This window comes from Rhododendron vialii, chromosome 12a, assembly GCF_030253575.1.
Source record: "Rhododendron vialii isolate Sample 1 chromosome 12a, ASM3025357v1".
In the NCBI taxonomy this organism is placed as follows: Eukaryota; Viridiplantae; Streptophyta; class Magnoliopsida; order Ericales; family Ericaceae; genus Rhododendron; species Rhododendron vialii.
Window position 1 is genome coordinate 28,651,831 of NC_080568.1, and position 69,435 is coordinate 28,721,265.

Below are 69,435 nucleotides of genomic sequence, written 5' to 3' on the forward strand. Positions count from 1 at the left end.
AACCTAGTTGAGATACAACTTAATTTTGACTTAAATGTAGTCATGCTAGCTCTTGATCATTTTAATCTTTGTAGTTCTCTTAAAGATATTGATAAATTCCTTTTATTGAGAAAAAACAATTCTAGCTAGCTATTTATCTTTCGGCCTGACGCAGAATTTAACTTTCTCAACTAGTGTACTTTAATTAGTCTAAGCTTAGATATTAGAGCAGACGGAGCAACTCTGATGTATAAGCATTCTTTCGCGGAAAAATGATGGTCCATGATGTGTTTTGATAATTAATTACCCGTCAAGAACATGCTGAGAACATTTGTTAATGCTGAAGATGTCCTTGACGGGTATCAATTATCAAAACACGTTCTTAGCCGTCATTTTTCCTTCTTTCGCCATGAAAACACAAAAAAACCACGACGACTGCAGCCATGGTGCACTGTGTACCATAAACATCGTAAATTCATTTCTATTATTTCTTAGCTCTTTCAATACGGAGTATTTTTTATCAAATCACAGTCGCACTCCATAGATATAGATCTTGTATTAGCCTTGTATACTCCATAAATCTTGTATTAGAATTTCCGGAAGCGAACTATTCTTTCGCCTTTTACTATATACCTATATGTTTATCTCGTGAAGTCGTCATAGTTCCTCGAAAAAAGCTTTAAGTCAATATCCCTTTTCCATCAATTCCGCTTTCTTTTATTTATTTATGTTCTTGATAATTCAGTATATTTGGACCAATTTACGTGCACTTAGGCTAGGCTAACCTCATCGGATATCCCACGGCCCATTACTGAGGGGTCTAATTAAGGTCAGGGACAAATTTTGTATGTACTGGCCCCATCATAGCACTGCTTATTATGAGGTTTCAAACATGAGACCTAGAAAGAAAAGATCGCTTAATAGGTGATTTTGACCACCAAGCCAAACTGCCAAGCCTTGAATTCATCACCACTTTCTTGGTCGGGAAAGTTTTCAGCTTGAGGCCTTTAGTAAGAAACCTTTTTATTCCTTCTGTAATTTGCTAGCTGTTGATTCATACGATTGCTTTTGGCCCTCGTTTTGCTCCTTTAAACCTTGGCCTCTGTTTTTCGACTCAAAGCCAATTTTCATCTTTTGTATTGCGAAATACTTAATTAGTACTTAATTAAACTGGCTTAATGATGCCTTTTCATGAGTTTAAGATCGAGTCAAAAAGGTCACATGCATATTCATTGGAACATGTTGAGTGAAGTCTGCATAAAGAAGGGTTTGAACAGTCCTATATCTCTAGTGTTTAATTTCATCTCAAACTTTAATTGGCTCACTTTTTGGTTACGCTTATTATATATTAATTGGTTGAGGTACAGCTTTAGATCCTAAAATAGTCATCACAATAATGCTTATAATATTAATGCTAAAATTTTATTTCCAATAAAAAAATTACTCCCTCCATCCCTAAATAAGTGTCTGGCGCGCAAAACTAAGTTTTATAAAACATGCATATTTTTTATTAAAAAATTTAATTTTTTTTCACAATCTAATAGAACTCATTGCTATCTATTGATTTGTGAAAAAAAATTGATTTTTTTAACGTAACAAATGCATCTTTTTGAAGGCCTAATTTTGCGCGCCGGACACTTATTTAGGGACGGAGGGAGTACTAAATTAATTATTTTTGTTAACATCAAGATTTTAGTACATGAAAAACTTATACCATGTGCAAGACAAAAGACTATTTATAGCAATCCACAATTACAAAAAAAGAAAAAAAAATTGTCTGAATCAGTACACTAAAAGGTACAATAATTAAGTTGGACAATGAAACGTGAAATGTTGGCTCAAGAGTTGTGTAGCTATATGGTGTGTGGTAAAACAAAAATAAAAGGCAATTAAGCCATGGTCAAACTGGTTAGGCAAGAGCAATTATTCAATAGTCCGGGAGCATCGTTACGTACGCGATACTCAAGACCACTTTACATGCAACTACACATTTTTGTGGAGCACATACACTTAGTGGTAGACCACACAGGAATGTATGATTGTAAAGCGGTCGATCCGGAGTATCGAATGGCGGTGTTCCCAGACTATTGTATAATTTAACATTAGAGACAATGGGTCGGTCTGAAACGTGGACTGGTGTTAACACTTGGTCCCAAAAGCCAGAGGCCCAGAGACACTTAGCTGTCGTTTCCTTTTCAAACGGGAAGCACATGCAGAGGCCCAAATGTGTTGGGTTTGCACAAACCTTTTGGTCTTACAAGAGAGGTCGGCCCCAAAAGAGAGTACCAAGGGTTTGGTTGAGTAGATGAAATTGGTTGGACAAGGTCCAAGTTTGAGTTCTCGTAGCTTCTTATTGAGGTCTAGACGTACTCGTAACACCACCCTTACGTGGTGGGTCTTTAGATTCGGTCGCAACATCGGCAAGGAGGGAACCAGAAATGTAATCTGCCCTGAGCTAAAATGAGTTGGTGGGTGGAATGGGTTGGAATAAAATAAATTTGGGCTAAATTTTACATATAATTTTTTTGTGTTTTTCAAAGCTAACCTAGGCTATAGGCCTATGGCCCACCCTTCTATATTCATCATAGTTCCGACTTTCAACATCGGCATGGTGAAATTCTTATAAACAGTGTGTGGTGTGACGGGACAATAAGCGGTGTGACGGGACAATAAGGGGTGGTGAAGGGCAACCGTGCATACTTGCACTTTCATTTTGCGCAACAAAAAAATTGTGGACACCTAATGGGCCCCACGGGCTCAATTTGGACCCTCCAGCTTAAACCAGTGGACTCAATAATAAGAGGCCTAATGCGAGAGTGTAGTACTCCACCAAATGGGATTCAAGCGAAAACTTTTCAGGGTGGAGTGGGTACCAGATGGCGTCCGATAGGCACATCCGAGCCGTCTATTGCGTTTTTGGACCGCTTGAATTTGGAGAGAGAAAAAGGAGAGAGGGTTCCAATCTGAACCGTCCAAAAGTATATTGGATGACTCGGTCTGCCCGGATGTGCCAAGCAGGTATCATGTGGGATATACCCACCCGACCCCGAAAACTTTCTCGATTTAAGCAATACTATTGGTAATGAGTTATATTTGGGAGTTTTTTTATTTGTTTTTCTTTGGTAAACAAAGGTCATTTGGTTTAACATTTTCAATCGTTGACATATCTTTGGGACTGTTTCTCTGGGTCCCAAGAGCGACTCCAACGGGAGAGTCAAATAACGGAAAGAATTAATATAACATATCACACAAGTCCAACACACATATCAAACCCAACTCTAAACCCTACGTGTCATTTGGCCGCACCTAGGAGCTGTCAAAATTTCACAATCTGCCTGTGGAGAGCAAAATTTTGGCCGTTGAGTTTTCCTTTCTAACCCTTTGGTTGGAGAGGTATGCAACATTGCAACCTAAGCCTCCATATTTAGCACCACCAAATTCAAAGCCTAGATTAGAGATCGATGGTCTAAGTTGAACTACATTGTAAATTTAGCGCCTTTTGGCCACTCCAATAGTCTAAAAAACCATTCATTATGTAGAGCCCGTCAAATATATGCCCCAATGTCCCTGTGCAGAAACCCCGACTAATTGGGCATCGGCATCCATAGCATAAAGCCACATTTTGCCATTCTCTTTATCAACTTTAAACCCAACGAGCGTAAGCCGAAAATAGCGTAATGCAGCAGACCTTTTCCTTTCCAAAAGGGACTGGCTTTTTATCTTTTGCTTTGTAAATCAACCACTCCAGTACCAAATATTCGTTGGGCATTCCAGCACGCACTTAGAGGTTGAATCTGTTGGAAATTCTTTAATTTGGAGAAGCTACACTTTACCTTGTACTAGTTTGTTTTGAACTTGCATAATACTCGTATTGCTTAAAAGTAAAAGCATTTGAGACAAACATTGTACAAAAAAGGTGCTATCAACTCCTTTGGAGCCGGTCCATACGGAGCCTTACTCGGGTTTTAATTGGGCTCCCGAAAGTGGATGGTGGGATGAGCCCCTAGGATCAGTTGAGATGCGCGCAAATTAATCCAGACACCTAAGTTATCAAAAAAAAGAAAAAGAAAAAAGAAGCCTCTCTAAAAGAGTGAATTTTATTTTCAGAGAAATTATGAACCTGGAAAGGTGAAGAAGGCCCAATAGGAGAGGAGTCGAGCGATTAGATAGCAAATCCAACCGTGAGGGTCTGTAACGAGTCAAGATCAAGCAAGTAAAGGAAAGCAAAAGTAGCCAACAAAAAGACAAGGAATAAATCGGAATAAAGCGAATTTTATATTTCATGGACGTTGATAAAATCCTTTCATTTAACAGAACCTTTTCCGAACGTAAGTAAGAATTAAACTAGAGACATGTGTTTACAAGACTCTTTGTCTCCGGGGGAGTTGAGCTGAACACTTTGGGTTAACTTGGTTGGAGATGCCAGTAAACACTACCTAAAAAAGGAAAGCAAAAGACTCAAAACACTGTGCCAACTTCCTTCCTTCCTTCCCCTAAGTTTCTGAGTTTACTTCTCAACTCACTTTCAATATTCTCCTGTCTCATAAAAATTGGCTTTAATCCACCATTTTCAAAGTTGCTGTGGTTGTGGAGCACACAAGCAAGACACAAGAAACCAACAAAAAAGTCCCAATTGATTGAGCTTCATGCAAAATCTATTCCTTAAATATGGCATTATACAGTTAATGGTTTATTATAAATCAGGGACTCATGCAGCACAATCTTTTTGTCAAAAAAGATAGTAGAAATCTTGGAAAACCTCATTGTGAGTGGGCAGACAAACAAATAAACAAAACTAGAATCATCTACCTAACAAAAAAGTGTCAGTTTAGACCAAATCATACCAACTGGATACTTCCAAATTACAGGTTGTTTGATGCCAGCCAAAACACATCACAACCACCTAAATACTACTAGTATAATATAGGCATTGTATCCTCTTTTTTTAGGGTAAATTAAATTGAACCCCCTAAACTACGAACCCTTTTTTCCACTTAACTTTCCTAAAGTTTAAATTTCAACATTTAACCCACTCTAAACCATATGAATCCTGTTAAGGAATTGAATCCCACATTACTTGGGAGTGAAATGGGTGATCACTTAATAACATCTGGGACCTCTCCACTCATTGCCAATTGGTTTTGAGATGGATATAAAGTTTCCACATGGTATAGATGTCAATTATGGCGTCAACTTGAAATCAACGTTTACCGTCTTGTCGTCAATCACTAGCCGATAATGTTCTTTTCACCTTAACGTTCACCCACAACCTCACTCAAACCATCACATCCAAAACCAAATCCAATCACAATACTACAGCGAAAAACTATTCAAACCCCAATCATCTCTCATCCTGCGATTCTCCCACAACTGAACTCAGCAATTTAGGTTCTTATGTCCCTTCTCAGCCTCTTTTTTCTAATTTTGACAAATTATGTCCTCAGACGAGGAAAATAATGGTAATTTCATCATAAATTTTTATTTATCATGTCATGTTTTCCTCACATGGCAAGTTCTACAAAAAAAAAATACAACATTTTGCTTATGAATGGAGTTTATTAATCATCAGATACATCAAATAAATACTGTAAAAGAGTTAAGTGGTTAGTTTTATACATTAAAAAGGTTAAGTAAAAATTAAGGATTGTGATTTTGGCACTCCAAAAATTGATGAAGGGGCTCCAAAACTGAAATGTGTTGATACACAAAATGACGTCGTTTTGGAGCCCTTCCATCAATTTTTGAAGTGCTAAAATCAATTTCTAAAATTAATCATAGATAAGGGGGGTTTAATGTTATTTACCCTCTTTTTTCAACAGACAAGAGATCCCAATAAAGACAAAACAAGCCAGAGTCTATAGATTTCCAAATTACTCCTCATATTTCATATACCTGTAAACGGGATTGGAGAGGAGGTGTATTCGTATCCGTCTGTTTGGTTTAAGTTTTGAGCGAAGTTTTTAAAAGTAATTACTGAAAAGAGAGATAGACGAAGAAAAAAATATTGGAGACCGTGTCTAGGCATTTTGAGATCCCAAAACAAAAACAACAACGCGTTCTTATGAATTTAATTTAAATCTGAGAATTTTGTCCTTATTTGAATTTTTTTCACATTTGTTAGTTTTGCGCCAAAATTTTGATATCTATTGATTCATCTTGTCGGAATCAGAAAAGTAAAATTTCTTTACTTTTACTCATGTATTTGGAGAAATAACTATTTTTAGAGCAAAAAATGGCTTTTTAAGCAGAAAATAGTTATTTCTCAAAATATTTGGATAAAAGTGAAATTTTTTTACTTTTTCGATTCGTCTCATTGAGATAAACCAATAACTCATAAAAATTTAACGCAAAATTAACAAATGCAAAAAAAATTCAAATAGAACAAATTTTAAATTTAAATTTATTCCATAAGAAGGCATAGGAGCATGAGGGGGGAAAAGGTAGGAGTAAAACTGTAAAAGTAAAGCAGAAAAGCAATGAATATTAATAAAAGGGTGGCCCTAATGCGAAGACAAACTATTTTAGTGCCACGACCATATTATGTAGTCTGACGATTTTGCCCCCAATTTGTTCTCCACTTCTACTTGTCTTCTCTTTTCCTCCTGTTCGCGTACAGACTAGACCCACTTTCACATCTGGTCCTTTGTTGCTTTCCTCTTTCACTCCTCTTCTCTCGTTAACTGATTTGCACCTCCTTTGCGATTATTCCATAATCTAATAAATCTAGATCCAATGTCCACGCTCGCGAACAACCAGATGTCATCAAGACCTTTTTCGGTGCCGACGATGACTTTGACAGACCTTTTCGTGGTGGACGATGTGTGCGATTTATGTCGCCATTATTAAAGATCGAGCATTATCTCCCATTCAAATCACTTGTGGAATGAGAGAACGAGGAGAAAAAGGCAAAACTGGGTTGTGTTGTATTTTAAACTTTAATTCTATCGCCTGAATTCATAACCTGTGTTCATGGTATGTGTGTGCACTGCTACTGGGTCCTTGGGAGAGATGGGGTAATTTTTTCTTTTTCTTTTTGTTTCCAGAGTAGGAAGAGATTGGGGTATTTGTCTGTGTTATATATATCCAAAGAGAAAGAGTGAAAGCACCTGTGAGCGAGAAGAGGACATCTTCGATTTTTCACCGTTCGAAAAAAAAGAGGGCATCATCTGCTGACTTATTTTTTTTGAACCGCATTATCTGCTGACTTAGTGAGAGGATTTGATGAACAAAGGACTCGAAGCAGAGAAGAAAAGAAAAGAGCTGAGAAAGTGAGCAGCACAAGTGAAAATGTCTCAGTGTGACTAAGGAGGGTAAGATGGTCAAAGCAAAAAAAGAGTTGTGGCACTAAAGAAAAGAGTCGTGGCCTTATCATTACCCTAATATTAAAAACCCATAAACAGAAAACAAGGCATTTTCTGCTTCCCCAAAAAAAGCCCAAAGGGAAAAGAACAGAAATACTGTACTAATAATGAAAACAATCTTTAAAATTAAATAGAAAATCAATTCTCCATGCATCACGAGGAAAAAGCGTAAAAGTAAAAAACCAAATGAGGAATGAATATTTGTATATTAACAAGCTACGCTCAATAATTACAACCCATATACAGAAAATTTCCTGTCAAAAAAAAAAAAGAAAAGGAAAAAAAAAAGGCCCAAATAAAAAAAAACAAAAATCAAAACTCAGTTGAGTTAACACCGCACGCGTTCCTCCCGACTCGGTACCGACTCACTCCTCCTCCCTCCAACAAAACCCCCTCCGCCGCCGCAGCCGCGGCCGCAGCCTCATCCCTCCCTCTCATCACCATCAAAATCTTGCCCGCCTTCTCTCTCGCCCTCTCGCTCCCCCTCTCCTCCACCTCCCTCAACACCTCCGCCAACCCCGCCCCCCTCGCCAGCCCTTTAAACCTCATGCTCCCGTGACTCAACGAGTGCAACGCCGCCACGCAGTTCTCCTGAGTCGACTCGGACACCTCCTTCCATCTCAACATCCCCACCAATACCTCCACCGCGTTCGCGTCCAGCATCGCCGACCTCCCCTCGACACACGCCGCCAGATTACACAACACCAGCATAGCTCTCCCTGCCAGCTCGCCGCTCACCATCGTCAACAGAGTCGACACGGCCCCGAGTTTCACCAACTTGACCCGGTTGCTCTGAACCAGAGACAAATGGTACAGAGCCAACGCCGAGTCGTGGCGGCTCCGCTCGCTCTCCGACCTCAGCGCGTGCAGCAACGGCTGCAGCGCGCCGAGCACGCCGATCGCCACCTTGTTCTCGTCTTCCAGAGACAAGCTGAAAATCGCGCCCGCGGCGTGTTCCTGCGACTCAGGGCACCCGCCCTTCATCGCGTCGATCAACGACGGCACGATCCCCGACCGCACGATCTTCACCTTGTTAACCTTATCCAGCGAGACGTTGACAATGACGGCGACGGCGTTTGTTTGCACGGCGGCGTATCGCGAGAACAGTAACGGCCGGATAACGGCGAGCAACCTTGGGGTGCAGAGCGAAACCCTAGCTTCCTCTTTCGTCCTCGTTAGCTTCCTCAGCGATATCAAACCTTGTTCTTGCTCGTAAATATCACGACTCTTCAGCTTCGAAACGAACTCTTCGTCTTCGGATGCGGAGTTGGGGTTAGGGTTTATGGTAATTTCGTCCGAAACGACTTCGGAAGACGACGACGACAGCGACAGCGAGGACGAGAAGCACAACGGACGGGTGGTGAACGGGAGGAGAGGGGTGGCCGGGATCGCGTTCGCGATCACCGATTCCTCGGAGCTCGACGAGTAGAAGTGAGTCGGTCGGTGGTTCAACTCGGTCGCCGCGTGCGAGAACAGCACGTCCGGCTTCTCCGCCACCCCCTCCAGCAACTCCCTCTCCGAAACCCTAATTCTCGAATCCTTATCATCTGCTGCTTCAATCAACGAGTCCATAATCGTACGGACGGCGTTTTCGACGGACGTGCGATCGGGTGCGGCGGGGCGTGGGGCACCGGAGTTGTCGCACCACTTGAGGATCGTCGATTTGAGGGCTGAATTGGGGATTGCAATAGTGAAATCAGGTTTCAAACCGTCGGGGAGGGGCGGGGAAAGCCCCAGGTCCCGGCAGACCTGCACGGAGGTTCTCTCGAAGGTTTGACCCGAAGAGACGACGACCGGGTCGAACATTAAGGAGCCGGATATGGGGCAGATGAACTCGGCGGGGGGTTGTTTGTTTTGGAGCTTTGACGGGAAAGATGACCGGAATATTGAGATTTTCCACCGGTGCTTTCCCTTGCCGCCCATCACTTTGTGTTGTCTGTGTAGACTGTGTTTATCTGTACGAGAAGTAGAGTGGGTTTGTTGAAGGGGATAGGTGATGAGCTCCGGGTTTTCAGGGTGCGTGGGAATTTGTATTCGAAATCTCTGAGGATTTGGTCTGGTGCTGTGTTGGGATGATGGTGATGGAACTGAAGAGACCGAGTCTATGAAGAGAGAGAGAGAGGGAGAGAGGGAGAGAGACAAGGGGGGTTGAACCAGTTGGGAGAAGATAAGTAGAGTAGGAAATACAAATCGGGAAGACGTTATTTCGGAAAGGGAGCAGGTGCGTTCGGATGATTCTAGGTTGATTTTCTAGGTTTTAATGTGTTTATGTTTATGTAAAAAATTAAACAAAAATGCCTACCTCCACCGCACGAGTCCACCACTCAGACCACTGCACGCGTACATGTGGGCCCATTCCGGACCCTACAAGACCTCGCCCTATGAATTTAAAAAACATACGCATTAATATGCGATTGAGTTAATTTTTTACAGAATTTCATAATAAAAATATTAGTATAAAATTTATGGGGTATTTATCTGTATTTTTATGAGGTCTGATGTAGACTGCACTTAGACGTGTGATGGACTCGTGCGATGAGTGTTGAGTTAATGAAAATTAAAAGGGTGATTCTAGAATTGGCTTCCAAACATTGAAAATAGAAAAAGGGAATCCATGATGAAACTCCCACAGAGGCCCTAAGTCGATCAGCCACGTAGAGCGCGTGGTTGAATCGGATTTGAGAATGCTACAAAACAGCTCCCATGTAGAGCCCTATGGGGTGCATCAGGACCGTCAAAAAGTGTTATCAACGGTATTAAAACACAAACTCTTCCAAGGAAAGAGTAAAGAGTTTGTTTTTCGGGATCTTTTCCCTGGAAGAGTTTGTTACTCTTCACTGGAAGAGATTGTTTTCAATCCGAACTATTGATTACTGATATGGATGGTCCAAATTACGTCATACAGGACGCTCTACAAGAAGCAGCTTTGCAGCATCCCCAGATTCGGTTAAATGATACTTTTTCCATCTCATAAAGGATGTTCAAAATAACTATTAACATCTTTTAAAAAAAATATTTATTACTGTAGTATTACCTTTCAATGTGTGATTTTTATATGTAACATGCATCTTATCAGATAATCTCACTTAATTTTCTTAAGATGAGCGTGCCTCGAAATCATATTAATTAAGATTCCATCAACATGGCTTCTGAAAAAATAATCCTTAATAACGAGATCTTATAAATGCACGATTTTGAACACTTAAATGGAACCAATATTATCTGGTAAAAAAAAGGGGTCTAGGATTCGGGTACCATTAAGAACGTCTATCCCCTACTCCAGTGATCTGTGTATTACTATTTGGACATGGGATTTTGGGTAAATTACGGATTAATCGGTCATTATTGCAGTGATTAAAAATAGAAGTAATGAGATCCTGAACCTTTTTCCTAATGTGATGCATTGCTCATCTACACGCTCTCACTCACTCTCTCTTTCTCTGTCATATCTATAGACTTTTCACTTTAGTCAATAGTCATACAACTGGTAGTTCAAGATGGTGTGCGAGAGAAAACATCACAAATGTTTTGCGGCTGAAACAGGCCAAGTGCGGTCCTGATATTCTCTCACACGGGAATACTTTTAAAAGCCTCGCTCAAACCAAGTCAGCGTAACTCGTCTTCGTTCAAACTCCACAAAAGTTAAAATTGAACATTCCGAACATGACTACTGAAGTCGAGCTGTGCAATAGCTTGGGCATCTGGTTTAAAAAAAATAAAGCAAAAAACAAGCCAACTTCTCAAATTGTTCCTCGGGAGCGTAATAGCATATTTAGTTCGTATTAACCGCGGGAGGAGAACATTTTTAGTGAAATGACGAATTCGTGTAAAAAAAAAAATTCAAGTCAAAATTATTTATGTTTGCATTGGCTAAGTCAAGGATTTGCTTTACCATAACAGCATTCCAAATCATGGGGAAAAGGGGAGAGAAAAACTACCTTTTGACAAATAAACAACATAGATTGTACCCTTGGATAATAAACAAATTAGAATAAGCTACCTAAACAAGTCAAGTTTAATTATCCAAAAAACAGGTTGACCATTGCATGCAATTCTTTAGAACTCTTCATGGACCTTTTATGTATTTATATACTGTTTCCATTTTAGTTAGCCGCGGAAGCTGCGAAATGGGAAATAAGTAGTACTTAAAAAATAAGAATCTTAACGGAACGGAGTAATATGGAGTTTTTTGTTGATCGACAAAAAAAAAAAAAACAGTGTCTGAACATATTTAAAAAAAAAATAGTCCTAGTTTCAAAAAAAAAAAAAAACTAGGGACTTTTTTTGTTTTGTCACATTTCTTAATTTTGCGTTAAAATTTTGTGAGTTATTAGTTTATCTCGATGAGAAAAATTGAAAAATTAAAAATAATGAATTTTACTCATATTTTGAGAAAATTCTAGTTTCTTTGGGTGAAATTCATGGTTTTCTATTTTTTTGATTTCTCTCGTTGAGAATTGAGATGAATCAATAAGTCAAAATTTAAATACAAAACTAAGAAATGATTTTTTTTTTTTAATAACGACGAACAAATTCCAGAATTTTTATTTTTTTGGAAATTAGGACTAACGTCGTAGTATCGTACTTATCTACTCTTCCTAACCTTCCCAAATTGCACATTTGCCCTGCAAGAACCTAGTTGGCGCCCCAAAAATGCCTAACCGTCGTAAAAGGAAGCAACCCCAGCTCCACCCCGCTCTGTCGCCGCCGTCCAAATCCCCCAAAACCAACACCACCAATCAAAAAGACCCATACCCAAATCACCCTCGTCCAACTCCAGAAGAATGTCGATCCGTGCGAAACGACCTTCTGGCCCTCCACGGCTTCCCCAAAGAATTCGCCAAGTACCGCTCTCTGAGACCCAACCTTGACCCTATTCCTCTTCTCTCCAACGGCTCGGCTCAATCTCCGGCCAAGCCTGAGCCATTCGACGGGGAAGACGGTGGTGGGGCCTGTGGGCCCGTGGAGAGTGTTTTGGACGGTCTGGTGAGCACCATACTGTCGCAGAACACCACCGATTTGAACTCTCAGAGGGCTTTTGCTTCTCTCAAATCTGCTTTTCCTACTTGGGAAGATGTGAGTTTTGCAATTCTTTTTTTTGGTTGAATTGGTAGTAGTAATTTGGGCGATCTTGCTCCTATATTTTCATGGGTTGTGTTTGTTTGGGTTGGTTCGTTTTGTGATTTGGGTTAATTGGTACTTGTCAGTTTAATATGTTTGTGATTATTGGTGCCTATATTTTCATGTGTTTTATTGGTTTTGACTGTTGCATAAGTTTTGGCTTGGTGAATATACCTTGCTACCCTCCCTTAGAAGGGAGAGGTCCTGAGTTCAAGTCCTCATGAATGAGGTGTTCGACTCCCGTAGTAACTACTAACCACTAACATCTTATCATTTTGCCAAAAAGAAAAAAATTATAATACTGGCATAGAATCGAAAGGAAGGTTTTTTGGGACTGTTTATATAAGTCATTTTCATGGCTTTTACTCATTTCCAAGGAATTAAGCTTATAAAGCATGGCAAAATCAGAACAAAAAGGTTCACCAATTGCTTATACCTAATCGTCCTTATAATCACAATTTAATGGGTTTCCATGAGTGATTTGATTTGGCTTGATTGATGAGGATCAATAAAGGGAATTTGTTGTTTCTGAGCTACATTTTGATGAGCTTCTCTTCTTGCTGGTTTAAGGTTTTTGAGGCTGAATCAAAAGCTTTGGAGAATGCCATAAGATGTGGAGGTTTAGCCCCGACCAAGGCCGCTTGCATAAAGAATTTGTTGAGTTGCTTGCTTGAGAAGAAAGGCAAACTATGCTTGGAATACCTGCGAGAATTGTCAGTTGATGAAATCAAGACCGAACTCTCTTTATTTAAGGGAATTGGCCCCAAAACAGTAATATTTTTTTAATCCCTACATGTTTTCCGTTCACATTGACATATATTCTTTCACTTATTGATGAATTATATGATTTCAAAGTGACATTTTCTGTTGTTTAGATATTTTTAGCCGGTATCCAAATATTTTTTTAGGAATACATGACTGCTAATTTTACGGCATAAGCTTGGATGCTTTCCTTTCTGTTCCTCTTTGATTGCTCATTATTTATAGCATTTTGGATGTTCAACCTGCTTGAGGAGCATTTGCGTGCTAGTGAGAATGAAATCAATTTATTTGTTTGAAATGGGCATATAGCTTGTGAGTACATCTTTTTTATGTGATAATTTGGCTGCCCATTGCACGTTCTTGTCAAGTGGTTCCAGAGTATGGTGCTTTTGAACTCTATTTTGGTCCAAATGTGGCAACGGGTCACCTGCAAGGGAAAATTTTAGTCCTATTGCCCCAGAACCGATAAGAAGATTGGGTTTCCTCCTGGATCTTAATGACCAACTCAAAACTCTACAAGCCATTCGTGCTCTTCTTGTGGTGAAAAATAGCTAGAGTTGGTAGTATTGAACGAATGCAAAGTCCTGTATTGAAAAAAGGGAATCAAAAGTACTCAAAACAACTATTGAACTCGTATGATAAACAGAGCTTACTTAATACCGAAAAGGTGAACTTCTGTGGGAAACAGACTTGAATTATTTGTTGGGAAACAGTCTTTGCTTAACCACATTTGATCTACTCCTTGCCTCCTTGGAGTTCTCAGTCAACTTGGCATAGTCCAATGCAACTGAGATTGGCTGCAAAACTTGAAGAATTTGGCTAGAATCTCCCTCCTGTGCAGAAATAACATTGTTTTTTCCCCCTCTGTTTAGTTTTTACAATGTTTATTGGTTTGGACAACGTGTTGTTTAGAACGTAAGATTTTCTTCTAATAAGCAATTCTTTTAAAGCAAATTGCTGTGACAACATATGGGAACCCCCTCATATTAGAATCTAGGTGTCTATCAGAACATATCGAAGGGCACCCCTGGGCACGCGGCTCTTGGGTCTTGGCAGTGCGGGTTTTGGAAGTGTTAGATGTACTTGACCTTACCCTTGCATGCAGAGACGTGGTTTCTGTGTTTCAATCCATGACTTCCGGGTCACTATAGAGCAATGTTGCTTTGTTCATGCGGCCATGTGGGTACACACATAAACATGATAGACTATATGTACCCCGTTAAGATATGGCAAGAAGAGCATTGCCAATGTGAAGTTGAAAGAAATAAGTTCGGGTGTGGTGATAAAAAATTGAGCTATACGTGTAAAAAAAAAAATATTATGAACAACCCAAATAGTTGGGTATAAGTGCTATTTAGTTGATATATGAATCTTTCTATTGTCAAATTTCATAATAGAAGTATGATGTCAGGTGGCTTGTGTCTTGATGTTCCAACTTCAGCAAGATGATTTCCCAGTGGACACACATGTAAGCATAATATTCTTGCAATACCCCTTTTTTGCTGATGGAAGGAAATAATTTTGAAGTATCTAAACAGGTTTTTCAGATCGCTAAGGCTGTTGGTTGGGTACCGGAACAGGCGGACACCAAAAAGACATACCTCCATCTCAATCGACGAATTCCAAATGAACTAAAGTTTGATCTGAACTGCCTTTTATTCACACATGGTAAGCTGTGTCAGCAATGCACAAAGGGAGGAGGTACTAAGCAAAAAAGAGAATCCGATGACAATTCTTGCCCTCTTTTAAGTTACTGCAACATTTCGAAATCAGAATTCAATAGTTAAACATGGTGTTATCTAATTCCTTTGCTTGAGTTCATTCATCTTTTTTTGCTACTATCTTTATTCAAGTTTATTTGGTCTTTCTATATCCTGATTCAAAAAAAAAAAATAGCAAAAAAAGAGTTTGGGTAGATTAATTAAAGAAAGAAAATTTGCCTAGTAGATAAAATGAAACTAAGAATTTGGGTAAAGTGATCGAAAGCTTTTAATGGAATAGCATCACATTCGAATAGTTTAAAGGATGTGGGCCAATGAGGCAGCTAGGATTGCAGACAGATAGCCCAGGCAAAACCTTTACCTTTTAAAAATAGAGTGGATTTAGCAGCAGATGCATGCTTTTGAACATTTGCATGGTCTATTGGTACACTCAGATATCGCTTTAGACCCTGATTGGTGCATACCCGTATGCGGTGTGTCATCACCCTCTTCCGATTAAGATTACCTCCGTATTTCAGCTACTGAATTATACTCCTAGTTCAAGAGTTTCCAGTTTTGTGCGTATCTTTTGCACTTGTACCGAACGCTGGTAATTTTAAATCGTTTAAAGCGTATGGTCATAAGCTCCATATATCTGACTTCTCCCCCGATACTTTTTCTTAAAGCGGTTAGATAATATCGTGAAAGATGGTGTGGCAGACCACAACCTGTGGATCATTTTTACCTGGAAGAGATGATGATGTGGTTCTAATATCGGCCATTCCTTATTGTAATCGGTTAATATGTAATGCGACGGGCAATACTTCGGATGCAATTTCTAGTTCACCAGTATATCGGCCATTTTGGATTATCAGCAATTTGTGTAACTTTTTATTGTTTCTCTGCTTTGGTTTTATATTCGTTTTTCCTTTTTTTGATTGTTCACTTCCCCTTTTTATTCGGTCCTTCTAAAACACCATTGCCTGTCTGACATGTGGATGAAATGGAGTAATTTTTTTTGAGGACATTTTGATTTAGTGCATACTCCGAACATTCTGGAAAACACTTGTTCTGTGTTTATTCTCACTATTCTTTCTTTCGGATGAATCGTGTCAATTGCTTTTCATCAACCAGAACTAGTTTAGGTTGCGTTCTTGTAAACACACCCTATTTCCTTCATTTAATACTGTTTGATTGCAAAGGCTTGATAGCTCGATATTTCATGACCTTAAGCTCAGTCTTGAGAGCTCGAGATTGACTTGCATGTTTCACGAGCCAACTCAATTTTATCATGACCACAAAACTTCAAATGCATGTGAGCCGAGCTTGAACAACTAGTATTTAAAAATTCTCAAGCTCGAGCCGAGCTTGAACACGTGTAATAAAAATTCGAGCCAAACCTGAGCAATACTAATATATTTTGGCTTGTTTGGCTTGAATAACATTCTTAGACGTGAACATCGCATAAAGGATATCGAAGATTATTTTGGATTAAGAAACAGAAATCAAAATAATTAATCACAATTATTTAAAAAGAACAAAAAAACAGAGAGATATACTCAAAAACTCTCAACAAATTATATTGTGTTCCATTTGTAGATCTACACAAGCATTTCTTCCTTTTTAAATACAAGCATTCTAAATGCAGTCAAATCGTGTATAGTGTAACGAAACAAATAACTGTATGATCTGCAAATGATCACATCCCCATGGCTCTCTTCGAAACCACCAACAATTTTCCTGATAATTTTATCAGTTGATCCTATCGCACCGGACCCTCACCTCGCCGTGCTTCCCGGTCTTGACTCCGGTAACGCTAGTTTTCACCATGGCTTCGACAAACGTCTGGAAGAACGCCGCCTGGTCGGCCGCAAACTTGTCCACTATCGGCTTTGTTCTCGGGTCGTTTATCAGCGCCTGGTCCGAAGCCAGAAGCCCCAGCCCGTTCTTCAAGTTCTTGAAGTACATGTTGTCGAAGTTTCCGGGTGTCAAGGGATCGTTGAACGCTGCGATTGTCGGGTTGGCCTGGTAGTTGGCACACATCTTTTTCAAGCGATCTGCGAATCTAGGGTTGAGCGAAGGGTCGACGCCTGATTGCGACGGGTAGGTGAAGATCCGGTTGCTGAACTCCTTGCAGTGTGAGAATCCAATCGTGTGTCCACCGCCGGTTAACGCCACCATTTCTTCAATGGTGAATCCCTTCTCCTTGAACATCTCGATCATTCGCTCCATTGAGGTGTTAGTCCTAGCTAGGTTAGCTTCAACGTGCGAAGCCATGGACACGAGCCCGTCTTTCCGGCCCAATTGGATGGGGATGAAGGGTCCGCCGACGAACTTTACGAGGTTTCTGGTCGCGAGGGCGAGTATGTCTGCGCAAGAGACGACGTTCGGGCAGGCGAGCTCGAGGGCGCTCTTGGCACGCGTCACGAGGTCAAAGGCATCGCCGGCGAGGGACTGGTTGATGTCGTAGTCCTTCTCCGCCTGGTTGGAGGGGGTGGAGGAGATGAGGACGGAGGCGTCGCATCCCTCGACCATGCAGTCGTGGAAGAAGGTGCGGAGGACGGCGGCAGCGGTGGTAGGGTTGGTGCTCTGCTTGGCGTAGACGGTGTCCTGCATGATCTGGTCGAACTTGGGACACGTCTTGGCGTAGTAATTGGCGGTGAGCTTGGGTGGCGTGGTGTGGCGGTGGTGCCCGGCGCCCTTGTTGGGCAATTTTATGGCGGATTGAGCGATGACGGCGCCGAAGAGAGAAGAGAGAAATAGAAACAAAATGAATAGCGAAGCCATGGTTGCGGGAGAGGGGAGGGAGAGATCTGCTTCCTCGCGAGGAGGGTGGGGGCGGAGGGGGAGAAGTCGGAAGCAGATCCTTCTTTGGATATTGGAAACAAGAAGATGAAGAAGGGAGAGGTAAAAAGAAAATCAAGGTGGGGAGGATGGAGAGGTGTGGAGGAGAGGGATTGTAGGGGAGGGTGGATATATTTAGAGAGAGAGAGAGAGAGAGAGAGAGAGAGAGAGAGAGAGAGAGAGAGAGAGAGAGAGAGAGAGAGAGAGAGAGAGAGTTTGTGTGTTGAGACGTAGGTATAGAATACATTTGTGTTGGTTTTGTGCATGATCAAATTAAGAACATGCATGCATGGTTGAAATTTTGGACGTGAGCATGGAATCCGGTGGACCCGCTAGAGACACCCTTTGTTGTAGCTTGGCATCTCTCTGTGGCAGAATTTAGTGTATGCATATAGAGATTAATAGAAGAGTAGAGGGAATTGATTTTCGCACTCACCTTTTATCTAAATGCAATTTTTTTTTTAATTTTGTAGTGATGTGAAGTTACAAAATAACCCTTCATATATATTTTTCTTCACACATGAAAAGAGTAAATCATGTAATTTTATATCACTACAAAACAAAAAATGGAATGCACTTGGACAAAAGGGGAGTGTGAAAATCAATTTTCAAAAGTAAATTGTAACACTAACTTCATGAGTGAGTTAGTAAGAATGCAAACTTGTCATTCCCGTCCCATAATTTTGTGTGTGTGGTTTTCTTGTTATCTTTTAATCCAAACAAATCCTGGACTATTGATTTTCCTTTCATGGATACTTTCTTGGTCGACCATTGTATCATATCAACCTGGCCTCATATTCTTAAAGCTAAAAAATGATACAATCTTTTAGTTAAAACGTAGCAAGATACAAATCAAAGGGGCATTCTCCAGATTAAAACATGGCCGGTCAACATGACCACCAAAACTAGAATCGCAAAAAAACAGACAACCCAAACAACCTATCTTACTCTTTGAAAAAACGCAAGAACTAAAACATCAAACTAACTCAAAAATCCGAGCTGGAAGGTGCCAAAGGGAAGAGAGAGCCAGGTTTGGATCTGACTTCCGGACTCCTCTCCATGAACATATGCAAGCTCTAATATCAGTAACAGTTAATTGACTCCTACAGCTGAACGCTAAGGCTGCAATGTTGAAATATTCTTCTATTGCGCTCACCCCATATATGGTAAATAGCTGCTGCTAGGACAATTTTCGAGACCAAACTAGGAAACTGAGAACCACTATGACCGGGTCCCATCCATTCCACAATCTCAGCCAGCCCATTGAATGGACAAGGCACATTGAGTTTAGTCTGCTACCCTCCAAAACTGCAGAGCATAGGAGCATTGGAAGAAGAGATGAATGTGATTCTCTAATGCATCAGAACAATTAAAGAACACAATGAGCATCCCTGGTGGATAACCTGCCCAACACAGCTAACCATTAGATAATGGACCATCTGGGGATAGCATGTTTAAACCAAACAACCTTGTACCAAGCCACAAATTAACCTTGTACCAGTTGTACTTAATACCCAACTATGGAAGAATGCCCATTTTCCTGTACATTAGGGAAGTGGAAATTTTGGATAAATAAGCACAACAGATATTCCTAATATCATTGTATCCGTAGATATTTCATGTAGTAAGGATGGAGAAGATCACGAGATTTTAGAGGACTTTGCATTCATTTTCTCTGATATTGTCCCTCTAAAAAACAACCGGAGGCACTTTTCTGAAATGAATTACCAAATAGGTTTTCAAATGGCTTGACAGTTGACATTGCACAGATAACAGCTGGTGTTACAGTGTTTGCCTCACGTCCATGGCAGGCTACAATTGCCAAGCGAGGCAATTTGTTTACCTGCTTGCCGAGTGGGTTGGAATGGCAGAAAACTTGACCTGCTCGGTATTGTTGCCAACGGGTGTCTTTTACCGAGCCGGTAGGAGATGCTCGATCTGACTAGCCCAAGCAGCTAGCCATACCAGGTTACTAGATGGAAATGGGCTTTGGCAGGACATTTAGCCATGCTCTCACTGTAGTGGGCAGAACCCGACTATGGCTTGGGCCGAACCCGCTTTGGGCTATTCACCATATATACATATATTTATTTTTGACAAACAAAATCAACACAGTTATATTAATACAAAAATAAATTACAATGAAAACAACAAAACAAAATATGTACTATATATATGAACACATATATCTATACAAGGCGACGTGAACTAGTTATTCTGAAAATGCGAGCAGTTGCTGCTTTGAGCTCGAGTTCAAAAGAGCAGTAAACAAGCAAAATTATATGGGCTGAATTTAGAGGCCACAAGGGCGTCATTATCAAGACCACGAGAAGTTGTCCAAGTCAGGTATAAATTTTATAGGAAATTGATGAACAACATCAATTTTATTCGCCGCGAAATCCACTTTTCCAGCCGTATGATCAAGTTAATTTTTTTTTCATCACTTAAAATTTCTGCATAATTCAATGGCCAAAAATACACTAGGTGCATAGACTTTTCGGTACAGAGGTTTTGAGTGGTTTTTTCCCTCTTCGAAATCTACTTTCACGTGAGATGAAGGAATTCATTGAGTCCCAATCGCGTGGGTAAAATCTCCCCCGTTCCAATTTTTTCCAGGTGGACTGCCACGCGTGCATCTGTGATCTGTGCAAGATTTTTTGTTTCCATCTATGCTTATTGAGCAGTAAAGATTGCGGTACAGCAAAAAGCTGTACAGCAGCGTGTACAGATGGGTTTTGTGCCCGTCTCAGGTTCCACAAAAATGATCGGAGCCGCTCATTTTGTTCAAAACATATTGTTTTCAGTTCCTGTAAAAAATCATCTCAATCCGATATCGGTAAAGGTGTTTACAAATCATCCAACTTTGCTTCATAAGGGTTGTGAAGCAAAGTTGGATGATTCGTAAATGTCTTTACCTATATCGGATTGCGATGATTTTTTACAGGGACTGTAAACAATATGTTTTGAACAAAATGAGCGGCTCCGATCATTTTTGCAGAATCCGAGACGGACGCAAAACCCATCTGTACATGCTGCTGTACAATTTTTTGCTGTACCATTAGCAGCTCTCTTGATTTTTTTGCGTAAGCTAGTCGGGAGACATGAGTTAGAAATACAAAAACCGTGAACCACCTCAAATTGTTGCGGACACGTCACGTAAACGTGACAAGCTTGTGGACTGTGCCCTCTGCAACGACACACACCACGTGATACATGTCATAGAAATGAACCCCCCAGTCCCATATAATTCTCTGAACGCGCGGGCCCATTATCATGGAGAATTTTTTGGGTGCTTCGGACTGTTTAAATGTGTTTGGGGCGGTTTGAATTTTAGGAAGAAGAAGAGAGTAGAGAGTTGTGGGATGAGTAGAAAGAGAGAATAAATCTAAATCGTCCAAAACAAAATTTGGGCACCGTCACGTGGTTCTCCAAGGATATTGAATAATTACTCCGTGGTTGGGGATCAAACTATGATGCCCTTGTTTGGTTTGGGACTACCATGCCCCCATTTTCCCTCAACGGTTGGATCTTTGTTTTTTTTTTTTTGCAACGATTGCTTGAATCTCTCTCTCGTGGTAAGTGTGACCATATATTACAGTAAGTGCGGCCATACACGGTGCTAAATGTGATAAAGTCAGTTTGTGTGCTAAGTTAAATTGTACTATGTTTTTTATTTTGCGAAAAAATCGTATAACCAACTCGTTTTTATGGATGGTTTTGATCTAATTAATGCTGAGTATTTTCCAATTGTCCAATCTAACGGTCCATATTTTATATGGGCATCCATGCCCATGAATTGGGGGATGGTGCTGTGCACCTCCGAGTTGTCGAATCATGCATTTGACGGTTCGGATCTCATCTCGACAATAAACGGCTCTCGATCGTTAGTTGCCGAGATGAGATCCGAGACGTTGGATGCATGATCCGACTGCTCAGAGGTGCGCAACACTAACCCGAAGTCCCATGCCCACATAGTCACATACGACTTCGGTTGGTTCATTAAGCTTTTGGAACCCTAGCCTGAGTAGCCTCCCCGTTTAATGACTTGGTTTGAGAAGTTCGCAGCCTGATATGCCCTAAAGAAAATTAGAAAAACACGTTTTTCAACCTTTCCAAAACTAGCTAGACTGTAAATCTTTGTGACAGTGAAGCAAAATCTTAAGTCTTAACGTTGGAATTGAATCTCTATATAAAAAAATTATTATAAGTGAAAAATATTTACATGATACTCCGCTCCCCGTATGGATATAGTTACAAGGATAAGGTTACGCGTGTTTATGCATAAACACAAGTAAAAAGAAGAAGAAGTTACGATGAGAGTCTATCTGTGTTTATGCATATCATTCATTTTTTGATAGCTGTTGACACATTATTGTTACAATGTGCATCATTCATTTTTTGAAACGCGATTTTATCATTTGTATTAAATAAAAAGTTACCTATAAATCACTAGGTGCCTAATCGGATCATGCGAAATTTTGGTTTTCTTATTTGAAAGTTGGGGCCTTCCCCATCCCCGCCACTAGTTTTTTTTTTTTGTCATTCCTTAAACTTAAACCTAATCTACTCTATCCTATGAGACTTGCGGAGGGAGATGGATGTTTACGAGAATTGAACCCTACCCGTGTCCCATAAGCATGGAAGTATAAGGGATGCACCAACTGCACTTCACTCCATTTGCAGCCCCGCCACTAGTTACAAGACACCCCATTCGAAAACTTAAACATCAAGTGAAGCACCAAATTTGGCATGGTAATTCGTTACGAAATCAGTAATACAGTACTATATATACCAACAAATATGAAGAGATTTTTCTTCCTTCTCCTCCGCAATCATCTTTGGCAACTTGACTTGATTAATGTACATTCAAAAATGGTTGTCCTTGTCAATTTGTTAAGGAAGTTTCCCATGAAGCTTAGGTCATTGGTCCTGGTTGTTTGCTTCATTTTTAAGACAAAGAAGGTACACGCACTCATTTTTGGATTTTAAGCCCACCATTCGTCTCAACAAATTGAGAAATCTTTGGCCGTCGAGCGGATACCACGTGGCGGTACCTGTCGGCAATCCCAACAATTATTAGTTTGAGAATTTGGAAATATTATCAAATAATCCTACTGTTAACAAAGAACATGTAAAGAGTTTACCTCAACGGTAGTTGAACGTCATCCCCAAGGGAGGTTCTCCATTTTTATCTTTGAAAACTGTATTCCAATCCAAATCACATAATGCGCAAGTAGGTGCGGAAGTGTGAACGCGAATGTAAAAGTATCTTCCAAAAATCTCCGGAACAACTAAAATTCGAGAGTGCGAGAATCGAGAACGCGAGCCCGAAACGAGACAAATCAATGTAGCAGGCCAATTAACGTGAAATAAATCATGTTGAGTTATTATTAATTAGCAGGTGAACAAATCCAAAGATCGTCAACTGGTATCCGCTCGCCACAATTTTCAGGATAGTGTGGCTAGCTTGATAATCTTTTCTTATTCAGTTGACGATGATAAGTTACATTTTTATTTTTATTTTTTTTGATGTCTTGATTCAAGATTTCAGACATAAAGAGAAAGCATAAGTAAGGTACCAAGAAACACTCCTGAATTAGATAAAAAAAAAAAAAGTCGAATATTAGAATATTTGTTCGTTAAGATTTTAGCAAACTCAAACTTGTTTTCAATGGAAATTTGTAGAGCCGAGCTCGAGTCGAATTTGCCTAGGTTTAAGTCGAACTCGAGCTTGCTCACGAGTCTTGATGATTAAAAAAAAGAAGCAACGATTTATGCTCTCATATCATACAGATCTGGAGGTGCAAATAAATTTTTTAGAGTTTTCATACACATATAAAATGACAAAAACATATAAAAAATAAGTTTACAGTAATTGTAAACGTTTACACAGTTACAACTTCTAAGATTTTCATTACTTACATATAGTATTATATAATTTAGGGAAATGATTTTGTCATTCTATTTTTTGTTAACGTCATTCCTCTGTAAGTGTATTTTTATACCAAAAAATACACTTGCAGGAAAGTGACGTTAACAAAAAAAGAAATAGCAAAATCAGCGGTCATAATTTATATAGGTTATACATATAAAGTTTTATAAGTTAGTAATATATATTGAAATTATTTGTGAAATTATCATGATATACACACACGTACACACTTAAGTTCACGAGTCTAATTGAGATTAATACTGTCAAATTCAGATTCGACTCATTGATTAGACTGGCCTAAAACTCAAACTCAAGATCAAACATAAAGAGCCTTTTATCTAGCTGAGACATGAACCGATAACCGTTCCTAAATGGCTCAGTTCATTTGCCACACGCCTCATGGACATTATGCGATTCTTTTGAATCGGGGATGGTTCTATGCTGCATCCGGGCCGTTCATTCAACAATCCCATGGTCCAAATTACATTTCGGTAATGAATAACTCAGATACTACATGATGAAAATAAGATTTTGGACTATTGAATTACCGAACGGACAGCTCAAATACCGCACAACATGGTGCTGTGTGACCGTACCTTGGGCAGATATTCCGGGTACAATTTGTACTAATCGTCAACTTCACTAACCAATTGGCAACCAGCCTGCTTGCATTGGGCTCCTTTTTCCGCGTGGGCCCTAACGCGCTTTCTCTGGGCCCACCTCTCTCTCTCTCTCTCCACATCCTTCCAGCCCCTCCTCTTTCCTTCTCTCTTCTCCGTTTCGCTCCAAACGTAACAGCGGGCTCCCGCTCCCCCCACTCCTCTCTCTCTCTCTCTCTCTCTCTAGAATAATCACCAGTTGCAGACGCAGCCAAACCAGATTTAAACGTAGATAGTATACTCGACTAGATAGGAAGCGAATTTTGTTTATTGGTTTTGGAGCGTACTCCTTAATTACCATTTACTCTCTCTCTCTCTCTCTCTCTCTCTAGATACAGATTGCTCCCTCTATAAATATGCATCCATATGTTATCCCTATCTTGTTATCTGCAATCGAACACCACCGCATGTTGGTCTCTTCTTTGACTCCTCCTCTCTCACTACCGCTGGTTACCTTTGTTTACAAGTGAATAATAATGTCGCAGAAGCGGCAGCAGGAGGACGGGAAGGCTCGGGCAGAGAGCAGCAGGCCCGATGACAAGCGTCGCAAGCGCCGTTCTTTCAAGAAGTGAGACTAATTTCCATCTCTCCTTTTTCTTTCTTCTTTCTTTGTTCTATTACTAGCAAGTGCATCAAGGTTTAAAATACAGGCCCTTACGTAGCCCATGGACCGCTGAATTTTCACCTTCCACTGATAATTCATTCGCTAATTTTTTTGCCTTCAAGTACTGTTACATTGTGGTACCCAAAATTTGCATGTGTATGGACCGATTCCCTGTAAGTAGAGGTACATTTCCAGTTTTTTGTCCGCTACAAAATTGATACTTAGATGAGATAAGGGATTATCCAAGCTAATCTTTTTGAATGAATAGTTTTCCGTTCCACATAAATGAGATAAGGGATTATCCCCTATTGATTATGTATTGTTTGTTTGCTTTACTAATTGAATTAATTTACCAAAATAACTACCAAACCTAAAGCTCCGTTCAGTTGTCGAGAAAGTTGTGTGGGAAATTGATTCCCAGAAAAAGTGAAGTGAGGTGAAGTAAAAGAAAAAGAAAATTATTTTCCTGTGAGTGTTCATTTGACAAAAGAATTTTGCAAGAATAATTAAGGTTTAGTTGTTCATTTGTCAGGAAAAAGAAACTTTCGGGAAAATTTTGTGAGTGTTCACTCATTTTCCTTTTCCCGCGACGCAAAATCCTGTGTTTTTTGCAGGATCAAGGAAAACTTAAAAACATGTTTCTCACTACTTTCCTGCCAACTGAACACTACAAAAATCATGGGAAAGTTGATTTTCCCATCCTTTCCTGTACTTTCTTGGCAACTGAACGGGGCCTAAGTTGAGACCTATGCATGATCGATGTCCTTAGGGCATCTCCAAGAAGAAGCAAAATGATATTCACGCCAACTTTAAATATTCATGTCATGAAAAAGCACTTCAAGAGTACGTAGTAGTAGTAGTAGTAGTGAAAGTTCTACAAATATCCAACTCATCAAAGAAATTGGGCAAAGATTCAATTCTTTGACTGAGTGGCCCTTAAAAATCAAATAAAGAGCAAACAGAGCTGAAGTTTAAGAGCCCCTTCGAGTGCAGTTTCTCTTAGTGACTCTTCAACTTGCCACATAAGTCATCAAGTTGAATCCTCCATTTGCTTCCTCTCTTGGAGTTGCTTGTAATGCTCAACTTACCTCTTGGCTAATTACTCGGGGGTTTTGTTTTTTCATTCCTTTTGGTGCAGGTTTAGGCTCCATATGCTTGTATACCTAATACCTTAAATTTGTCTTCGTGAAATTGTGTAGGTGTTATTCATATTCTGAAATGTTAGTGAATTCTCTTTGCTCAGTTGAGAATTGGGTTGCCTTGGGCTTTGAATTCTTTCGGCAATGAGATAGGAGGATTTTGATAGAATTCCGTAGGAAAGGATGAAAAAAATAGCTACTCCGTGTATTTTTTCCCAGTTAAGTGGGTTGTGGTGATCTTATCCATAGCGAGCGTCTTGTTGATTATGAGCAAGAATGCAGCCAAGAGACAAGTGGTCGCACCCCTATTTTTTTACAAAATAAAACCGTTACTATACTAGTAATATTTTATTTAATGTGTATTATATAGGCCCGCCACCTTAGGTTAAAATCTGACTTCGTGTCTGACTCTGAGAGACGGAGTTGGTTGGTATCAAAGAATTCAGCCTTTATTTTGTTGAACTGTGTATTGGGTATGGTAAAGCTATTATCAACGCTTGTCATATATTTTCTCTATTCTAGTCTCGTGACTCTGGTGAAATACTGAGGCAAATCGTACTTTCCCTTTATTCGATCAACATGTATATCAGTACTTATGTACTAATACTAAGTACAGATGAAGTGAGTCGTGAGTGTAAACTATTTAGTCTATATTGTTGGAGAACTGAATGAGCTTGCTTTGACAATTAGCAATTACATGTGTTATGAATTGATGATTTTATTTCCTTTCATTGGTTTATTACCTTGATTGGATTGTTTTTAGTGTGGTACTGGAGGTGATGAACATGCGCAAAGTCCAGCGGTATATGGAGCCAGTTCTGGAGCCCTTGATTCGTCAAGTGGTAAGCACATACCCACAAAATGTTTTGTTATATATCACAGTTATGTAGTCCTCTGTTGTTCTTATCGAGGAGTGCAACTCAGCTCACATAACATGTTTTCACGGTTTATCATTTTTCTTATTCTGTTTCAATGACAATCTATGGAAAATCTGACTCTGGAATTCTGTATGAGACACAAGGTTGGGTACTCTCGGGTGCTCCTTTGCGATTTGACTGATTTCTAACCTTGAACGAAACAAACTACATACAATTTTTTGGTACTATTTCTTCACCCAAGTTGTCAATGGGTTTTTCTCTATCTTCAGCAATAGGGACCTGAGTTAATTTGACTTCACTTTTATGTATGAATGACACTAGCACATTGTTCTTGTAGTGAGTGTCATTTGGAATTTCCATACTTTGAAGCAGAATGAGACCGCTAAAAGCCTATACCTTGGGACCTTAGAATTGAATAGCTGAAGATGTAAATTGGAAACAGTGAACGCTGATGACAGAGGAATGTGGAAGCTATGTGAAGAAAATAATATGGTTGTCAATCAGAGTATTCTGCTTAGCCCGAATATTAGGTTTTGTTCTTTAGAAGCTTCACTTGAATATTGTGTTATTTCTCTTTAGTCTTACAGACCAAGAAGGTTTTTAACAATAGAAAGGTACCATAGTTTCTGTATGCATGCTTGGTTGACAAACACTAAGGAATTGGAGTTCTCAAAAGTATGTGATCCTGACTCAGGATGGCTACCAAATGATTATCTGACTCTACCTTGACTGTGGGTTTACCAACATGTATTTCAAGGCTTACTCAATATCATCCCTAGATTTTCGATTCATTTTTTGGTCTGGTGTCTAAAGATGGAAAAGATGAGGAAATGGAAATGTTAAGTCTATCATGCTATAAGATGTCTAGGTGCATAAATCCTTTGGAATCTACTGGATCAAGAAAACTGCATGTTTTAATGTAAATGGTTGACTGCACATCGGAACCGTCAATTACTTCAAATGTAATCTGAATGCTTGTTGGCAGTTGATTCATATTGTCAGGAACTCAGGAGTTCATCATGCTCCACTTCAAATTCAACTCAGCTGCTCTAATATGATCTAGCATTCTACTTCTTTCCATCACGGTTACTAATGCAGCTTAAATTGATTGTACTTTTCTTTACAAGGAGGTTATGTAAATTATGTTTATGTGGGTTGACAGGTAAAAGAAGAAGTTGAATTGGCAATAAAAAAGTATTTGATCCATATGAAGCGGTAAGTCGTTAGACCTTATATAATGCTTTGTAAGGTAGTAAAGTTGATCACCTTTTCCGTTGTCTACTTGACTTGTGTTGCTTTTCATGTTTAGGCATTCTGGGAAAGAGCTTCACTCTACAGAATCAAGAAGCCTACAGTTACAGTTCATACCCAAAATCTCTCTTCCTGTATTCACTGGAACTCGTATTGAAGGAGAAGACTGTAGCACCTTAAAAGTGGCTTTAGTCGATGCTCTTACTGGAGAAGTTGTTTACTCTGGGCCCGAGTCCTCAGCAAAGGTGGAAATAGTAGTTCTTGAGGGAGATTTCGATGGCGATGAAGGAGGCAATTGGACCCTTGAAGATTTTAATAACAACATTGTTAGAGAAAGGGAAGGGAAGAAACCCCTTCTTACCGGGGATGCCTGCGTAAGTCTTAAAGAGGGCATTGGCTTAGTGGGGGAGATCTCCTTCACTGATAATTCAAGCTGGACAAGAAGCCGCAAATTTAGTCTGGGGGCAAGAGTTTTGGATAATTTTGATGGAGTCAGAGTAAGAGAAGCAAAGACTGAATCCTTTATTGTCAGGGATCACCGCGGTGAATGTAAGGAAATTTTTTTCTGTATTTCTCTTTTCCTATATTGGTGCCTAGATTACCATATAAAGTATAGCCTGGAGCAATGATCTTGTACATTGCCTATATGCTATGGATGGAAAACTAATGCAAGGATCTATGGATGCTACCCACAGGAGGAAGTTTAGGCAACAGTAGACTCATCATATTTTTTTGAACTATGCGTGGATTGCCCAATGCACGATAGGTTTTTGTACTAAACATGCATTGTCCAATACACAAAAGATTTTTGTTACCCATACTCCAGTTTGATACCACTATAGGTTTGTCAACTCTCTGCTGTCCACCATTGGCTGAGTTGAAGTGTTATCAAACCACCTGGGTTAAGCAGAATTGTAAAAGTTCCCACGCAGCCTGGTACATGCAATCGTGTCCACAAATAAAGGAAAATACACAAGGCAAGTAATTCAAAAAAAGTAACTACTTTTGTACTCCTTTGGCTAGATTTCTTGAGGAGACGATAGCCAAGTTTCTTGAGGAATAGCACTAAATTTCTTAGGGGACAATAGCCAAGTTTCACAATTACCAGATTTTCTCTTTTGGGCTAGATTTTACGTAGTGGATCTCATAAGTTCCATGTTAAGACTCAGGATATTTGCTAGTTCTAATTATTTAGCATACATGTTTGATCCTTGCTTTTCCTTATATACCCATGATTTGTATCTTCATTTTGCTATTTATTCTTTAATTTGCTGTTATTCTCTTTGGAATGTTTTATGTCAGCATATGTTATTCTTCTTGTCCTACCTACTTCTACATGTTATGGTTCTATGGTACTGCAAAGTGCTATTTTCTCTGGATAACATTATCATAATGGACTTAGATACGCTTTTTTCTGTTCACAGTGTACAAGAAGCACCATCCCCCATCTTTGCTCGATGAAGTGTGGCGGCTGGAAAAAATTGGGAAAGATGGAGCTTTCCACAAGCGTTTAAATCGGGAAAAGATTTACACAGTGAAGGATTTTCTGACTGTGTTCTTCATAGAGCCCACAAGGCTTAAAAATGTATAGTACACCATCTCTTCTCTCTTTTCTTCTGCGGCATTGAATTTTATTAGCATTGAGTTGTTAAAGTTAGATGATTGGATAGTACAACAAATCAGTTCTAACTGTAACCAAAGTTTTCATCAAAGAAAGATCTCTTATATCCCCAAAATGCCCTTCATTTGCTTAAATTAAAGAAAGCCTTGAAGACAGTCATTTTTCAGATGTTATTCTTCTATAGGACAAGGCATTGGGAGAATAAAGTAGATATAGGCTTAACCTTTTGGAAGGTATTGACGGCATTTACAGCAATTTCTCCCTTTGGAATATTTACTGCACAAATAGAAGATTTTTTTAATGGTTTTTGTCGATCTTATTGGTCCACATTTTTTGTCAGAAAGAAAACTATTTTAAATCCTTGCATTAGAAGGAACCTCTCAATACCAATCTTGGCTTAAAGCTCTGCTCCATTCGAGATAGGACTCAGTGGCCTCTTCAAATGTGCTGCTGCTTATAGGTCGATGGTCTGCAAGACATAGATAAAGAGAAGGGGAAGGAGAGCTCTCCGTTCATAGTTCAGAGCTATCGGAGCGCTACGAAGAGCTAGTGCTTTCTCAACACGGAGAATACTAATATATGAATAAAAAAGAGATTCAAAAACTCAAAAACTAAGTCAAAAAAGTGCGTATATGGTGTGGTACCAACTTTCCCAAGCACTACTCATTTACTGACTGATCTCACTTCAAAAGAGCTTGTTGAGGATAGATACAAGTCTAGTGAATCAATGGATGATGGGTTCTCTCCAAATAAGGGTTTTCATGTCTGTGTATAGATAACGCATTTCACTCTCCCTTAAAATGTGAATTGCTAACGTTATTTGTTTCTTCGTGTTAAATAGATTCTTGGCACGGGTATGTCTGCTAAAATGTGGGAAGTTACTATAGACCATGCTCGGACATGTGTACTTGATCCTGGGTTGTTGTTATACTGCCCTCCTGGATCTCAGCAGAAAACTGGTGTGGTCTTCAATATTGTGGGACAAGTTATGGGATTGCTTTCGGATTGCCAATATGCTCCTATTGATAAGCTGTCTGAAACTGAAAAGGCATCATTGTCTTCTTGTTTTCATCTTTCATTTCTCTTCTGTAATTTTTGCTGGGTATTTCTAGTTCCTTTACAACCTTGTCTGCTCTCTTTATCCAGGCTGAAGCAAATAACTTGGTAATAGCAGCATTCAAACAGTGGACGGATGTAGTCCCTATAGACGACGAGGCCTCTCTTTTGGATGGCTCTCCGTGCTTGTTCAATAATGATCTATACTCAGCCGTGGCAGAAACTTCTGACAGATCTAAGAGCTTAACTTCACAAAAGATTGACAAGTTTGAATATCCACAACCAAGCACGTGCTCTCCAGATATCTTGCCTTCCATTTTCTCCATTGGGGGTGTAAATAGTTTAGATGACTTTGGCTTGCATACCCTCGACAATATGGATTTTAGATTCGACCAACCATTAAATTTCTCTAGTCAAGTTGTGAGTCCCCTGATCAGAGAAACAGACTCCATTACGCAAGGCTTCTGTGAGGATGAGAATTTGCAGTATTTTGACTCCCTTCAACCTTCGAGTTCAAGTTTGGGATCACCGTCTGATCTACACAGTGCTGTGAATAGCTTTCTATCGGCTCGATCTACAGCTTATGCTCAGAGGAGATGGAAAATGTTATTCAGTGTGCTGAGGTGGTTCTCCATCAAGAGGATTGTTGCCAAAAAAACCCTTGACAGAGAAAACCAGAGACATCCTTAACTGACCATGGTGTTCAGTTGCAGAGTAGGAAGAGTTTTCGTATGTATAGGAAGCTAGTTTTTAAGAAATGTCTTCATTTACTTCTGCTGCCGGCATCTTCATTTACTTCTGCTGCCTAGATGCCGGAAGAGGTACTTGTCTTCGGGTTAGACTGTACTTTGTAGTTGTATAGGTGTTGTGATCTTCGCAAATATGGACCATAGCTCGAAGATTGTGGCTGTGAAACCCAGCTGCATAAAGTTCAGTAGCTTGAATACCATATCTTCGTTTTGAATAGAAGCACAGCCCTTGTTTTCTGCCAAGTGAGTGCGTTCTACTCTTCTTATATCTGGCAACTGTAGTCTTATAAATGTCTCAACTCTTCTATGAGATTTGATGTCTTTTAGAAAATGACTACATTTCCCTTTCAAAAGACTAGGCAATTTCCCAGTTTGATTGGATCTGTAGGACCTATTCAGTGGATTGTTTAATGGGTATTGGTGATGATTTTCATTTTTTGGAACTTGGTGGGTAAAGTCATTGAGCCAGGACTTTGTCACGAGGATTAAGAGTCTAGACAAACAGATTGATCTATAAACTGTAGTATAAGTTTGCTTGTTGATTTAGCTTCTGGGAGAGCATTCTTTTCTAGTGCCAGGTTTTGCTGAACTTCCAGGGAGCTGTTAACAGCTTGAATTCCTCCGGACTTCCTATTTTCCACAAGGACAATTTCCCAATATCAAAGATGGAGCCAACGGAGGACAAGTGATAATTTTCCAATATCAAAGACAGTAAAAGGGAGGACAAGTGAAGGTCGGCGCTCTGACAGCTTGACACCTCTACATTATCAAGTACAAGAAAAATAAAATGGTAGCTCAATGGTCCTTGAATACTAATGACTTTCAGGCTATGAGGCATGCGTATTCTAAGAAGAGTCTTTTCCATAAACCGCAATTCAATTACCACTTCTTTTGGCATAAAACCGTTATCAGAGAGTAAATAATTTAGGGCTTGTTTTCCATAACAAAACTTGCAGGGTTAAATATCATGACAACCCAACTCAAAAAGTTGACATTTTTATTAGCCTCTCATATTAGATATTCAGATGTCATAGCATTTTGGGCTCGAACAGAAGGTCAAATTGTAGTGACATGCAACGTCTCTTATCACCAAACTAACTATGCATTTTTTCCATCCCTAGGTTAAAATCCTGACTTCGTGGCACCTGATTCTTGAAGTAAAACTGAACCGAAGAAAGATCATATGTTAATGAACAGATATAGATACAAAGTATAAGGAGCTGATAAATTTGATATAGTATTGGATGCATACAAATATTTTCGCACGTCAGTTCTGTAGTCAAAGTACCAACTAAATGTAGAAAGAGATGATTTACAACACGTTTTCTTTCCTACCATCGTTCTTAGGGAAAATCATATATCTAAATCCCCTCTCAGGGCAAGTGTATAAGATGAAATAGAGAGGTGGGATCCAAAACCTGGCTAAGCTACACACTCTTACCATGATCCTTTATTCTTGACTGCCAGCAACAGCTGAGAAAGCTTACATCTTGCAAACCTTGCTGTCATTGCATGCTTCACCCTATAAGCACAAACAAAAAACAAAAACAAAAAAAAAAATCAAGTTGGATTGCATTTGACATAAAGATATTAAGAAAAAAACTGTTTTTCTTGCCAAACACCAAATTATCATCATCTCTCCAGGTCGGTGTATATCGATCTGCCACATTATTCTATTCTACCTACCTGCCAAATTATCATCATCTCTCCTCTTTGTTGGCTTCGACAGAGTTAAATTTAGTAGATTGTAGAAAGAATTTTTAGAGGAGTGCTAGGTACAAAGAAAATAGACAAAGAATTGACCCTTAAAGTGTACATGAACGGCTCAGATTCAGTGTGCAGTGCATCTGAGCTGTTCATGTACACTTTAAGGGTCAATTCTTTGTCTATTTTCTTTGTACTTAGCATTTCTCGCCAACAAAAGGTGAATCAGATTCTATACACGTGTGTTTGATAAGGTGGATAAGGTCTTTTCCAATGAAAGCACCGACACACTAGGAGGTTGCTGTACCTGTGTCATACATGCAAGGGACACGCCAAATACGTATAGGACACGCCACGTGGTGTATTCATTAAGTTTTAATATTTTTATGCTGGGACAAGCAGTCAAGCAGGGTTGCGGCAGAGACATGGGTACATGGGGGCATTCATAGGGGAACACGACAGGGAGGCTTAAAAAATTTTAAAAGCTTTTTTGGGGGCAAATATTATAGCTTCAAAAGTATTTAGACAAAAAGGCATATGCATATTACACCATCGGTCGATAACGCATCCGATAGGAGCCCTAACCTAAATATTCAGTGGTTATTGGTTACAATGTATGAGTGAATAACTACATAGAGGACAAAATGCTGTCTCTCCCGTGTCAGTGTCCCATTTTCTGATAATAGCCGAAGCCCTTGTCCACATCCATGTCCATGAACATGCTACATAGTCTCTGCCCTTTAAGCAGATGAACGATTTGTAACCGAGTTTGGGTGTGTTGACATTGAACCTGCCCTTGTGCTGTGATAACTACAGTCACAAGGTTAACTCCTGAAAAGTGGTCAAACAAGTTATGCCCTAGCTTTAACTGCAGGCTCCAGCTATATGCTTAGATACTAATAAGTCGTACACAATTTCTGAACAACAAAATTAGTGGTTTCAAAGTATGTTGATGCTTGCTTGAATGGGTCCTGCTAATGAAGTTATTTCCTTGGGCCCTTCTTACCAAACTGTAAAGTTTGCGTGAGATTTGCAATGTGAAACCGGGACATCCCTTCTTCCAAATTCCGTTTAAGGTACTTTTGAAGTTGGTGTCTAGAGGTACCTTGTGACACCACACCCTCCACTAGAAGATTGGTGGTTAAATTTTTGCTACTTTCTCCCCTAGCAGAGAGTAGACACACACTCAGCAGAGAGGTGAACGAGAGATGTAGGACCTCCTCGACAGAAATATTATCGACTAGACTTTCAAAATGTTTATTGGAAATATCAAACTTCAGCACACCGCATAGTAAGTGGGAAAACTGATGTCAGGCAAAACTATTTCCCTAAGAAATCCCACATCATAGTTGACTATAATCACAACTACTTTCATGTGATTATGAATAACTTCAGGCATTAATTGGATTCAAAAAAATGCTTCATCTTTGAGGGAGGAAAATGTTTTTGAATCTCCCTTGTGTATGCTCAGCATAAATTAGAAACAGATGGTTTTTTTAATCCAAACCTTGTTCTTTCGTGCCTCCAAAACTTCCTCTAAAGATGGCCGACCTGTGAACAGAAAACCAAAGATTATCTAGAAATTGTAAATTGGGATAAGGTACTTTTAAGAACATGAAAACTCAGTACATTCAAGTGAAAGTCAAAATCCATAACATGCTGAGCAACATGAAGCACCTGTGATTTGAAGACGATATTTAGCCCAAACACCATACACTGCGTCAGCAATTGTTGCAATCTGTGAATCATAGTTTATAATAAATCAATGCTTCAGAAATTCATAAAATAATCGGGCAAGCTTCCCACTGCCTTTAGTGTGAAAACATTATTAGAACTCATGATTGCGTTAGAAGTTTATAAGAGGATTTACCGGTTTATATTTTGTAATGGCATAAACCCATCCCAGATCAACTGCTTCATATAGTTTTCGGAATGCCTGCAGAAATTTTAATTTCGATGAGTTTATTCTCTAGAGATGTGTTTAAAACAGAAGGATATTAACAGCTAGCTCCAACTTATACTGGAAATCACAATTCCGCAGTGCATTCTGTGATCAGTTTTCAACACAAGAATCATTTATCAACAGGCCTTATGTACATGACTAATGCAGCACACACGAGCTTTGGAATATTATTTCTGAGCAATGGAACAATATCTGTTCTCTCTATAAACATTGATTGATATGGCTGTGATCCACTACAGAAAGAAATAAGGAAAGAAAGATAAGGACTGTGATTTCCAAGTTCTAAGAACAGCAAACTTATGTCACACCCAGAGTATCTGAATGTCAAAAAGAAAACCTTGTTCAGTCATAGTTGACATTCATACTTGACTCACAAAGAGATTCCATGTCCCATGAATTAAATTTTTATCCCAATATATGAGCCATCATCGAAGTATAAGGACTCCTAATATGCTTTTGACATGTGATATGCTAAGATGATGCACATATTGAATAAGGCAAAGAGACTTGCTACGAAATCAACAAAAAATGAAAGTAGATAGAACAACTAGGGGTTAAAAGGGGACATAGTAACGATGCTAAAACTAAGTCATAATTTCAAACAGATCAGATACCTAATGAGTATAATCTGACAGTTGAAAAGGAGCATACCTCAACATCTGTGACTACTGTTCCATCAGATAAGATGGCATGAATTCTTCCCATAACCTAAGAAATGAAAAGAAATATATCATAAGATCTTAAGGATGTGCAGGGATTCCATAACCCCAGTATATACTGCGGTTTCATTATGACATGCATGTGTTCTTGCCTAAACAAAAGAGATGAAAAGAATTGCATCAGGAATATGTGCATTGAATGGGTGAAGTTTCGCGTTAGATATTTGTCATCGAGTTGCCAAGTTAAAGCAAACATTGTAAGACGACAATTAGTTCTGTAAAATCGTACTGAGGAAGGATGTCTGTCTGGTTACAGTTCTATCTTGTTATACTTACCCCATTAGTAATCCTACACTTTAGAGATATTAAGTAAACCCATTCGAGGAAACAACAAAACATGAAAAAGCAAGAAAGAAAACAATGATGATTAAGTAGATTTGGCAATGACAGGCCAGTTCTGCGAGGTTAGAAATCTGAAACCATTTCAGAATAGCAGTGGGTCATATAGTTGCCTCTACTGTAATGTTCTGAATGTATATTATCACTACATAGTATGCTATTCAAGAATCATGTAGGATTGCTATGTCAACCTGTTAGGGGAAACACGATAACTTACTCCCCTCACAAAGTTAAGCTTTCAAACGTGTTGGTGGTTAAAAATTAAACAAGATATTGGAGCATGGAACAAACTTTTTGTCCAAGCCTCAACGTTTACCAAACAAGTATAAAGTGTTCATCCCACCTGTGCAGGAGAGTTTAGTCACACATGAGAAGAGTACATGTTGACGAATCAACCATAAAAAGTATTTTATCCCTTCTCTCAGGTATTAAACTTTTAGATAGGGTAGTGGTGGAGTAATTAACAAGGTAACATGCCATCAAAACATATACAGAATGCCGAATGACATACTGTTTCATAGTCAAGGCCTTGATTCTCCTTCGGACTGTACTCATCTGAGCTTATGTCGACAAACTTGATTGCTCCATATTGCTTATCCCTCTCTCTTAACATGTTGACCTAACAATGAAACGGTGAAACGAACGCAAATATTCTCACATCGTTTCCATTTCCCAACTACATACTCAAACACACTTAAATCCAAACCCAAAAAAAATTAATTTCCGATACCTCACGCATGCAAAGCGGGCATTCTCCGTCATACAGCATTTTAACCTTCCAATTATCTGGCGATTTCCCTACATCATCCTTACTGGGAGCAACAGGATTCACAGTTGCCTCGTGTATAGCGCGAATTGGATACTTCAATCCTGGAAAATGAAAAAAAAAAAACAAAAACTGAACTTTTTATTTTTTGAACTGAGAATGAATTTGAAATCTTGAACTGAGAACATGCTTCTTTACTCTGCCCATGCATTAAAAACTCAATTCAAATACTAAAGACACACTTCAGAATGTGAATATGTGATTCCCATAAAAGAGAGCCAAAGGTAAGATAAAAATCACTCATCATAACAGAACTAGAACATGCTTAACTGAATTTTTACATTGCCTTTTTTTTTTTTTTGGTCTTATTTTCGTTTTTTTCTGAACTCTTATTAGTTTTGCTTTAAATTTCTTAAATTATATTCATTCCGGCAAGAAGAACATAAAAATAAGATTATAACTTAAAGCCAAAAATCTAGAACCACAAACTCATACAGAAACACTTGCACACCAACACTGGACGGAGGTCCATTGGTCTTCTGAATTTTCCTTCGAGTCTAATTCTTTGATGAATAAATAATTTACAAAATTGGATATAAAATGAACGTAAGCCAAAAATAAGTTATGCCAATAACCCGAGACTTATAGCTGTTGAGAGAGAGAGAGAGAGAGAGAGAGGGGGAGAGGGGGGATGGAGGATTACCAGATGGGCGATGGGCATGTGAAATGGGTCCATGGAAAGGATGTGAAGCAGCAGGGACATGGAATCTGGTTCTGAGATATCTAGGGACAGGAAATAGAGATGAGTTTGCTTTTCTTCCAATAAAGACAGCACCTCTAATCGCCGCCATTCTCTCTCTCTCTCTCTCTCTCTCTCTCTCTCTCTCTCTCTCTCTCTCTCTCGTGATGATTTCGCTTCGTGATCTGTTGTTGTGAATGATTGAGAAGAGAATGCTGGAGTAGTTAAAGTTTCAGTTATAAACGGCTTTCCATACGTGGCAACACGGGCTTCACTCATACTATTTCCAGGCGTGGCCGCTAAATAACCGACCAGCGGTGCTACATACTTTGCTCGTTTCAACGCTCAATATTTGACCGTCTGTTTCAGTAATTAATAATTGGAATATTAAAAAAAATATTGTTTGGAAGACTTTTTAAAAATTCGAACCGTCCAAAACACTTTTGGTCAATAAGATTGAGAGTGGTAGGAGAGAGATAAAAGTTGAGCGGTTCGCGTCGACTTTCCCGTTACTGACTTGGTGTACCGTTGTCTCGATGGCAAGTGTCGCGTGCTAAATCACATAATTCACGTGCACAACCGTGGGAATAAACACCTTTGAAACATATTCAAAACTATTAGAATTCGTAAGAACGAGAATTGAGAGCGTAATTATGAAACATTAATTTTATAGAACAGAAAGTCTATAGTTACCGATCGGGAAATTTCGATCGGAATCCCAACGTCCCGCCGGGCACTCTCCGACCACCGCATGGCCAATCCGATCCGTCCAATAATTCTAAAAAAAAAACCGAGTGAGCTCTGGCGAAAATAAATGGCATCCAACGTGTGTAAATAGCCGATCCAAGCACTCCTTTTTTGGCCGATCCAAACACTCCGTTTTTGGCCGATCCAAACACAAAAATGGAGTGTTTGGATCGGCCACTTACACACGTCGGATGCCCTTTATTTTTGCGAGGGCCCACTCGATTTTTTTTTATAATTATTGGACGGATCGGATTGGCCGTCCGGTGGCCAGAACGTGGCCGGCGGGGCGTTGGGATTCCGATCGGGATTTCCCGATCGGTAACTGTAGACTTACTCTTTATAGAATTACGTGACTAAAGCGTCGTGTGGCAAAGAAAATTGCTATTCCCCCCCCCCCTGACACATCCCACCCCCCCGGCCCCACCTCCCTTTCCCAGATTACCCCCCCGCCCCCTCTCTCTCTCTCCCTCTCTCCCTCTCTCCCTTTTCTTTCTTTCTTTCCTTTCCACTTTGTTCTTTTCTCTTTTTTTTTCCCTTTTATTTCTGGTTTGGTTTTTTTTTTTTTTTTCATTTTATTTATTTTTTTTTTCCAGTTTGAATTTTTTTTTCTTTTTAATAATAGGTTCAAGGCTAATTCTAGACTTTGTAAAGTAAATGAGAGAAAAAAAAGTGTTTCAATTGATTATGTTTATCCGATTGTTTTATTTTTATTTTTTTATCCTTTATAGATTAAAAAATATAGTTACGAAAATAAGTATTTCAATTTTCAATCCGTTTGAACCAATGCAAATATGTTATTTTTCTGATCATTTCATCCTAAATGGTCGTAATAAATTTTTGGCTCCAAGGCCTTTCAATGAACACCCTAAGAGAGTCCTTAAACTAAATAATGAGTCTTAGGGTGCTCGTTGAAAGGCCGTAAAACAAAAAATTCATTAAGATTACAATTAGTGTTCGGGAACTAATTACGAAATGTATTTTGCAAACGACATACTAATCCAGAATACAAATGATATATTTAGGATTACTTTTTTTTAACTATAGTACAATTTAATAAATTTGTTAACCATTATTTAGCATAGATCATCTTAATTGATTCAGTAGTATGTTGCTTCAAATTACTTTTCTACTCCATATGATTGCAAATAGCTGGTTTCTATTTTTTTTTAAAACTAAAACGAAAACGTTTTAGGGGCTTCGTAGAGGCTACTGTGCCAATGAGGACAGCAGAGCCCTCGGGCCCCCCTACTTTTTAATTTAAACGTTATAATGAATTTTTTGGTTTAAGGCCTTTCAACAAACACCTTAAGGCTCATTATTTAGTTTCAAGACTCTTTTAGGGTGTCCATTGAAAGGCCTTGAAGTCAAAAATTTATTACGACCATTTAGGATGAAATGATCAGAAAAATAAAATCTTTGCACTGGTTCAAACGGATTGAAAATTGAAACACTTATTTTAGTAACTATATTTTTTAATCTATAAAGGACAAAAAAATAAAAATAAAACAGTCGGATAAACATAATCAATTGAAACACTTTTTTTTCTCTCAATTACTTTACAAAGTCTAGAATTAAACTTGAACCTATTATTAAAGAGAAAAAAAATTCAAACCGGAAAGAAATAAAATAAAATAAAATGAAAAAAAAAAACTAAACCAGAAAAAAAAGGAAAAAAAAAAGGGAAAAGAATAAACTGGGAAGGAAAGAAAGAAAGAAAAGGAAGAGAGAGAGAGAGAGAGAGAGAGAGGGAGGGGGGGGTAATCTGGGAAAGGGAGGTGGGGCCGGGGAGGGGGGGTGTGTCAGGGGGGGGGGGAATAGCAGCCCTCTGTGGCAAATTGGCTGGGGTTGCTTACCTGGCAGAGCCTGCGAGTTTGACGTCAGCACTCAGCAGATTGAGAACCCAGAAACCGGGGCAAATCTAATAATCCTGTATATTTTAGGGTTTAAAGTGCAAAATTTTATTTTCGTAGTTTCTCCCTTCCATAGCTGCTGCAGTTGTCGCTGGTGCTCTCTCAAAACTCCAGTGTTGGCATTAATGGCTTTCCTACTCCATAAAACCACTATTCTCTCAAATTTACGGTCCCATTCTCAGGTATTTTCTTCTGTTTCTCTCTCACTTTGCTGCTACTCTCTCTCTCTCACTCTCTTCTCGTATGAAATTTCTATCGCGAATTGAACAGAAGAATGACGACTCGCTCACGCGACGGGGATTCCATGTCGAGCCAGGGCCTCGCGAGAAAGCTGTGAGTGCTGTTCTTCTCTTTCCCTTTCTTGTTTTAACTTCTCTCCGTTTTAGTATTAGTTACAATTGGATGCAAATCGAACCGGTTAGATCGTCCTTTCTCTCCTCTTACGGTGTAAATTCTTCAAGAGAATTGGTCAAAATAGTTGGGATCTATGAAAGCAATTGGTCAAAGACTCTTAAATAATCAAAGGGCACTGAAAGTGGAAAATAGGGAGTTTATGCTGGCGTGTTTTGAGGCTGTAATTCTTCGCATTCAACTGAAATCATGATCACTGATCACGTCTGATCAGACATTTTATACTCGTTATCTTTCAATTCCCCTTTTGGCTCTCTTTTTTCTTCGGTTTAGTATATTTTAGCAATTGCAATGGAAAAGTTGAACATAATAGAAGGAAGAACGAGAAAGAGGGAAAAGAGAAATGTAAGAAAACATTACGAGGAAACGACTATTTCTCCCACAAAATTTCCTTGCTAGTCTATAAGCCCAACTTTTGTTGATCACCCCTATGTATGGACTCAAAATCAGTGCCATCATTTATATACGGTATATGTGTGCATCAAGTATTATTGCTCAGACAATTTTGAAACACACAGCAATTCTAAGGCCGTGAATTAATATCTACCAATTTGCAATTGGGAACAATTATGTGGAAACTTTATATCCATCTCAAAACTATTTTTGCAATGAGTGGAGATATCCCAACATTTTATAAATTGATCACCCCTTTCACTCCCAAGCAATGTGAGACTATATTTCCTTGACATCTCCTCTCACGTGCAGCCGCGTTTGAGATCTATCACATGTAGCCTCTTTTTTGGGTCTTATCATCGTGCAACCTTTTTGCTGGTTTGTCATCATGGGAAGCGGTTGTGAATTTTTAAAAAATCGGGTGGAATGAGCCTCCCTCTAGTACTATGTGGAAGCTTTATATCCATTTCAATACCAATTGGCGAAGAGGGGAGAGGTCCCAACATTATATTAAGTGATCACTCATTCCACTCTCAAGCAATGTGGCGCTATATTTGCTTAACAAATTCAAGTCTCAGTTAATTGAATCTGCCGCTATATTCACTATATTATTAACAAATCCCAAGCAAAGCACACAGAGGAGAGACTCGTGAATTGTACTTGGAGAACACCACCAGCTAAAAAAAAACGCTGGGACCATTTAAAACCATTTTCAATTGCTTGTAGGTTCCACAAATTTCAACCTTAAAGCACAAACACTGACTGCATGGAAGATTGCACTAAGCTTCCATGACTTGAATCCGTATTCAACATTGGTTGCTCTAAAACACGTATTGTTTGAGCAATCAATTTGTCTTGCTTAAATGTCTGCAATGTTAAGAACCCAAGTCAATTTTGATATATTTCTTCAAATTTCAGTCGCATTTTAGTGCCCTCCCCAAATTCTTTTTAGCTCTTTGAATTTTGAGTCTTTACTTAGAACATTGATGAAAGGTGTTCTCTAAAACTCTGATCAAGCTTTGACCATCTCTTTGAAACTACTACACTTGAAGCCTACGTTACATGGACTCAGATATGGATGTTGGGTGTGGATACATGTCTAAGTATACATCTTGGTTGATCCCACCACCACCAGGGATTGGAGATTGGAGGTACATAGAATCTTTCTTTTGAATAAAGGATATTATATGTATGGAACCTATTATTTAAATAGCTACTAGGCCAAATCAAGGTGCAAAAAACTGAAAGCCCTTATTTTAAGTTCCTCACCGGAAACGTAGCTTACCGAATCAGATAAGACATGGATGTGAATGCTCAGATTCGTGTAATTTTCATTTCAAGGGTACAAGGACTCGTCAAAATATGTAAAAGTCTCAATATATAGTTTCTATTTCTATCTTATATGATGTTTACTAGTTATCTTGGATCTTGTCATATCCATATCCGAGTGTCGAATGTTCAATGTGCGTATGTTATCCATTTAGAAGGATCCATCAACATAGCTTGAAGCTTTGACTAGCTTAAACCTTTATCTTTCTTGCTTGCAAGTTAAGTCCTTGGAGGATTCGGAAATAAAATTTTCTTCTTAGGATTGGTAGGCACTAAATTATTGAAAATTTGTACTCGATTAAGTTTTTCTCAAATGGGTTTGACAACCTATACTATTACTAGGGAACTCTGTGGCCAAACATTTTCTTCTTAGTTATTGAAACCTCACCGTCTTCTCAACCTTATAGTATTAATTTACAGTGCATGGGTTGTTCTATGATTCAATGTTTCCTATGATTGTTTGGGAAGCTCTGGGTAGCTCTTTTTCTAAATTTGGGAGATTGTTACGACATAGAAAGATATGTGGTACGGTTGAACGATAACTTTAGGAGATTGTTATGTGATAGCACATGCTGCTTGCGATTTATTCATCACCACATTACTGTTCTTATATCAAATTCAATCTACAGTCACTGTTTTCTTTTTTTATGCAACATTTGTATTGGAATTTAATAATGCTGTCGATATCATTGTTACCAAGGCAAACTCTAGTGAACATCAGATGTGAGTTTGTAAGATTGGGAAACAAGGCCCCACCGCCCCATCCATTGTCACTTTGATCATAGGATTTACTTTCATCTCTCACTTTGTTTTAAAGCATTTTCTTACCAGATTGTTGGCCATTGCGAATTCATTGATGGCATCATTCTTTAAGTTCATATCCTCCCTGGGCCACATCATTTTGGATAGGCTGTTTATCTCCCTTTTTTCCAAGGGGATACATATAACTATTTTATAGTGAAAGGGGGGCAAGTGCTACTTTTGGTGGAGGCATCGTATTGTCTTTTCCCATTTTGTACCTGCAAATAGAAGAAGACATTCTTCACAACAACAACAATAATAACAGAACCCATCTAGTCCCTAATCATTGGGGGGTATGGGCAGGGAAGGATTGGAGATAGACTTAACATTTGGTAATATATGCACAAAGTGGGCTGCTCTCGGAAGAAGACATTGTTATCCACTTATCCTGCACATTTATTTCTGCCAGTTCCTCGTACAAATTATTTTCCACATATATACCTCCTGCATTTTCTTCTGAATAAGAATCCAGCTGTGTTTACATAATAAGGAAAAGGTCGTTTTCCAGTGGTATGTGGGTTTCTATGTAATTTCTTCTCTCTGCAGTTTTTTTGAGCTACACTAACTCTCTTGGTCAAACATTTTGTTGCCTCTCCCCCTGTGAGAAGCTGAAGTGCATTATATTTAATTGTTTGGCTTTACTTGTGTCTTACACTTGTTAAAGATGATATATTTGAAATTTTTGGTGGCTTGTACCTTGGTTGCGACTCCTCTTATAGGAGCAAATACGGTTAAGAGCTATAAGGCGCCAAAAGTATGGCCACCAAAATATACTCTTTATCGATATATCGTTAAAACCTTCCCATCTAGGTTGCTTACGGTTGTTGACTTGTTTCTTGTAATTTATTTGAGACTCTTCTTGTAGTCTGAACTCCTATTGTTTAACCCTCACTTCTCAAGCTATACATATCTGTATATGTGTGTTTCCGTTGGACCTACAAAACTTTCCATGATATTTGTCGGATTATTGATTTCACATTTTACTTTACACATGATGCATTTGGATGGACGTCAAATTTCTGCCGGAACTGCTCTCATATTCATCTGATTCCACTAAGTATGAGGGGGGGTCTTTAACTAAGCTCATTACCTTCAGCTGCTGTCAGAGGATCCATCATTAAAGCGGTTCAAATCATGCAAGAAGAGTGTGTGGCGACTCAAAAGAATTGGAAATGTTCTCACAATTGTAGTTGTAGCAGGTAAAGCTAATGTCTCATGCTTGGGTTCCCTCCCACCCCCCCTTAATTCACGCACACATGTGTGCCTTTACCGTAGATGGGAATACATCTGTTTTCTAAGTTCTTGCATATGCAACTTCCCCATGAACGTGGTTGATGATAATCTGTATGCTGATCCCAGGAACTATAAAGTGCTTCCAGATCATTATTTGCTGTGTTAGACAAACATAAGAAACAAAGTTGCAAATTTGCAATATGTTTCTTGTTGAGCACTAAAATTCTGATCGGATATGCCTTCTCTCAGGCTAGTACACTGTTCCTTGGGGATCGGAATCTAACTCTCACATCCATAAACAATTTGTCACTTGTTTTATCATTCATGGCAAAACCCATTTGGTTATGCAATTGATTATCGTTTCATTCCACTGTGAATTTGACATTTTGCTTTCTTGCAGCTGCCAATAGTTGCAGAATGCAGAATGAATCGTTTTGTGTTTTGTAGCATCATTTGTCATTGAAGCAATGTAGCCTGCAGCAGGTTTTCCTACCTTAGGAATAGTTACTATGAGTCTATGACTAGAAAAAAAAAGAGTTTGGCCCTCTCGGTGAAGTTCTTGCCATGTAGTTTTATAAAATCGTACATTAACATGTCTTCTGAATATTTGCCCTGCAGTATGGAGCCTTCCCTAGTCTTTTACAAGTTATTCAATTTGCTTAGTACTTCTGTACTCTTTGATATGGTCTTGAGTTGACAAGGGATCTCTACATGGGCTTCAAGATGACTTATAGTCTTACTTTTCTCGTCTCTTTTATGCACCTCAGGTTGTTGCTATGAGATTTATGTCAAAGCAGTAATGCGAGAAGAAGCTAGGAAACAAGCAAGCGGAAGTGCATAACGGAAGGGCGCGTTTCTCTGACATTTGTTTCAGCTATAGGGCTTTTGTGATTTTGTTTTTCCTTGGTGTCCAATAAGCCGGACAAAAAGGGTCCAACAAGCCAGACAAAAAGGGGAGTGGTATATTAGCTTTGAGCTGCCTCTCCATCCACTGCCAATAGACCTTGTTGATGCTTTCGAAGATTTTAGGATAAGACTCTAGATTGATTGTCATGTTGCTTGTGCTTGTTTTCGCCGTAAGTTTACTTCGCTTGGTTGTTATTTTTATGTTATGTATAACTTGTTTATATCTTCACGTGTGAGTCAAGAGTTGCATTTGCGGGAAAGCATTAGAGCATTCCACATTGATTACTTATTACCCTCCAAATTAGTATATGAGCCGAGTAGCCTTTCTACCCATTGTTGATTTTTACTTGAATGTTTTAACAGTGCGCGGTGATCAATTCTTATCCATATTTCAATCAAAGGCCTTCAATTTTCAATTCCAACTTCCTATCTGGCACTATCAGAGAATGTGAAAGAAAGTCCTTGGTTGGTGAACATATCCAAGTGTGTGAATTCGAATCGGTGATACAACTCATGCCATCCATTCTTGGAGAGAGAGAGAGAGAGAGAGAGAGAGAGAGAGAGAGTACAAGATGTGTTCCCTTTTTCTGCACCTAGTACCTTCGCCTTTTTCTTTTGTTGGTTACACATCAGCGCAAAATTCATGTAGCACACAATTTTATTGGGTAATTGTGTAAATATCGAGTTTTTGCATCCCCACTTTCATTTTTTTTTTTTTCGCATAAGGATTTAATGGATTAGTAGGGTTTTGCAAATTCCTAAGTGAAGAAGTATGATTTGGGAATCGAACTTACGACTTAAACTTGGATTTATTGACTCAACACATATTTACGTGATCATAAATAATGATAACTCTTTTTAGATTAAATTTCTGGATTTGCCCCTTGCAATGATCGGAGATAACAGTATTCCCTTTATAAAGGTGGAAGTGGTGGGGAAGCAATGGTGGTGTAGTGCTTAGAGGTTGTTTTGGTGATAGTGTGTTAATTGATTTGGGGGAGAGTGGTGAAGTTAAAGCGGCGGTGATCAAACGACGATAGTAGTGGTAGTGTTGTATTTGTAGTGGTCAGGTGATAGTGTGGGTGGTGATCGAAGACACTCAAATTTGGCTTCATAAATGTAGAAGTCTCACCTTGGGCGACTCGTGATGATGAAATGGTTTCTAATGATTTGATGAAGTATGGAAAGACCTATGAACTCTGTGGAACTCAGACGAAATAAATGAATGACCTATAAATAGGGATGTGAGTGTCAGATTGAACTTAGAATGTGTAGATGAGTGCATGCGGAAACTCATTTTAGCCTTTGTGGCTCCGATGATCATTGAATCAGTCTCCTTTTGACCAACTTTTCCTAAATTAAACTTTATTATTTTCGGTGTTCATTTTCATCATCTTTTAATACTTCGAAAACATTACTTATCTTTGTATAATTGGTCATGATTTGATTTAAAACGAGAGGGATGCGATCATTTTTAAAAAATGAATAATTTTTTTGACCTCTGAGGGTAAAATGGTCACATCCTTTGATGCACAAATTATTTTTGATCCAAATTATTTGGGTTATAAAGTAGATTTGACAAGCTTTATAATAGTTCAAACCACGCGCAAATCGGAGTTCGGGAGTGACATGGGCAAGCCCACAAATACCTCAATACGATTTATTGAGTTATAAAGTAAATTGAGCTAACTTTTTAATAGTTCAAACCACGCGTACGTAAATCAAAGTTCGGGAGTATTATGGGCAAGGTCGCAAAGTTTGATATGTTGTGCAGCTTTGGTGCACCTCAAGCGCAACTGTATGCTCCCCGGGCACACTTTAATGGGCCTCAGGCGCTTCCTTAGCATTGAGATCTTTGCGGGCTTGCCCAGAACACTCCCGAAATTTGATTTGCGCGTGGTTTGAAGCATTATAAAGCTTGTTAAATCTACTTTATAACCCAAATAATTTGGATCAAAAATAATTTGTGCAGCAAGACGTGACCATTTTACCCTCAGTGGGTCAAAAAACTATTCAATTTTTTTAAAACAATCGCATCCCTTTCATTTTAAATTGAATCATGACCAATTATATAAAGATAAGTAATGTTTTCAAAGTATTAAAAGACGATGAAAACGAACAATGAAAATAATAAAGCTTAATTTAGGAAAAGTTGATTAAAAGGAAGCCGATGCCATGAAGGATAAAAAATCATGACCAATTCAAAACACGTTATTCAATGGCCAGGTCACGTCTTTTGATGCATAAATTATTTTTTATCTAAATTATTTGGGTTATAAAGTAGATTTGAAAAGCTTTATAATGGTTCAAACTATCCGAAAATCGGAGTCCGGGGGTGTTCGGGACAAGCTCACAAAGTTTAATATGTTGTGCAGCTTTGGTGTGCCTCAAGCGCAAGTGTATGCGCCCCAGGCACATCCTCAGCATTGAGATCTTTGCGGTCTTGCTCTGAACACCCCCGAAATTCAATTTGCGCGTGATTTGAACCATGAAAAAGCTAGTTCAATTTGCTTTCTAACCAAAGTAATTCGGATAAACAATAATTCATACATCGAAAGACATGACCATTTTACCCTTGGTAGTTCAAAAAATCATTCATTTCGATAAATCGCTCGCTTACCCCTAACTTTAAACTACTTATTAAAGATGGTGGAGTCCAACAATAAAAATATTTCGGTTTTGTTTGCGAAAAGTGGATAGGAAGAAGACTTCTCCAAAATTATGTTTCTCGTGCATTCCGAAAAAATGGGAAACGAAATTCCAAAAACGAATAATATGATGCTACGAGCAACTAAGACCGTCGTTAGGGCATATCCAGAACGGTTTTGGCCGCCGTGAAGTTGTTGTCATAGACTCTTCTCATTTCCACACTTGCAGATCGATCGAGCCATGTTGGAATTTTCTAAAGAGGAAGGTATAGTTATCAATCAAGATCATGGGCTCCCAAAGGTGCTTTTCATGGACCACTCGCATTTACAAATGATAAGGTGCCTTGAAAATTTCATTGGTTCTCCCATCTCCTTCTAAGGCCCCGTTCCAGAACACGTTTAAAGTCTTTATTTTTTAAGAAAGCAATTTCAAGCTCAAAAATTATAGGCTTATTGAAATCTAAAAATATGCAATATGGATCTTGTTTGATAGATCTCATTGAGATCTTTAATACGAAGCAAAAAAAATTGAAAAATTATTTTTCATTTACATTATTTTTGAGTTTGAAAATATGAAATAAGTACTTATTTTTTAAGAATGTGTTCTGGAACGGGCCAGTAAACTAGTGGCTGTTGAGCATTGGAAATAAATTACTCCATTTTTCCTGTGGAAAAATAAGACTTCTTCAGAATGATTAGAAACCTTAGTCGTACACTTGTACTCAATGCAGACTATGCAGTTGCACGGAGTATCAATAAATGCTCCAATACTCGTGTTTGACCTTTCATATATAAGGCATAGTGCAAAATTCAACATTTTGTTTTTTTGTTTTTTTGGGCGAAAGTCAATTTTGTTAGAATAAACCTCGGAAGATAATTTGACCCTGGCCTCCTTTTCTCCTGGCAACTGTATGCATGTGATGTCTCAAAATATGAAATTGTTACCCGCGTGACCCGATTAATTGCCCAAGACGCAAGGCTAGGCCCGATTGTTATTGTTGATGACGTTTTACCCAAAATTCATGGATCATTATGTAGGTTTTGCTGTGTATTAAGGGCTTCGAATTTCATATATGACAGATCTAGCTATATACGGATATTAGTATTTCATTGCATTCTCCTGTTTTATAGTGAGGTTCATTTGCTGTTTTGGCCTCTGGACAAAGGCTTAAAAATTGAAAACCATCCAAATCTTGTGTGTTCATGTACGATTGATCTGTTTTATTGATCTAATTTGCATATTCCATCATAATTAAGAAGTTGTAATTATTTTCATGAGCCTTGAGGATCTAATGCTAATGCACCTTTTTTTTCTTGTTCACAGTATCCTAGTCAATGATGTGGATGCAACTTTCCAATCGTAAAGTCAATAGATCTTTGGCCCAACGGCATCAGAGAATGCACTTAAGTACTAGAAGAAAGGAGGTGTCAAGAGTTCAATTCCTCTTTCAATGTGCTAATCCAACTATTCTACCAATACTGAATTTCGTCAATAAAAAAGAACTTTCCAAATGTAAAAGTTTCTTTTTTTTGCGTAAAAGTGAAATAAAATTCAAACTAAAGGCATGCATGGAAAGAAAGAAAAGGCAACCCTCTGTTTTTGCTCCTGAAGCCACTATTGCTTTGGAAGACTGAAAAGAAAAGAGAAGAATCTAATGGGTGTGGGGAACTCTCTCTCTCTCTCTCTCTCTCTCTCTCTCTCATGGTCATGGGTGGTGCGAATGATTCCACTGGCCTCCTTCCAAAACACTCCTACTAGGCTACCACTTGTTTAAAAAAAAAGACGACAAATATGATTGTCTCGGCCAAAACTGTACAGGCATTATGATCACAGGTGCCCATGCACTCTCACCCCTTTTATTATTTGCGCATGAAAGAATCCCTTTTTCATTTCTTTCCCCCCCTTTTTCTTGCCTTTGGTAAACCTTTTCCGTTCAGTCTTGTAGTATACTTTTTCCCCCAACACATTCCATGTCCTGTTATAGGGAAATGGGAGATGCTGCCGAACATCCTGTATAGCGGTGATCGGTCGCTCATTTCGGATATTGACGGTTCGGATCTTAACCGAGCAATGAACGGTTATAGATTTGTATGTATTTTTTATATGTTCAAATTCGATCCGAGTCATTCGTGCCAAAATAAACGGCTAGATCGGCCACTCTACACCCTCTCAACGGGGAGCTGTTCGACGATATCCCCAAGAAAAATGATGAGAAAAAAAAAAAGGAAAAAGTAAGAAAAAGTGGTGTTTGGTTCACTGTAATGACTAAATTCTTTGTGAATATGCATTTTAAAGGTCTAAATAAAACAAAATAGAGGATATGTTAATTGAAATGATTTAGAGTGAATTTGTTGCAAGAGGAATTAGTCCGCTAAAAATGACGGAATATAAATTATAAATGGAATCATCATTCACGAATGTAATTCAATGATCATTCCATTAGTTGAAACAGACAAAGACCAAATTGAGTTAATCCGGACACAAATGTACTCGGAATCATCCGATATAGATGAGTCACGCATCTGTCGCGTGAGACCCACGCGCATGATATGATTTCGGACACACGTGCATATGGGTAAACCAGACACTACCACACCACAGGGACAGGGCAATGAGCCACTTGTGACATTCGCAAAAGAATAAAAGATTTTCTTGAATAAAGCCCAATTCCATTAAAACAGCAGCTGATTACAATTAACATTGTTGGATCATGGACCATTCTCCCTTTCACTGTAAATGCCTCTACACAGATTGACTTGCCACTGTAATTGTCTGGAAAAGTTTCATGAGAGAGAGAGAGAGAGAGAGAGAGAGAGAGAGAGAGAGGAGAGAGAATTAGCTTGTGGCCTCGGAGATGCTGTGCAGTGAAGGTTGCCATGTCTTCGATTTGGCAGGATTTGCTGATGATGGAGTGGGCCTCGGCCGATGTCTATCATGTTTCGAAACCTGACAAGAGAAATGGACAAATTTGCAATCAGAGAAAAGTTTTTTTTTTTTTTAGGGCAAAAGAAATTTTATACCCATCTCACGAATAAAAATTTAAATTTTTTTGGTCGATTTACCCTTGTGCTTGAATTATGAATTCGTAAAGCGGTATTCATAGAGGAGAAATAATTTTAAATAAAAAAAAAAAACCCAAAACCATTGGCAAATAATTAAGCCATCGATCGATCTACAATCATCCCACTTGATATTCAAGTTATCGAGTACTTAGAATATCAATCTCATCATTCACTAACCTACGGTTTGACCCAATTAAAGTTGGGACTTAATATTGTCTTCTATTGCAATTTGCAACCATACAGTTTGGAGGAATTGGGGGAGCCTGCTGCGCCCAAACATGCATGTTGTGCATCATCTTAATCGTTCGTTCAGCCATTCAACGGTCCGAATTTCATCTTGGTAATGAACCACGGAACATTTACTGAAATTAAACATGGAATTCTAAATAATTGGTAGAAACAAATTCACCTGATTGGTCTTTTCCTTCTCAGATCTTCGGGGTGGTATCTCAAATTCAGAACCCAACTTCTCTTTCATCCCCCCCAGCTGCTTATCACCAGACTCTGATTCTGACTCTCTCTTCTTCATCTTAGCACATCTCTTCTCCCATAATCCCTTCATTACTTCTACACCCCACAAAAAAAAAACCCAAATCTTAGTAATCAAATTGAACCAATTACATGAAAATCAAAATTTCATTTAAAAAAAAAAAAAGGAAATTAATTTTGGCACCATTTCAATATTTATCTTTTAGTGTTCAAAATACATATGGTAAAATACTAAAAAGACAAATATTGCAGTTACGGAGAAACAAAATTATTGACCAAAGAACATTTGAAATTTTATTGGCCGACAAACCTTGAGTGGTGATGAGCCTGTAGACATGGCCCAGGGTTAGAGTGTCCGTCGACCGGAGAAGCTTTATCCGCGTAATACGTACTATATTCCTGTTTTCTTGGTTGTTACCGGCCGCGGCAGCGCTGTTGGCGGTGGCGGTGGCGGTGGCGGTGGTGGTGGTGGTGAGGAGCTGAGCGACGTAGTGGCCTGGGTTCATTTTCATGACTTCATTGGCAGAGACAGGGCTGTACAGCTTGTCGGCTCTACCAAATGGGTGTTGTATTACTAGACTTGCGTTATCAATTGCTTGGCAGTTCCCCATCTCTCTCTCTCTCTCTCTCTCTCTCTCTCTCTCTCTCTCTCAGTGAACTTGTAAGAGACGGATGGAAGGAGAGGAAGGGGGGTGAGAGGAAGGCAAGGGGGTGTGTTTAAAAGGAACCCCCACCTACCAAGTGGGTAGTAACTTCCAAGATTTTTTAGGTTTGGCTGGAGCTAGTGTGTTTTGTGTAGTAGTAGTAGTAAATTGTATAATAATGACAGGAGTGGGTGGTGATTCTTCGAGGCCATGAATATATAATTTGCTGCACCAGCATTCACTGACAAACAAAGTAATTTTGACTAATTTTCCAAGAAATCACACAGTTGTTTGTGATCTTTTAATAAACAGAACCCTGCGCGGATAAAAAAAAAACAGAACCCTGCTATTGGTACCGACGAATAGCATAACGAAGGGTACTAACAGGGCACGCGGGGCCCACTTCGAATTTTTCACTGATTATTTGGATTGTTTCGATAATTTAAAAAAAAAACTTCATTGGGCTTGTGAAGAATTAGCTCAATCCGATATGTGTAGGTGCTTGATCCAATCTTTTATATCGCATTGAGCTAATTCTTTACGGATCCATTTGATTTTTCTTAAAAGATTGATGAACGGTTCGGATCATCCGTGCGGGACCTGAAGTTAACCCCGCTTGCCTGTAACCCAACGGTATGGGGGTGGTAGGTCTCCTTCAGCTTTATCGTTTTAATAAAACACTTTACGAAAATGCCAGAGACACAATACTGCGCCACACCCGCCTACTTGACACTTTATGATTGATGGTTGCAAAATAGTTTCAAAGTAATTACTCTTTCATTACCAATTACGCAGTTTTACGTAGGTGTGTGTGATTAGCGTTGCGATGAAGTGTTGCGTTTCTAGCATTTCACTAGCTTTTATATGATTGATCGTTCATCTCCCGTCTACAATGAGAGGTGCTATTCCCCCCACCCCCCCCCCCCCCCCCGGACACACCCCCGGCCCCACCTAATTTTTTTTCTCTTATTCTAGGCTTCGTAAAGTAATTGAGAGAAAAAAAAGTGTTTCAATTGATTATGTTTATCCGATTGTTTTATTTTTCTTTTTTTGTCCTTTATAGATTAAAAAATATAGTTACGAAAATAAGTGTTTCAATTTTTAATCCGTTTGAACCAGTGCAAAGATGTTATTTTTCTGACCATTTCATCATAAATGGTCGTAATAAATTTTTGGCTCCAAGACCTTTCAATGAACACCCTAAGAGAGTCCTGAAACTAAATAATGAGTCTTAGGGTGCTCGTTGAAAGGCCGTAAAGCAAAAAATTCATTAAGATTACAATTAGTGCTCGGGAACTAATTACGAAATGTATTTTGCAAACGACATACTAATCCAAAATACAAATGTTATATTTAGGATTACTTTTTTTAACTATAGTACAATTTAATAAATTTGTTAACCATTATTTAGCATAAATCCTCTTAACTGATTCAGTAGTATGTTGCTTCAAATAACGTCTTTACTCCATATGATTGCAAATGGCTAGTTTCTATTTTTTTTATAACTAAAACGGAAACGTTTTAGGAGCTTTGTAGGGGCTACTGTGCCAATGAGGGCAGTTGAGCCCCCGGGTCCCACCTACTGTGCCAATGAGAGCAGGAGAGAGAGAGAGAGAGAGAGAGAGAGAGAGGGAACGGGGTAGAATGGGAAAAAGGAGGTGGGGCCGGGGGGAGGGGGGTGTGTCAGGGGGGGGATTAGCAATTTACGTCTACAACAAATAGTGACAGTTTGCCTTCGGGCTTTTCATGTTCCATAGATTGAATCGAATAAAAAAATAAGAAAGACTCCATCAAATTCAAATCGGGACCACAGAGAGACAAAAATGTTACTATTTGACGTGGCAAACTATGATTGAGGGATTTGAGAGGGTGGAGAATCTCGAAGCACAGCTGATGGAACCCCCCACTATAGATACGTTACAAAAACTTTTTCATGTGTTTTTGGTGAATACGTTACAAAACTTTATTCACCAGCTGGAGTGCAATGCTGTTTTAGTGCTGTATTGTCGCCACGTGTCCATATTGGAAAAAGGACGGTTTTAATAAAGACAAGCCGATTTTTTCGTCTTCAAAAAAATGTGGGTTTCGATTTTAAATTTTTACTTTTTTAGAACAACAAAATAATCCACGAAAAATCGACGCAAAATTATCATATGCAATTTTTTTTAAATAAAAACGAAATAATTAAAACACTTCGCTTATTTAGGCAAAATAGACCATAAACGGAAGCTATTCTTTGATAAGGATTCTCCCACGCGCCTTTAGCTTAATGACCTACATGCGCGAGTCCCAAATTGAGAACCTCTTCAAAAAGAAATTCCTCCCCGGACAGGTTTTTCCGTCTAAACGGACCAAACGAACTAATTAAATTGATTAAAATTCACACAAATATGCTTTTGAGACAGATCATTCTTCTTACATACATCAGCTAAAAATTTATTTTAAAAAAATAACTTGTAATTGGTTCAGTTCAGATCACTTATGATCTGAACTGAACGAGTAGTACTATCCATGCACCAAAGAGTTTAAATTTTATCCACCTAACATAGAACCCTACGATTTTCGCCACCTATAGTGGGCTAGCTTCGTCGTGCGTTCATTGCAGTAATTTGAATCGTTTTATCTTGTAGAGCCCACAGAGTAATATAATCACACAAAAAATCAGTTTGATCGAACGTCGACAGGTACATCAAAAATTGAATTTTGATTTATAAACTAGGCGTTGATGGACAATTTAACTATTGAAACTAATTTAGAATTGCCAATAACATTAGATACATCATACATAGAGATTCATGTGTGGTACATGAAGATAGTATGTGTCTTCGATATATGTTCAAGGTACATGTATTTCGTATCTTGGTGTGTGTGGAGTCTAAGGGTCAAGAGTCATTCTTGATAAGGTACGTGATTGGAGAGTCCCATAATTCTAGAAGTGTTAGGGTCAATTTGTAAAAACTCTGTTAACTTCAGAAAAAACATGCAAGACTATATAAAATCTAAAATTTTCACTTTACCTTTACCCGTCCTTGGATTTTTATTATCATGAACCAACATAATTAGCTAAGAATTTAGCAAAGGAAAATTCTAAAATCAGCTTAATGGGCTGATAATAGTAAGTATGTGAATGTATATTAAATAGTGTATAAATTACACAAGAATACTTGTTTTCCTTGTCTTCTAGTGTATTTATCGTCAGCCCAGTAGGCTAACAATAGCAAGACCGTTTAGCAAATTATACTTCATGTTTTTTTTTTATTTTTGGATTGAAGTCTTATACGAGTTGCAAATTATAGGTCTTTGAAGTCTTCTTTTTCCTAAGGATTAAGAAGAAGAATAAGTTGTTTAACTCAAAGCAACGATTCGGTTCCGTCCATGCTTTTATTGAGCTCCCGCAAGTAAAAGGTAAAATTGATTTGCTTAAGTAGTTGGTGAATCCATTGTATCGGATACCAAATGCGGGATAAAAAAAACAAAAAGTGTACCCCATCATTCTCATTCACCGCTCTCCTCGTCACCGCTCTCAATATCACCGTCCAAAAAAAGTTTCGAACGATCCGGATTTAAAAAACTCTTTCGGGCAAGAAGAGTTTAACCCTGGAAGAGTTTGGACCGTCGATTGCCGAGACGGACAGTGAGATTGAGCGATGCGGTGGGAGAGCGGTGAAACAGAGCGGTAAAGGTAGCACTGCTAAAATAAAAAACTGTAAGCACCATTCATGCATGCTAAATGATGAAGCAAGAATAAAGTAGGCAAGCTTGGTTGTTGAAATTGGAAACAAACAGCAAGAATCAAGTGATACGGGGGAGCAATAAATCTGTCACGGTGTTTTTCTGTCTTCGGATCGGACGAACGACAATTCGTGGTTGGTGGGGGCCGGGCCTTCTTCTTCTACTTCCTTTCCCATCTGGTTTTTTGATTCCATCTCACTGCCATCCCAATTGACTCCCTTGTAGACTTGTTTTTGATTAAAAAAACAATTACTTGATTGGATTGCAGGATCCTGTTTGATTTAACAACGGAAAAATCTGTATTGCACAACCAAAAAAGTAGAAAGGCATGCATGATAGTAATAATTTGGACTTTGGAGGGGTCAAGCTATCAAATTTAAGTTGATTTAGTATTTCCGCATGCATAACTGGTAAACTCAGACATCCCGAGTTCGAAACTTGACAACCTCTTGAAATCATGAATCACCTAGTCCGGGCGTGCAAACCGAAGAGCGAAACAGTCAAGATGCTTGTAAGTTGGGCCCAAAACTGAATAAAAAAGAAGAAGAAAGAACTAGTAATGCAGAATGTGATTTAAAAAAAAAAAAGTAGTGGTAATTGCAGAATATGATACTTATTACATACCCCTATTTTTTAGGAATGCTTCATGGTTTGTCAAATATTAAGATTCTCTTTCGCATTGGATGAAGAGATTTATTTATGAAAGTTTAGACGGTTTATTTATTTATTTCGTAGCTTGAGATCGTAGGATTATTATTTATTAATTATGTGGTCAATTTTTGGAAATTAGAGGTGGCAATTTCAACTCATATTTGTTAACCCGCCTAAATCTGCTCACTCATAACTCAATTCAATCCGCTCATATTGTATAATGGGTTGGTATGAATTCAACTCATGTAAACCCATATTTATATGAGTTTAAATGGGTTAAAAATAAGCTCAATATGGGTTGGACTTAAAATACCTACGCTCTCATATTTTTTCTATTTTTCTTCCTCGTCGCCCCCGCATTTTCTGTTTTGGCTCTGCCACTTCCATTGCCTCTCTCTCTCCCTCTCTCTAAAACAGAGTACTACTATATCTGGTCAGTGTGGATATGGTGATGGGTCAGTATTTGTTGTCTGCATATTTTGGTGCTGTTTTCCATGTGACGATGGAGTGGTTTTTCGGCGCCGAGCGAGTATATCCTACGTGATACCTGTTTCGCTCATTCGAGCCGTCCAATACACTTTTGAACAGCTCGGATGGAAACCCTTTTTCTTCTCTCACTCCAACACTCTCTCTCTCTCTTTTTTCTCTCTCCAAATCTGAGACATTCAAACACGCAATGGACACCTAATTTCTACACTTTCATTGCACTGCAAACCTGTAGTGCATAAAAGCAATAGAGGATCCCTAGTTGTTTTTACATTGGAACGACTTTAAAATAAACGACTTTAATCGGATTTCTAACTTCGTGGTCTTGAACATAGGGGAGAAAATTATTTTACGACAAATCAAATTGATTGGACATTGATAGCTAATTTTTTGAACTGAAAGGTTAAGTTTATTGAAGATTGTATCCAGAAAATTTGAGACCTCAAAACGAACAAGGCCGAAACTATCATACGTTTGGCTCTGAGGATTAATGTTTTCCGACCATTAATTCGTACTCAATGTTTGGAGTATTGTCTCAAAAACCTTTCTTCTATTTATCTAATTCTCTTCGTCTTAAATAAAACGAAGAGTCAAATTGCGGCAAAATTTTTTACGAGGGGTTATTCTGTGCGGAAAAAGAGGAAAAAAAAAAGGGGTCAGGTCGGGAGGGGTTTGGATTTGACTTAACCCATATTCAACACAACCCGTTTCAACCCGTTTATTATTTGACCCATATTTGACCCGCTCATATTTGACCCGTGACTCGTTTTAATCCGCCCAGACCCACCTATTTACCACCTCTATTGAAAACCCATATAAGCTCACGAGTGACGTCGCACAAGATATTCTTAAATGTTGTGCTTACGGGCTAAGGCTGCTAACAAGCCGAGCTTTGTCGAGCTCGAATTGAGCCTTAACGGATCAAGCTTAGTTATTTACTAAATGAGTCTTTTTGATCGAGTTGAGCCTTAACGAGTAGAACCGCACCTGATCGTGATCTGAATTGCAAGATACTACCAAGTTGGACTTTGGAGGGGTCAAAGTAGGTATCAAATTGGTTATAGTAGTTTCGCAGAACTAGCCAGTAATTTCAAGCATATCCCTGTTTTTTAGGAAAAACTTCATGGTTTTGTCAAATACTAAAGATTCTCTTTCGATTATTGTGAAGAGAGATTTCTTTATGCAAGTTATCCACAGGTTTTTTTTTAATTTTATTTCCTTGCTTTTTTTTTTTTGATTGGGAAAAAAGTGGGAGGAAGCTACCAGCGTAACAACTCCATAGGGGCTCTTTACCCGCTGTGGAATATCCTATTCGAGCCACAGCTACTGTCCGTGAGGACAGACCGTCACCACAGTACTACTTAAGTACAAGATGGCAAGGAAATAAATCCTTCATTCCCTTGCCACTGACAAAACTCGAACCTAAGTGTTGCTTGGAAATGAAAGAGGCTTTTGTCATCCAGGCTACTACCATCGGTGGTATTTTATTTCCTTGCTTGACATTGTATAAATGACTATGACAATCATATAGTCAAACTTTCACATCAGAGTTAATGAAAATTGAAAAATCAGATAAGCTTACGCATTAGTTGCGCGAGGAGTCCTCCATGTAGTGCGCTTTGGTAAGCCCCATCGAGATTCGAGATCTTACGACCGTACGTGATCTGACTCGTTCGGTTTTACAATCTCTGTACACTAAAATCAAGTGAATTGAACATTTGATTACCATATGCACACGACTCTAGCTAGCTAGGTAGATAATTGTCCCACCAACGGGCTATAATGATATCTTATTAATTTAACTTTTTTATTTGTCTGATTTATATGTTCATCGAACTTTAGAAAGTAAAAAATTCAGGTCATGGATAAGATATCGATAGAGCCTACCGAAGTACACTACATTTTTGCATTACATGTAGTGCATCAGCGCGCATCCTACGGGAACTCCTTCTCCTGATCAGGTAAAACCTAACTTTTGAAATGAGTTGTTTGATCAGCTCATGGACTTCGCTATTTTTTGTGGGGTTCTCTTTGAGTTTCTTGTAGTGTCACCTAACCTTGAAAGAGCCACCAAATCGATCTTTGGGAAATGGAGTGTGATAACAACTTATAACTATGGTACGGAGACTACATCCTCTTGTTGTTTACAAGTGTTTCTGTCGCACAACTCGCAAGTTGTACCCACTCTAGAAAGAGTAAATATTTATCGGTGGTCCCAAAGTTCAGAATATTTGGCCTCTGTGAGTTTTGAATATGCGATCTCGTAGAGGTTCAGTGTTGGCTCAAAGATATTTAGAGCCATCTATCTCCGCATGCGAATCTTTGAACGAAACGTTGCAAAAACTAGAGGAAGAATTAAGGGGTAGAGATTCAAACCCAGCTCCTCAAGTATCCAAAGAACCTAATTAAGTTGCAACACCACCAGAAAGATGTTACATGAAGGCAATTGGAACTCCTAATTATTTAAAACGGTACTGTATATTTTGGGAGCTGGAAGCGATGGGCCGACGGCTTCCTCGGCTTCCCCTCTAAGCCGGTTCTATAGAGGCCGGTCAAGTCGCTATTTGTTTTCTCATGCAAATCCCGCATGGGGTTGAAGTCTGGCTCCTTTTGAAGCAGGTGTGAGTGTCGTGAGGGGAAGACGATGATGACATGGTTGCATGCGCAATTTTTCATGCTCAAAATGAGATTGTGACAAGAATCATAAACTGGCTTGTTAAAGATAATCAGCGAAAGGCAGTCCACCAAATTATTTAGGTTTTGAGTATGATCGAGGGCAACAATCATCTTCCAATATTATTTTAAATAATTTGACCATTGCAATGATGTCATTGTCTCACATTAAAGCCTTGGAATATATCTTGCTTTAGATAATGGGAATGTCATGCTTCAAAGTTGAAAAAGCCCACTTATAGTAGGAACCACAACTTTGTACAGATATTGGAAACCCTACAAAGGCTTGAGATCCAAGAGTTTAAGAACTAATAAAGATATACAAACTTCTCTACTATTGGAATACAATCCCGATTTAACCGCCAACATCTCCGAGAATTAGTCGAGGTGCGCGAAAGCTGACTTGAAACCTGAGTTATAAAAAAAATTATGTGGTGTTAGGTGTATGCATGATTCGGGAATATATTAGATGTATGATTGTTTCCAGCCTTAAATGTTGTTCTTTCTCTAATTCAAAACATGGCACCAATTAAAATATCACAAAGGCAAGAACCCTTTAACTCTTTTTTTTCTTCCAAAAGATTTTGTACAACCACAAATTCCATTTGGAGGTTTTAGCTTTAATAATGTTGGTTTCATGTATTGATCCATTAAACATCTAGCTAGTGGGTAGCATTTGAAGTACTCCTTTTCATTAATTGTTATGGGATTGATCAAGTGGCATGGGAGGGAGCAGAACATTTTGTATGGTCCCAATTAATTATAGTCAATGTTCTGGCTTTTGGCTTTCTAATTAAGCCTAAAGTACACCTAATTAAGCCTAAAGTACACCCACTAGACAGCATTGAGAGTATTTTTAGGGGTTGGAATACAAGAATCTGCTGCATGATTGAGAAGGGAAAGCTACAAAGTCGTAGGTTTCTTCTTTCCTTTAATTTCTCTTCTAATACTTTGTTTTTATCATTGAAATATTCCTTTCTTTGCCGTTCAAAAAATAATATCTTTCGTTTTCTGGCTTTTGTTTTTGTGGTGTTTCAAACTTGTTTTGTGGAATTTTTTTTAGAAATTAATGAACTTTTGACCATCGCCCTAGTTAGCTATTGCCTCACCAATTAGCTAATCAAGCACAAATCCCTCCTCATATAGATTTCTAATTTCTTTTTTCGCTTTCGTTCCCATATGCAAAATCCCTCTCATTGGCAATCTTATGCTTTACTCGAATTTGTGTCACTGAAAACACCACTTCCCGTCTGCGTCTGCATTGGACGTATTAAGTCTGCCTTGGACGTATTAAGCATGCCGCAAGCATTCTCCCTGAGCCAGGATTGAACTCTCCATCATATTCGTAAGTGTATAACTTATAGCTTCCCCAGATAAAAAGAAAGCCAAAAAAAGTAGTTCCTGTCACTTCGAAAGAAGCATCTCAAGGGTCTTTTACTGGAGATTACTACTTGATTTGGATTTGGCAACAGCAATCAGGTTGGCAAGATATGACCAAAAAACTACTCAATCCAAAATTCTACATGATATTGACAGCAATAATGGTGAAAATGATCCATTTGGAGCTATGGCGCCATTTTCTGGTTTTAGATCTCAGGGAGTTTTAATTCTTTTTCTTTTGAGCTTGGCTTGGTTTCGTTTGCTTGTGTTATGGATTTCATCGCAGCTAAAATGGTTTTCTGATTTGAATCTTCGCCGTCTTTATCTTTGACTGACTCTGTCGTTTTTGGTCCGCTTTGCTTGCGGTATGTGCTAAGGAACATGAGGCTCGTGTCTGAATGAAAAAAAAAATATGTTCACTTATGGTGTAATTTGTATTTGGAGGAGGGTAATAGGGTTATTCCACGTACAAACTCACCTAGGCAATTGCTGACTAGAAAGAGGCATAATAGACCCTTTAAACACACATACACACACAATACCCAAACTCCCGATGTGGGAGTCAGCCCAGCTGACGCAAGCCCAAGAGCCTTGCCACTAAAGAGTAGTACCGCGACAGAGAGCCCAAGGGACCTGCACCAGAGGTCAAGCACCCAAACCACAACGGCTAGGCGAGACTTGGTTGCTTTGGAGGAGGGCAAGAGGATAATTTCACATGCCATGTGGTGTAATTTGTCTATTATCTTTGTGTACTATGTGTGTATTAGGTTCTTATATTTGTATTTCGGACGAATTTCTTGTGAGTGTCGCTAGGTTTTTGTGAATACCAATCATTGCCATTGGAAAAAAAAAAATGGTGATAATGATCTTAAGCCCAAGGAGTCCAATTTGTCAATTGATCATTCATTGAGTGGTCCAAGAAAGCTCCATCTACCCAACCATTTCATCATTTGAGCTACCATTAAAATCCAACTTCAACAATAAGAGAGAGAAAGAGCTCCTAAAAGTAAAACCTAGACCAAGATTGAAAACATTGGATTTTTAGTTCCTCTCCATTTTCAGCTGGTACCAAACTCATCAATTCAGTGCACAAGGTTGCAAGTTGCAATAAATCTTGAATATCTAAATCAACCGCGTTCTGGATGCTATTTTCCCGCACTTCCATTTAAGAGTTTGATGGTTCGAAACTTTGCAAGTATTATGAGGTGGGAGATTATAACTTATAAGTAGCCTAATAAGCTAACCAATACGCACATAAACCACCTTTCCGGGTTTGCATCCTTGTGCTGCTTACTGCGCGGCCAGTCCCCCTTCTGCTTGGAAATAGGCTTGAAATTACAAAATGTTGTTTCATCTATATTCAAGAAAAAAATAAAAGAAGGGAAAAAGATCATCAATTGTCTATGAACATCAGCATATTGCGAATTTAGCACACACATCAACCATTTAGATTCCCCTCAGGCAAATATACGTTAACCCTTTGTATAGACTCGGTCACCTTTTTCGAAATTTTCTGAATTTGTCAGCTAGCCCAAGTGGCGGGACTCGGGGAAGCTGCCAAACACCCTGTCAAGCCAGCTAGCCCAAGTGGCGGGACTCGGGGAAGCTGCCAAACACCCTGTCAAGCCGCTGTATAGACTCGGTCACCTTTTTCGAAATTTTTTGAATTTGTCAGCTAGCCCAAGTGGCGGGACCCAGGGATGTTGCCAAGCACCCCCTACCAAGCGGTTGCCGAGCAGCATCCGACCGTTCATCTCGGCATAGACGGCTCGGATTGAATCTAAGCAAATACAAATCTGAACCGTCCATTCTTAGGTCAAGATCCGAGCCGTCGATTACCAAGATGAACGATCGGATCATGCGCTCAGCACCCACTCGGCAGGGGGTGCTTGGCAGCATAGCGGGTGCTTGTTCTAAGTTCACCCAGCTCTTAAGTTCAATCCCCCTGCCCATGACACTAGATAGTATATTACATTAATGTTCATGTACGTGAAAACACAATCTACTCACAAATCAATATTGGAGAAATATGGACAAAATTCCAGAGGAAGCTCATACAACAAGCATTCATGTACCATCTGCTAATATCAGAGGAACTCTCTACAGTCTACACCTTGTGAGTTCAAAATCAAAGCCAACTGAGGTTATTCCCCAGTCAACTAATCAAAGTCATCTCACAAACCCAGAAAACACAGTCGCCGAATTCACAGAAGCTCATACATATAGTATTCATGCACCATCTGCTAATGTCAGAGCTGCTCTCTTCATCTTCTAAGTTCCTTTAAGTACCAACTAAAAGCAGATTGAGAATGTGAATGCAAGAATGGAGATTACGACAGCTTAAGAACAGAAACCAAAGAGTAAGCAAAACTTGTGTTTCATTGCTACTTTAAAGTCTTTATCAGCAACTGGAATTACAACAACAAAACAAATTAACAAATGTCCTAATAGATACTGTAAAAGGAACACTAATTTATACTGCTTTAGCACGTGATTAGATCAGACAAGGATCGCTTGAGAGAGCAATATTTCCGAAGACCACTTTATACCTTGGTGACACGGTTAAACAGATGGGAAATATTTGTTGAGATTGAAGGGTAGGGAATAGAACTCCTCACTTCTTGTATCGGTCTTGAATGACCGGAATTTGTCCCACCAATGCTTACCCCTATCTTTCCTTATTGCACTGTCCTTCTTGTGTAGTGTGTTGTCCAAGAAATATGCAACTATGCCCGCAACAAATGCTTCGGATGAGAAAGGAACATTAACCATGTCGTTGAACTGCACGGTAAATAAAGGACATTTTACATTTCCTTATTGAGCTCACTAAGAAAATAACCTTGTTCTTTCATAAACTAAGGCTCCCTTTGGTTCAACATAAACCTTTATAGTAAATTTTTTCTCCCCGTAAACTGATTTGGCCAAAAAAAGACTTTGTTTCTTTTCTTTTCCTGATGGTTGGTTGAAACTAGGAAATAATCAGAAAAGAAACAACTCAAAAATCAATCTCAGTTAAAACATTTCATAAAACATAAGAAAAACAAAACACTGACACTGCAAATACAGAATATTAGTATCTTACCCATACACAACAATAACCTATATCTACCAATATAGGTAGACAAAGAAAAACTCATGGAACACAATTTCGCTCTTGCTTTGGGATTGCCAACAAGGAAGGGTCAAAAATTTAGAGAAGGGTTGACAACACAAGGTCACATAACTTGCCGGTCATTTAGAAGGAAAACAAGTTCGGCAATATCATGAAAATATCTGACATATAAAAATATTTTACTTTTCGTCCAACCAAATAATGAAAAATGGGTATAAGATATTAGAGGTAAAAAATTTATGTCGACACAAATGGAGCCTAAAAGGAAATCAAGATTTTCGGGGTTGGGGTTTTCAGCATACCCATCTTCCTCCTGTGTGAACGGGGCCAAATCCTTTGATTGCGGTGTACTCATTGAAGTACTGGGGTATAGAGAAGCCCAAAAAGATAGAGTAGCCCAAAATGAATTTGACTCGGAAGCTGTTGAGATTGCAGAACTGGAGGAAACTTAAACCGACTGAACCTGGACATGGATGGGTGAAAGCAAAGAGACATTAACTAAAATACATCATATTAATCAGACGGTGAAAGATATCTGCTAGCTTTGTAGTTACATCATTGACACTTACCCACATAACCAAAGAAAAGGCAATACAAAGCAGCTACAATTGGTGCTGGAATCGAGGCAAAGACTGCTCCAAATTTCCCTGAACATGTCGGTTTTAGTGGTAGGAATTAAAAAAATATTGCTCTCTCTCACTCACTCTCGATCCCAACCAATTGAAAGAAGAAAAAACCTAACAGGAAAAAAAAAAGAAGCAAAGCAAACGAGTAATGAAATTTGATTCATGTACTGCTCCTTTGCACACTCTCACCAAGAAACCCATGCATGAAAGCTGTAACAAAATTTAGTTTCACGTGGGACACTTGGGAAACTACTCACCAAGAATGGAAAAGAAAATCATGAACCCAGCAGATATTTGCACTACCCTTCTACTGCCAACACGGGTCAAAGCTAGGAGACCAGCATTTTCACTGCAGATAAATCAAAACAAACTCCTTGGTAAGTTTGTTCTGTTTTCAATTCATACAAATAAATGCTATGAGTTACGAAGGTTTTTTTTACTAGTTTCTTACATAGATACTGAGGTTCCAGTGACCGTTCCAAACAACCCAGACAGCAAAATGCCAATTCCCTGAGACAGTGATGGAAAACAAGTTAAAAGGCAATATGAACACACATTAATCTTGGAAATATGAATTTTGTTTTTAGAACAGCAGAAAATGAGAAAATTAGCCAAAATAGAAAACATCATTAGAAACAAATTAAACTGGCAGATTTCAAAGATGAATTATTTCCCCTCCTGCCTGTCTCACCAGCTGGGAAAGAGATATATAATGCCATACTTTCAACCCTCAATACCATAATCTTTTCACAATGAAATTTCGAATATTTGTTATTTTCAAGTGTAGCTTCCTTCTAGAAATATCGTTAGTTAGATCCCGAACCAAAGTGATCAAGAAATCGGTCAGGACCCAGCCTTCCATTATAAACCTCTTTATATGGTTGACCAACGAGCCACATTAAGTTTGTTTTTCTTCTTTATTTTCCAATTTCTTTCGTTATTTATGTATTCCAGCAGTTTCTTCTTGAAAGGACTGATAAAATTGAATTGACACACACCACATAACGAGTCAAAAAGAAGAGGAAAGAAATATAATCAACAAACATTTTGGCCAGACAGTAGATATGTAGCGAATGTATTATCATTAGTCTGATCGCCAATCCTTTTGCAAACTAGCAAGTCATTCTTCCTTAAGCTTGACAGTGTAAATGGTGGCAGTATTATTCCAAAAAGAGGAATATCCGTTAGATTCAAACACAAATCTGCCACCCAGCAACTAAGGATAGAAGTTTAAATAGATAGCCATAAAAGGATATCTTGCCAATACAAGTTCATTTTCAATAGTGCTTATTTTCCTTATTTGTGCATCTCAAAATGAACTCAATAATGCTCAAGAAGTTCGAAAAAAATCTCACCTAGTGCTGAAGCAGAGAATAATGTGATCAACAAGGAATCTGAAACTAGTATTCCTAGCCATAAACATGCTACTAAGTAAAAGATCGGAACAAGTACTTAATATACCTGCCAACCAACACCTCGGCTGAGAACAGAAGGAGGCACAGGAGTTGCACTTGCATATCTCGAAACAGCAATAAAGCCGCCAGTGGACTGCTTACATCATTGAAGCATATCAGATACTTCTGATGGCTAAAGTGATGAAATTTTAATCTGACATAACTGAAGATATATGTTGTACAATGAAGATGCAATGGCATTTTAATGCCCAGGCAAGATGGATGTCTGTGTGCTCAAAGTGAGTACAACCTTTAAGGAAGTGTTTACCAAATTCAAGCCATAGAATAAAAAATACTTCAGCTTTCTCAACAACTTATCAAAAAATATCGAGGTGTGCGGTAGAGGGATGTGCCAAGAGAAGAACACCCAATTCCAGTAAAGGAGCCAGAGTTTTTCTTGACTGGGTTCATTTAATAACTAATCAGAAAAAACTTTTCACTTTCTAGAATCTACATAAATAACATTTCCATCAATTCTCCTTTAATTTTCAAACTGCGAAGTAAGAATTGCCTCTTTTAACAAAACTATAGCTTAATGTTTCGAATAGACTCCCATAATCTGCTTTTATTAACTTTCAAAAGATTTTAGTGTGTTCAAAATGCATATATGTAACCATGCTTTAGAAAAATATCAATTCTGCCTACTACATTTTTAAAAGTTTCAGTGGGTTCAGTTGAACCCGCTAGATGCATGCCTAAAACAGGACATATGTAGGCTGCAGAGGATGTCAATCCATACCTGACAGACATTATAATCATGATAACCAACAGGTCCAACAAACAGAAAATGGCAATGCATTATAGTTATTGGAATAGTTGCATCAAGAAGAGAAACAAACCTCTACGAGAGCAACAAATGTAGTAACCATCATGGCAAAGGCTTCACCAGCATCAAAAGAAGGCGCTCCCCACTGAAACGGATAAGGAACTCTTATCCTGCAAAGGCAAACACCAGTACAATTATAAGGAACATGATTGCATGCATATTATATCGCACTACCCAGCCACATTTCTTGCAACATACTCGGACCAAATTCACATTCATCGTCATAACACCTCAAACCTAATGTCTAGCTCAGAAAAATATGAAAACGGGAAGCATTAAGGGCCATAAGGGTAAAAAGAAAACAGGCACTTGATAAGAAGAAAAAAAGTTTCATTTAAACTTCTTACAAGAGAAATGGAATGCAGCATACAGCCTTCTTCCATTTGGATGATAATCAATAAAAGCAATAAACACGCTTATTAGTTTGCTTGAATGTTAGTGTAGAAAACTAGAGCTCAGGGGAATATATTCACTCAGTTGGATCCTACTTTCCTTTACTCGTAACTATCAAGCCATCACGATACAATCATACAAGTTCCTTGAGGAAACTTATTTAATGTTCAGAGTTTGAGAGTGCAGTAACCATACATATGGTTAAAAATTAGTCATAATAACACTATCATATTGAATGAAAGCTTAAGAGCCTAAGATAACCAAGTAGTAAACAAGAAACCATGTGCTTACCAAGGAGCACCATCAATAAGTCCAGCACGATCAGTACGGCAGCTCAGTTGTGTTTGTGGTGCTTTACCATTATAGGCCCCTCCCACAGTGAGTAAGTGAGCGTAAATCCATACGATTGCAACCGAAAATATTACTGCAAAACGTTCAAAGATATCTTTTCCTCTCTTTATCACATGGGCTAGATACTGTAGACATTAAAGGAGATTGATGGTTTCAGCTTAAAGTATTTTCATACATTTTGAATGTAAGAGAGGAAAGGAAATAACATTTGGATGAAACTTATAACACCTTAAAAGACCTTACCTGTGAGATGAAGACTAAAATGATGAGTTCAGGCAGCCCAATTTCAATGCACTTTGCCACCTAGAAAACATAGTCAACAGTTAGCATCCCATAGAGATACAAAGAAAAACCAGAAAAAGTATACATACGCGCCTACGGACGCAAAGAGAGTAACATCCATGAATCCACAATGTATCCAAGTTCAGTATAAGTATACCTACCCCAGGAAAACCAAACTCATAAAGCCCAAAACCAGCAAGAGCAACCAAAGGAACAGCTGAGAGTGGACTCAAGAACCTGAAAAGCATCATGGTTATGGACACACTTCAATAGATGTAGTGAAACAGTGTAGCAAAGTTCGAGAATTTAGTGGATTGCATAAGTAGAAACAAGATGAACTACTGTAATGTTGAAAAATGGCAATACTGCAGTTATGTGTAGTCCATGCCTAAAACTACGGTTACAAGTTCGCAACAATAAGAAAAAACTCAAGTTAGCTAAGTACAGTCCAGAACTTCGTGCGTTTAGGAAGATAATGAACCAACCTTGTGACATTACGCCAAAGGCCGCTGAAACCCAGGACTATCTGAAGAGTTGAAGCAACAATAAGTGCACCTTGGATTGCCCGCATTGTCCTTTTGAATCTCTGATAAGACAATGAAAAATGACCACAAGGTTAGAAAAAAATATCAGTACTTCATTTTGTCTTCCTCTTTATTTGGGTAATGTGTGACCAAAAGAACATGTGTAAAGAAAAATATTTGCAGTAGTTGATGTGCATGAAACTTCGCATCCAGCCGTAATTCAGTAGTATTGTTCACGCGAAAATGCTATTGATGGCAAAAGTATGGTGAACCCTGTACTAAAAAGGAAAATCAGTCATGTTTCTCAACACATGTGCTCACACGCAGACAGAGAGATAGAAGGTTTCCAGAAATGCAGACATGGAAAAAGAACTTTCAAAGAACACGACATGCACAAATACTAATTATGTGCTTTTGTGTTTAATAAGCATCACATAGTAACAAAAACAATCAATGTTCTAACTTCTACGCAAACAACACGGACT

General features: G+C 38.7%; 8 protein-coding genes across 16 annotated transcripts in view; 3 read left to right on the plus strand and 5 right to left on the minus strand.

Annotated features, from left to right (window-relative positions):
• Window positions 1-7,527: 7,527 nt before the first annotated feature.
• On the minus strand, window positions 7,528-9,574 carry LOC131311488 (U-box domain-containing protein 38-like). The gene has a single exon (XM_058338977.1). It carries the CDS (start codon window positions 9,261-9,263, stop codon window positions 7,653-7,655), a length of 1,611 nt encoding a protein of 536 aa, XP_058194960.1. The 5' UTR covers window positions 9,264-9,574; the 3' UTR covers window positions 7,528-7,652.
• Window positions 9,575-11,943: 2,369 nt separating this feature from the next.
• Window positions 11,944-15,091, plus strand: LOC131311546 (putative DNA glycosylase At3g47830). Its single transcript, XM_058339043.1, has 4 exons — window positions 11,944-12,416; window positions 13,032-13,232; window positions 14,635-14,691; window positions 14,762-15,091. The coding sequence occupies exons 1-4, from the start codon at window positions 11,994-11,996 to the stop codon at window positions 15,008-15,010; spliced, it is 930 nt and encodes a 309-aa protein (XP_058195026.1). The 5' UTR covers window positions 11,944-11,993; the 3' UTR covers window positions 15,011-15,091.
• A 1,302-nt stretch (window positions 15,092-16,393) lies between these two features.
• On the minus strand, window positions 16,394-17,797 carry LOC131311545 (peroxidase 41-like). Its single transcript, XM_058339041.1, has one exon. The coding sequence runs from the start codon at window positions 17,708-17,710 to the stop codon at window positions 16,676-16,678; it is 1,035 nt and encodes a 344-aa protein (XP_058195024.1). The 5' UTR covers window positions 17,711-17,797; the 3' UTR covers window positions 16,394-16,675.
• A 6,631-nt stretch (window positions 17,798-24,428) lies between these two features.
• LOC131311930 (calmodulin-binding protein 60 A) lies at window positions 24,429-31,899 on the plus strand. 4 transcript variants are annotated; one of them, XM_058339574.1, is made up of 7 exons: window positions 24,429-24,926; window positions 26,865-26,943; window positions 28,142-28,194; window positions 28,289-28,779; window positions 29,655-29,815; window positions 30,693-30,899; window positions 30,998-31,899. In XM_058339574.1, exons 1-7 carry the CDS (start codon window positions 24,835-24,837, stop codon window positions 31,595-31,597), a joined length of 1,683 nt encoding a protein of 560 aa, XP_058195557.1. In that variant the 5' UTR covers window positions 24,429-24,834; the 3' UTR covers window positions 31,598-31,899. The 4 variants fall into 4 exon arrangements, with proteins under 4 accessions (XP_058195557.1, XP_058195559.1, XP_058195560.1 ...); XM_058339575.1 differs by lacking the exon at window positions 24,429-24,926 and adding an exon at window positions 25,731-26,574; XM_058339576.1 differs by lacking the exons at window positions 30,693-30,899; window positions 30,998-31,899 and adding an exon at window positions 30,312-30,611.
• A 978-nt stretch (window positions 31,900-32,877) lies between these two features.
• LOC131311931 (uncharacterized protein At5g50100, chloroplastic) lies at window positions 32,878-38,153 on the minus strand. Its single transcript, XM_058339579.1, has 9 exons — window positions 38,033-38,153; window positions 37,851-37,998; window positions 37,112-37,251; window positions 36,893-37,000; window positions 35,975-36,031; window positions 35,231-35,296; window positions 35,038-35,098; window positions 34,868-34,911; window positions 32,878-33,178 (listed from the first exon to the last, which is right to left on the minus strand). Exons 2-9 carry the CDS (start codon window positions 37,996-37,998, stop codon window positions 33,140-33,142), a joined length of 663 nt encoding a protein of 220 aa, XP_058195562.1. The 5' UTR covers window positions 38,033-38,153; the 3' UTR covers window positions 32,878-33,139.
• A 2,408-nt stretch (window positions 38,154-40,561) lies between these two features.
• On the plus strand, window positions 40,562-45,876 carry LOC131311932 (succinate dehydrogenase subunit 7B, mitochondrial-like). The gene is made up of 4 exons (XM_058339580.1): window positions 40,562-40,725; window positions 40,814-40,876; window positions 44,574-44,676; window positions 45,478-45,876. Exons 1-4 carry the CDS (start codon window positions 40,669-40,671, stop codon window positions 45,549-45,551), a joined length of 297 nt encoding a protein of 98 aa, XP_058195563.1. The 5' UTR covers window positions 40,562-40,668; the 3' UTR covers window positions 45,552-45,876.
• A 5,036-nt stretch (window positions 45,877-50,912) lies between these two features.
• Window positions 50,913-52,648, minus strand: LOC131311933 (uncharacterized). Of its 2 annotated transcripts, XM_058339582.1 has the most exons (4): window positions 52,127-52,648; window positions 51,737-51,894; window positions 51,092-51,211; window positions 50,913-51,058 (listed from the first exon to the last, which is right to left on the minus strand). In XM_058339582.1, the coding sequence occupies exons 1-3, from the start codon at window positions 52,425-52,427 to the stop codon at window positions 51,101-51,103; spliced, it is 570 nt and encodes a 189-aa protein (XP_058195565.1). In that variant the 5' UTR covers window positions 52,428-52,648; the 3' UTR covers window positions 50,913-51,058; window positions 51,092-51,100. The 2 variants fall into 2 exon arrangements, with proteins under 2 accessions (XP_058195565.1, XP_058195564.1); XM_058339581.1 differs by having other exon boundaries at window positions 50,913-51,211.
• Window positions 52,649-63,743: 11,095 nt separating this feature from the next.
• Window positions 63,744-69,435, minus strand: part of LOC131310583 (nucleobase-ascorbate transporter 6) — a 7,656-nt gene continuing 1,964 nt past the window's right edge. For all 5 annotated transcript variants that reach the window (XM_058337681.1, XM_058337680.1, XM_058337684.1 and 2 more), the window contains 11 exons: window positions 68,912-69,012; window positions 68,588-68,663; window positions 68,388-68,447; window positions 68,085-68,269; window positions 67,414-67,510; window positions 66,582-66,668; window positions 65,572-65,630; window positions 65,378-65,469; window positions 65,064-65,141; window positions 64,797-64,957; window positions 63,744-64,163 (listed from right to left, as the gene is read on the minus strand). In XM_058337681.1, coding sequence (XP_058193664.1) covers window positions 63,945-64,163; window positions 64,797-64,957; window positions 65,064-65,141; window positions 65,378-65,469; window positions 65,572-65,630; window positions 66,582-66,668; window positions 67,414-67,510; window positions 68,085-68,269; window positions 68,388-68,447; window positions 68,588-68,663; window positions 68,912-69,012 — 1,215 coding nt within the window. In that variant the 3' untranslated portion in view covers window positions 63,744-63,944. The remainder of the gene's footprint in view (window positions 64,164-64,796; window positions 64,958-65,063; window positions 65,142-65,377; window positions 65,470-65,571; window positions 65,631-66,581; window positions 66,669-67,413; window positions 67,511-68,084; window positions 68,270-68,387; window positions 68,448-68,587; window positions 68,664-68,911; window positions 69,013-69,435) is intronic.

Coding starts and splice junctions, on each gene's coding strand:
- LOC131311488 (XM_058338977.1), bottom strand. CDS start 9,263: ATGGGCGGCAAGGGAAAGCACCGGTGGAAAATCTCAATATTCCGGTCA.
- LOC131311546 (XM_058339043.1), top strand. CDS start 11,994: ATGCCTAACCGTCGTAAAAGGAAGCAACCCCAGCTCCACCCCGCTCTG. Junction 12,417..13,031: donor CTTTTCCTACTTGGGAAGAT/GTGAGTTTTGCA, acceptor TGCTGGTTTAAG/GTTTTTGAGGCTGAATCAAA. Junction 13,233..14,634: donor AGGGAATTGGCCCCAAAACA/GTAATATTTTTT, acceptor GTATGATGTCAG/GTGGCTTGTGTCTTGATGTT.
- LOC131311545 (XM_058339041.1), bottom strand. CDS start 17,710: ATGGCTTCGCTATTCATTTTGTTTCTATTTCTCTCTTCTCTCTTCGGC.
- LOC131311930 (XM_058339574.1), top strand. CDS start 24,835: ATGTCGCAGAAGCGGCAGCAGGAGGACGGGAAGGCTCGGGCAGAGAGC. Junction 28,780..29,654: donor CAGGGATCACCGCGGTGAAT/GTAAGGAAATTT, acceptor TTCTGTTCACAG/TGTACAAGAAGCACCATCCC. Junction 30,900..30,997: donor AGCTGTCTGAAACTGAAAAG/GCATCATTGTCT, acceptor CTCTTTATCCAG/GCTGAAGCAAATAACTTGGT.
- LOC131311931 (XM_058339579.1), bottom strand. CDS start 37,998: ATGGCGGCGATTAGAGGTGCTGTCTTTATTGGAAGAAAAGCAAACTCA. Junction 37,001..37,111: donor GCCCGCTTTGCATGCGTGAG/GTATCGGAAATT, acceptor TTTCATTGTTAG/GTCAACATGTTAAGAGAGAG. Junction 36,032..36,892: donor AAGGCCTTGACTATGAAACA/GTATGTCATTCG, acceptor TTCATTTCTTAG/GTTATGGGAAGAATTCATGC.
- LOC131311932 (XM_058339580.1), top strand. CDS start 40,669: ATGGCTTTCCTACTCCATAAAACCACTATTCTCTCAAATTTACGGTCC. Junction 40,726..40,813: donor ATTTACGGTCCCATTCTCAG/GTATTTTCTTCT, acceptor CGAATTGAACAG/AAGAATGACGACTCGCTCAC. Junction 40,877..44,573: donor CAGGGCCTCGCGAGAAAGCT/GTGAGTGCTGTT, acceptor CATTACCTTCAG/CTGCTGTCAGAGGATCCATC.
- LOC131311933 (XM_058339582.1), bottom strand. CDS start 52,427: ATGGGGAACTGCCAAGCAATTGATAACGCAAGTCTAGTAATACAACAC. Junction 51,895..52,126: donor CAGGCTCATCACCACTCAAG/GTTTGTCGGCCA, acceptor TGTGGGGTGTAG/AAGTAATGAAGGGATTATGG. Junction 51,212..51,736: donor AGAAGGAAAAGACCAATCAG/GTGAATTTGTTT, acceptor TTCTCTTGTCAG/GTTTCGAAACATGATAGACA.